Source organism: Pristiophorus japonicus, unplaced genomic scaffold (assembly GCF_044704955.1).
Source record: "Pristiophorus japonicus isolate sPriJap1 unplaced genomic scaffold, sPriJap1.hap1 HAP1_SCAFFOLD_35, whole genome shotgun sequence".
NCBI classification, from domain to species: Eukaryota; Metazoa; Chordata; class Chondrichthyes; family Pristiophoridae; genus Pristiophorus; species Pristiophorus japonicus.
Genome location: NW_027253324.1, coordinates 3,961,491 through 4,033,382, shown reverse-complemented (window position 1 = coordinate 4,033,382; position 71,892 = coordinate 3,961,491). Strand labels below are relative to the sequence as shown.

The window sequence follows — 71,892 nt, the reverse complement described above, 5'->3', positions numbered from 1 at the left end:
GAGCTACCTGGCTGAAGAAGCTTTAATAACCCTAATGAACATCGTTGGGAGTGTCTGCCTGTGTGGCTCCCGCTGCACCAGGTGAAGACAACTTCTCCTCTCACCCGATGACCACCCGAAAGACTATTTTTGTTTGCCATCTAGGGATTGCACCCACCCACACCTGCGAGGGGAGACCTGCCATCGCAGTTTCCCCCCTTCCCACCCCCCACTCTCTTTCTCTGTTACTCTCTGTTTCTCCCCACTCTCTCTGAGAGCCATTCCTCCCAAATTGATTGGAAAAATATAAAAGAATTAAGACAACTGAGCAGAGGGAGCAAGGCCCCTCCCCAATTGCCAAATACGGGAGAGGTGTGCCTTGTTAAGAGCTCCTCTGCTCAGTCGATAAACGAGGCAATTTAAAGACCATTACGGCCTGTGACTTTGGGGTGGGTGCAGCCCTTAAAGGGACCTCGTGATGGCGACCCCATCTACGCCGGTGTCAGGGCCAGCTAGGATTTATGCGCAGGCGGCATCCACATCCACTGCACCTCCTGCGCCACCTGCTGCCCTGACACCATAGAGACTTATAACTAAGAAATACGGGGTCAAGAGCTACACTCACCCCACAATGAGCTTCGAGGAGTGCGTGCGGGCGATGGCTGGGGTAGTCGCCCCCTCGGCCATTGTCGCAGCCTCAAAGGTGTCTGGGAAGGCCGTGTTCTTCCTGGGGTCGGAGCGGGCGGTGTCCCTGGCCCTCGAAACGGGGCTCACGGTGGGCGGGACGTTCCTGCCGGTGGACCCTCTCGAGGCCACCGCGCCGAGGTTCATCATATCGAACGTCCCGCCCTTTGTTCCCGTTGAGCACCTCCTCCCTCACCGACACCAACTGGCGGAGGTAAGGTCGGGGATTAACCCCACACCGCTCGGCCTCATAGAGAACAGCCTGCGCCACGTGTTCTCCTTCCGCCGCCAGCTTTTTGTCCGGCTGGCGCGGGAGGAGACGACGGAAGGGCATTTTAATGTGGTGCACGAGGGGACTGCCTACCACGTCTTCTGGACGTCGGACGGCGTGCGGTGCCATGCCTGTACGGAGGTATGGCATGTTCGTAAGAACTGCCCCGCCTCCAAGGCCGCCAAACCACCGAGGGCGGCCAAGGCTGGCGCCGCCGCCACACCTCCCCATAGTTGCGTCCGCGTGCCAGGAGCCGTAGGGGCGCGGGCATCGTCGGAGGCCTTTGTTTTCACGGCCTCCGGCGGGGGGGAGGGAGAGCGTCCGACCGGAAAGAGGGCGCGGAACAAGGTGAAACATATAGAGGTGGGTCCCCTCGGTGCGACAAACAACTTGTTTACCGCGCTCGGCTCAACCCAGTTATCGGCGAGTGCGGGCTGCCCTGAGGCCATGCCCGAGCCCTTGAACAATACCACAGAGGGGCCCGGGCGCGGGCAAGAAAAGGAAAAGGGTGGGGTGGAGCGGGAGGCCTCGGCAGACATGGGGGTCTACCTGCCTCCGCGCACCCCGAGGAAAAAAAAGGAGGCGGCACTCCAATGACGTTGAGGGGGAACAACAACCCTCCGTGGAGGAATCAGTGCCCGCCGCGTGTCCCGCGTCCAGCACCGGCGCCCCCAAACTGCGCCGTAGGCATAAGGAATCTGTCCCCGGAGAGCGTGAGGCAGTCGAAGCTGCCCAGCCTCTGCCTCCCGGGATTGGCGTGAAAGATCTGCCTGTCGTTGGCGGCGTGGGGCCAGCGGAGGAATGCATTGGCGCCGGGCCGAGCGTCCCGGGGACTGAGGCGGGCGGGGCCTAAAAGGCCGCACCTGAGCCCGCCCAGCCAATAACCGACTTCCCCCGGGACTTGCTCGACTCGGCACAAACGGAAATTTTGAATTTTAATGATTCTGTACACGCTGGGCCGGCGGGTGGCGGCGGGGAGGGGGAAGAACAACAACCCTCGCCCCTTATTTTGGAGCTGAGGGACTTGGTGGACCTGGAGCATTTCCTAAACCGGGTCTCTCCGTGTTCCCCGGCTCCTGGGGCGGAGGAGGAACCCCTTCCGCTGTCCCTTCCCGACCCAGCACCAGTTTTAAAAGAGCCCAGTGGAGACTCCTCTGCCGACGATCCTGGGGGTGGGATCGTGGCGGAGCCAGGGCCGGATGGAGCGGCTTGGCCGTTTGCCGTAACTCGTGCGGTCGACGGACCGGCTGCTAGCGGCAACCTCCCGGAGGGGGACGGGGACTCGGTGGAGGACGCGTGAGAAGATCTCGAGTCCATCACCAGTGAGGCGGTGGATCTGCTCGCGTCCGCCGCTGAGACCCTCCTCATTCCTGCAAAGGAACTCCGGGACTTTTTGGTCCAGTGCTGGGGTCGCCGCGACCAAGCCCGTCTGGCCCTGGAAAGATGGTCTGAGCCGGTGTTGCTCGTCGCTTCCGTCCGCGCTGCCGCTAAAACCATGGCCGCGGGCGGGCCCTTATCAAGGGCGCAAGGCCTTGAGCTGCGCCGGCTCAAAAAGTTCCTCGCTGGGCTGCTGAAGGAGGGGAGGTCAACAAACGACTCCACTCTCCCCACCACAATAGGTTGGGTAGAGGTTGCAGTATGCTTTTGTCATGAAGATTACCATAGCCAGCCTCAACATCAACGGCAGCAGAGAGGCACGCCGTAGATTTAACAATTTTTCGCTCCTGCGGGAGGGGAAATATGCGGTGTGCTTCCTGCAGGAAACCCACACCGTTCCGGGAGACGAAGCCACGTGTTCCTGGAATGGCAAGGTGAGCTCCGCATGAGCCACCTCACCACCACTTCTAGTGGGGTGGCCATCTTGCTGGCCCCGCATTTTCAGCCGCAGATCTTGGGGGTCGAGGAGCCCGTGCCAGGCCGCTTGATGTACGTACCGGTTCGCCTGGGGGACGTGCCGCTCCATCTCTTGAACGTGTACGCCCCTCAGCCCGGCCTGCAGCAAACGCGCTTCTTCGAAGAGGTGTCCGCTCTTGGCTCCGTCGACGTCGGCGACTGCATTGTCCTCGGGGGGGGTTTTAACTGCACCCTCGAGGCGAGGGACCGCTCCGGTGCCCCGCAGTGCATGACGGCGATGGAGAAGTTGAGGGACCTGGTCGGGTCCTTTGAATTGGTGGACGTCTGGCGAAATCTCGATCCTGACTCCAGCGCCTTTACTTGGGTGAGGCCTGGAGTAGGATGGTCCAGAGTCGACCGCCTTCACGTGTCTCGGGCGTACGTTTCCTGCGTCCCGGCGTGTTCGGACCACCACCTGGTGTGGGCGGAGCTCGCTTCGCTCCGTGCGAGGACGGGGTCCGCGTACTGGCATTTTAACAACCAGCTGCTGGAGGACGTGTGGTTCCACGACTCGTTCCGTCGTTTGTCGGCCGACTGGAGAAGGAAGCAGGGGGCTTTCATCGTTGAGGCTATGGTGGGACGTGGGCAAGGCTCACGTCCGCGTCTTCTGTCAAGAGTACGCGAGGGGGTCGACAAAGAGGCGGGCGGCCAGGGTCGGGCGCCTAGAAAAAGAGGTGCAAACCTAGAGTCCCGTCTCGGTCAAGTCGTTGGGGACCCGGCCCTTACGTACGGTGTACGAAGCGAAGATAGCAGTGCTGAAGGACCTGCAGCTCGTCGGGTCCCGAGTCGCGTTCGTGAGGTCGCGGATCCGATTCCTGCGGGATCTGGACCGTGGCTCCCCCTTCTTCGACTCGCTGGAAAAAAGACAGGGTGTCCGTAAGCAGCTCTTGACGATGCTGGCCGACGACGGCTCTCTCGTCTCGGATCCGGAGGGCGTCAACAACAGGGCCCGTGAATATTACGGGGCTCTGTTCTCTCCGGAGCCGTCCAGCGAGGAAGCGCGTAGAGTTTTGTGGGAGGACCTGCCGAAGGTCGGCCCGGAGGGCGCCGAAAATCTGGAAGCTCCGCTAAGCTTGGCGGAGCTAACTGGCGCCCTCGACCGGCTCTTGAGTGGAAAATCCCCGGGGCTGGACGTGCTGACCGTGGAGTTCCACAGCGCGTTCTGGGACATCCTAGGGGGCGACTACGCGCGGGTCCTGGGGGAAAGTCTGGCGACCGGGGTGATGCCCCTCTCTTGGCGCAGGGCAGTCATCGTCCTGCTGCCTAAGAAGGGCGATCTCCGCCTCCTTAAGAACTGGCACCCGGTCTCCCACCTCAGCACGGACTACAAAATCTTCGCTAGGATGATGTCTGCTCGTCTTGGTGCTGTGCTGGACGGCATGATCCACCCCGACCAGTCCTACATGGTCCCGGTCCGGACAATCCACGATAACATCCATCTGGTCCGGGACCTCATCCATTATTCCCAGGAGGCTGGTCTGTCGGTCGCCTTCCTATCCCTCGACCAAGAGAATGCGTTCGACAGTGTGGATCACGACTATCTGCTCAGAACTCTGCGCGCTTTCGGGTTCGGGACGCATTTCGTCGCCCGGATCCGAATTTTGTACACCGCTGCGGAGTGTCTGATTAAGGTTCACGGGTCCTTGACGGCGCCCCTTCGCATATGGAGAGGGGTGCGCCTGGGATGCCCCATGTCCGGCCAGATATACGCCGTCTGCGTGGACCCTTTCCTGCGCCTCCTGTGGACGAGGTTGACGGGACTGGCTCTGCAAGGGCCGGGCGTGGAGGTCGTCCTCTCGGCTTAAGCCGATGACGTGCTCCTCGCGGTAAAGGATCCCGCTGACCTGCGGAGGATGTGTGAGTGCCAGTAGATTTACTCGGACGCATCCTCCGCCAGAATCAACTGGGAAAAATGTTCCGGACTCCTGGTGGGTCAGTGGCGGGTGGACTTCCTGCCGGAGGAGCTCAGGCCTTTTGACTGGAGCACGACCCATCTCCTCTACCTGGGAGTCTACCTTAGCCCCGACGAGGAAGCCTGGCTGGCGATTTGGCAGCAGCTGGAGGCCAAGGTCACCGCTCGTCTAGGGCGCTGGACAGGACTGCTACGAATCCTGTCCTACAGGGGTCGAGCGCTAGTCATAAATCAGCTGGTGGTCGCCATGTTGTGGTACCGGCTGCTCACTTTGACCCCTCCCCCTGCGTTTGTCGCCAAGATACAGAAGAAGCTGGTGGACTTCTTCTGGAACAACAGGAAGCACTGAGTCTCTGCCGCGGATTTGAGGCTCCCGCTTGACGATGGCGGTCAGTCGTTGGTGTGCATCAACACCCAGCTCGCGACTTTCCATCTTCAGACCTTGCAGAGATACCTTTAGGTTGAGCCCACTCCTAGGTGGCGTGCTCTGGCGATGTAGTTCTTCCGCCAGCTGCACGGCCTCAACTACGACACGCAGCTTCTGTTTGTGAGTGTGGGGGGCGTCAGGACCGCCCTCCTGGAGCTACATGTCTTTTATAAGGAACTCATCAGGGTCTGGAACAAAGTCTCCACCAAGCGCAGCTCTCCACCGGATGGAGTGGCGGCCGTCCTGCAGGAGCCGCTGCTCGGGAAACCGTACCTCCACGACCGAGGTTTTTTGTGGCGGTCGGACGAGAGGGCTGTGGCTGGTGAGGTGACCAGGGTCAGGGACCTGCTCGATAGCGGAGGAGCGGGCTGGATGGCGGCAGAAACGCTTGTGTGGCGCCTAAATTCTGGCAACGTCCGCCATGCTGCCGATGCCATCGAGTCGCTACAAAGAGCTCTGGGCGCCGACTCCGTTAGGTGCATCGAGGAGGCTCAAGCACGTGGACAGATCCCGTCCGAACTGACCCCCGTCCGGACGGAATTCCTCATCGGCGCCAAAACCCGGAACCTCCCTCGGGGGCCGGCGCCTCATAACTTGAGCCGCCTCGGGGAAATCCCCTCCGTGCCTTTCAGCTCCGCGCGGAGGGCTTTCCTGTAAGGGCTGCTCCTGCACACTCTCAACTTTGCCATCCTCGCCTGCCGTCCGGACACGCCATGGCGTACCATCTTGCAGTCCAGAGGAGGCGGGGGTCCCCGGTGGAGGGCACTCTACGCAGGGGTCCTCCCACTATTTGTCAGGTACTTGGCCTGGAGGGTGGTGCACGGAGCAATGCCATGCAATAAATGTTTAAGCCAGTTCACGGGCTCCCAGGCCGCCTGCAATTTCTGCGGTCTGGAAGAGTCCGTGTTCCATGTTTGTATTGAGTGCACGAGGTTGCAGACCCTGTTTTGCTATCTAAAGGGGCTGCTCCTGAAATTCTGGCTGCACTTCAGTCCCGCACTCCTGATCTTTGGGCACCCTGTGCGGAGGGGAGCGGGTAGTTCCGAGGGCCTCCTCATAGGACTGCTCCTGGGCACGGCCAAGTGTGCCATCAGCCGGTCCAGGCAGCGGGCGGTCGAGGGGTTCGTTCAGCCAGACTGCCTGCCTCTCTTCCGCACATACATCCGGTCCAGGGTATCCCTGCAGATGGAGCACGCAGTATCCACCCGTACGCTCGTGGCCTTCCGCGAGAGGTGGGCACCGGAGGGACTGGAGAGCATCATCACGCCCGGCAACCAAATTTTAATTTGAAGTTATCTTTTTAAGTTAATTTGTTTTAATTGCCGGTGCTTTTAGTGTCCACCTCCCCTTTTATAGGGGGCAATTGAAGAAAGGATATGTTTTTGTGCGCCCAAAAAAAACCCAGAAATACCACAAAAAAAATAAAAGGGCCTGTAAATGTTTGGTGTTTCCCCCAGATCGGGGGGGCACGGTTTAATGTTTTTTGTTTACTTCAAAAAGAATTTCATGCACAAGGACCAATCGTGGAGCTTTGGAGGCGTGTCCTGCTCAGTTGGCTGAGTGAGCAGTGAGGAGAGCAGCTCCTGCTGTAGCTCCTGGTTGGGCCTGTGAATCAGCCCAGGAAGAGAAGGAAGAAAGCAAGGGCTTCACCACCAACTTTCACCCAGAGGGAGAGGAGGCAAAAGCAGAAAACGTGAACAATTTTACCATTTCTACAAAGAGTTGGAGAGAGGGGGAAAGACCAACAACAACATCCAGTGTGGAAGAAGGGAGACTCTCCCATTCTACAGGTGGTGTATTGGTACAGTCCCTAAAAGACGTTGTTGTATCGGTGGGGGGAGGAAAGAAGACTAGTCGGGGGCCGGAACATCGCGGTGAGTGTGTGTGTGTGGAAATGTGTGTGGGGGCCTTGCTTACAACTAAGCCCCACACACAATTGAAGCACCCCTCCACCATTGCCTAGCCTGGGATAGCTGGAGCTACCTGGCTGAAGAAGATTTAATAACCGTATTGAACATCGTTGGGAGTGTGTGCCTGTGTGGCTCCAGCTGCACCAGGTGAAGACATAATTCTCCCCTCACCCGAAGACCACCCCAAAGACTATTTTTGTTTGCCATCTGGGGATTGCACCCACCCACAGCTGCCAGGGGAGACCTGCCATCGCAGTTTCCCCCCTTCCCACCCCCCACGCTCTTTCTCTGTTACGCTCTGTTTGTCCTTTCTCTTTCTGAGAGCCATTCCTCCCAAATTGATTGGAAAAATATAAAACAATTAAGACAACTGAGCAGAGGGAGCAAGGCCCCTCCCCAATTGTCAACGAGGGGAGAGGTGTGCCTCGTTAAGAGCTCCTCCGCTCAGTCGATAAACGAGGCCATTTAAAGACCATTAAGGCCTGTGATTTTGGGGTGGGTGCAGCCCTTAAAGGGACTCCGTGAATGCGACCCCATCTATGTCGGTGTCAGGGCCAGTGAGGACTTATGCGCAGGCGGCATCCACATCCACGGCACCTCCTGCGCCACCTGCTGCCCTGCCACCATTCAGAACTATAACTAAGAAACACGGGGTCAAGAGTTACACTCACCCCACAATGAGCATCGAGGAGTGCGTGCGGGCGATGGCTGGGGTAGTCGGCCCCTCGGCCATTGTCACAGCCTCCAAGATGTCTGGGAAGGCCGTGTTCTTCCTGTGGTCGGAGCGGGCGGTGTCCCTGGCCCTCGAAAAGGGGCTCACGTTGGGCGGGACGTTCCTGCCGGTGGACCCTCTCGAGGCCACCGCGCAGAGGGTCATTATATCGAACGTCCCGCCCTTTGTTCCCGCTGAGCTCCTCCTCCCTCACCTACAACAACTGCGGAAGGTAAGGTCGGGGATTAACCCCATACCGCTCGGCCTCAGGGAGAACAGCCTGCGCCACGTGTTCTCCTTCCACCGACAGCTCTTTGTCCGGCTGGCGCGGGAGGAGACGACGGAAGGGCATTTTAATGTGGTGCACGAGGGGACTGCCTACCGCGTCTTCTGGACGTCGGACGGCGTGCGGTGCCATGCCTGTAGGGAGGTAGGGCATGTTCGTAAGAACTGCCCCGCCTCCAAGTCCGCCAAACCATCGAGGGCGGCCAAGGCTTGCGCCGCCACCCCTCCCCGTAGTTGCGTCCGCGTGCCGGGAGCCGTTGGGGCGCGGGCATTGTCGGAGGCCTTTGTTTTCACGGCCTCCAGCGGGGGGGAGGGAGAGCGTCCGACCGGAAAGAGGGCGCGGAACAAGGTGAAACATATAGAGGTGGGTCCCCTCGGTGCGCCAAACAACTTGTTTACCGCGCTCGGGTCAACCTGGTCATCGGCGAGTGTGGGCTGCCCTGAGCCCGTGCCCGAGCCCTTGAACAATACCACAGAGGGGCCCGGGCGCGGGCAAGAAAAGGAAAAGGGGGGGTGGAGCGGGAGGCCTCGGCAGACATGGGGGTCTACCTGCCTCCGCGCACCCTCAGGAAAAAAAGGGAGGCGCCGCTCCAATGAGGTTGAGGGGGAACAACATCCCTCTGCGGAGGAGTCGGTGCCCTCCGCGTGTCCCGCGTCGAGCACCGGCGCCCCCAAACTGCGCCGTAGGCAAAAGGAATCTGTCCCCGGAGAGCGTGAGGCAGTCGAAGCTGCCAGCCTCTGCCTCCCGGGGATGGCGTGAAAGATCTGCCCGTCGTTGGCGGCGTGGGGCCAGCGGAGGAATACCTTGGCGCCGGGCCGAGCGTCCCGGGGACTGAGGCGGGCGGGGCCGAAAAGACCGCACCTGAGCCCGCCCAGCCAATAACCGACTTCCCCCGGGACTTGCTCGACTCGGCACAAACGGAAATGTTGAATTTTAATGATTCTGTACACGCTGGGCCGGGGGGTGGCGGCGGGGAGGGGGAAGAACAACAAACCTCGCCCCTTACTTTGGAGCTGAGGGACTTGGAGGACCTGGAGAATTTCCTAAACCGGGTCTCTCCGTGTTCCCCGGCTCCTGGGGCAGAGGAGGAACCCCTTCCGCTGTCGCTTCCCGACCCAGCACCAATTTTAAAAGAGCCCAGTGGGGACTCCTCTGCCGACGATCCTGGGGGTGGGATCGGGGCAGAAACAGGGCCGGATGGAGCGGCTTGGCCGTTTACCGTAACTCCTGCGGTCGAGGGGCTGGCTGCTAGCGGCAACCTCCCGGAGGGGGACGGGGACTCGGTGGAGGACGCGTGAGATGATCTCGAGTCCATCGCCAGTGAGGCGGTGGATCTGCTCGCGTCCGCCGCTGAGGCCCTCCTCATTCCTGCAAAGGAACTCTGGGACTTTTTGGTCTAGTGCAGGGGTCGCCGCGACCGAGCCCGTCTGGCCCTGGAAAGATGGTCTGAGCTGGGGCTGCTCGTCGCGTCCGTCCGCGCTGCCGCTAAAACCATGGCCGCGGGCGGGCCCTTATCAGTATGCTTTTGTCATGAAGATAACGATAGCCAGCCTCAACGTCAACGGCAGCAGAGAGGCACGCCGTTGATTTAACAATTTTTCGCTCCTGCAGGAGGGGAAATGTGCGGAGTGCTACCTGCAAGAAACCCACACTATTCCGGGAGACGAAGCCACGTGGCCCCTGGAATGGCAAGGTGAGCACCGCATGAGCCACCTCACCACCACTTCTAGTGGGGTGGCCATCTTGCTGGCCCCACATTTTCAGCCGGAGATCTTAGGGGTCGAGGAGCCCGTGCCAGGCCGCTTGCTCTACGTAACGGTTCGCCAGCGGGACGTGCCGCTCCATCTCGTGAACGTGTACGGCCCTCAGCCCGGCCTGCAGCAAACGCGCTTCTTCGAAGAGGTGTCCGCACTTGGCTCCATCGACGTCGGCGACTGCATTGTCCTCGGGGGGGGGGATTTTAACTGCACTCTCGAGGCGAGGGACTGCTCCGGTGCCCCGCAGTGCATGATGGCGATGGAGAAGTTGAGGGACCTGGTCGGGTCCTTCGACTTGGTGGACGTCTGGCGAAATCTCCATCCCGACTCCAGCGCCTTTACTTGGGTGAGGCCTGGAGTAGGATGGTCCAGAGTCGACCGCCTTTTTGTGTCTCGGGCATACGTTTCCTGCGTCCCGGCGTGTTCGGACCTCCACCTGGTGAGGGCGGAGCTCGCTTCGCTCCGTGCGAGGATGGGGTCCGCGTACTGGCATTTTAACAACCAGCTGCTGGAGGACGTGCGGTTCCAGGACTCGTTCCGTCGTTTCTGGGCCGACTGGAGAAGGAAGCAGGGGGGCTTCCTCTCCTTGAGGCTATGGTGGGACGTGGGCAAGGCTCACGTCTGCGTATTCTGACAAGAGTACGCGAGGGGGTCGACAAAGAGGCGGGCGGCCAGGGTCGGGCGCCTAGAAAAAGAGGTGCTCGATCTAGATTCCCGTCTCGGTCAAGTCGTTGGATCCCGGCCCTTACGGACGGCGTACAAAGCGAAGATGGCCGTGCTGAAAGACCTGCAGCTCGTCGGTTCCCGAGGCGCGTTCGTGAGGTCGCGGATCCGGTTCCTGCGGGATCTGGACCGCGGCTCCCCCTTCTTCTACTCGCTGGAAAAAAGACAGGGTATCCGTAAGCAGCTCTTGACGCTGCTGGCCGACGACGGCTCTTGTCTCGGATCCGGAGGGCGTCAACAACAGGGCCCGTGAATATTACGGGGCCCTGTTCTGTCAGGAGCCGTCCAGCGAGGAAGCGCGTAGAGTTTTGTGGGAGGACCTGTCGTAGGTCGGCCCGGAGGGCGCCGAAAATCTGGAAGCTCCGCTAAGCCTGGCGGAGCGAACCGGCGCCCTCGACCAGCTCTCGAGGAGAAAATCCCCGGGGCTGGACGGGCTGACCGTGGAGTTCCACAGGCCGTTCTGGGATGTCCTGGGGGTCGAAAACGCGCGGGTCCTGGGGGAAAGTCTGGCGAACGGGGAGATGCCCCGCTCTTGGCGCAGGGCATTCATCGTCCTGCTGCCTAAGAAGGGCGATCTCCGCCTCCTTAAGAACTGGCGCCCGGTCTCCCTCCTCAGCACGGACTACAAAATCTTCGCTAGGACGATGTCTGCTCGCCTTGGTGCCGTGCTGGACCACATGATCCACCCCGCCCAGTCCTACACCGTTCCGGGCCGGACAATCCACGATAACATCCATCTGGTCCGGGACCTCATCCATTATTCCCAGGAGGCTGGTCTGTCAGTCGCCTTCCTATCCCTCGACCAAGAGAATGCGTTCGACAGTGTGGATCACGACTATCTGCTCGGATCTCTGCGCGCTTTCGGGTTCGGGACGCATTTCGTCCCCCGGATCCGACTTTTGTATACCGCCGCGGAGTGTCTGATTAAGGTTAACGGGTCCTTGACGGCGCCCCTTCGCTTATGGAGAGGGGTGCGCCAGGGATGCCCCATGTCAGGCCAGTTATACGCCATCTGCCTGGAGCCTTTCCTGCGCCTCCTGTGGACGAGGTTGACGGGACTGGGTCAGCAAGGGCCGGGCGTGGAGGTCGTCCTCTCGGCTTACGCCGATGACGTGCTCCTCGCGGTAGAGGATCCCGCTGACCTGCGGAGGATACGTGAGTGCCAGGAGATTTACTCGGACGCATCCTCCGCCAGAATCAACTGGGAAAAATGTTCCGGACTCCTGTTGGGTCAGTGGCGGGTGGACTTCCAGCCGGAGGAGCTCAGGCCTTTGGCCTGGAGCACGACCCATCTCCTCTATCTGGGAGTCTGCCTTAGCCCCGACGAGGAAGCCTGGCTGGCGACCTGGCAGGAGCTGGAGGCCAAGGTCACCGCTCGCCTAGGGCGCTGGACAGGACTGCTCCGAGTGCTGTCCTACAGGGGTCGAGCGCTAGTCATAAATCAGCTGGTGGCCGCCATGGTGTGGTACCGGCTGGTCACTTTGACCCTTCCACCTGCGTTTGTCGCCAAGATACAGAAGAAGCTGCTGGACTTCTTCTGGATCAACAGGAAGCACTGGGTCTCTGCGGCGGATTTGAGGCTCCCGCTTGGGGATGGCGGTCAGTGGTTGGTGTGCGTCAGCACACAGCTCGCGAATTTCCATATTCAGACCCTGCAGAGATACCTTTACTTTGAGCCCACTCCTAGGTGGCGTGCTCTGGCGACGTAGTTCTTCCGCCAGCCGCACGGCCTCAACTATGACACGCAGCTTCTGTTTGTGAGTGTGGGGGGCGTCAGGACCGCCCTCCGGGAGCTGCATGTCTTTTATAAGGAACTCATCAGGGTCTGGAACAAAGTCTCCACCAAGCGCAGCTCTTCACCGGCTGGAGTGGCGGCCGTCCTGCAGGAGCCGTTGCTTGGGAATCTGTACCTCCACGATCGATGTTTTTTGTGGCGGTCGGACGAGAGGGCTGTGGCTGGTGAGGTGACCAGGGTCAGGGACATGCTCGATGGCGGAGGAGCGGGCTGGATGGCGCCAGACACGCTGGCGCGGCGCCTAAATTCTGCCAACGTCCGCCACGCGGCCGATGCCATCGAGTCGCTACAAAGAGCTCTGGGCCCCGACTCCGTTAGGTGCATCGAGGAGGCTCAAGCACGTGGGGAGATCCCGTCCGAACTGACCCCCGTCCGTACGGAATTCCTCATCGGCGCCAAACCCCGGAACCTCCCTCGGGGGCCGGTGCCTCATAACTTGAGCAGCCTCGGGGAAATCCCCTCCGTGCCTTTCAGTTCCGCGCGGAGCGGTTTCCTGTACGGGCTGCTCCTGCACACTCTCAACTTTGCCATCCTCGCCTGCCTTCCGGACACGCCATGGCGTACCATCTTGCCGTCCGTAGGAGGCGGGGGTCCCCAATGGAGGGCACTCTACGCAGGGGTCCTCCCACTATTTGTCAGGGACTTGGCCTGGAGGGTGGTGCACGGAGCAATACATTTTTAAGCCGGTTCACGGGCTCCTAGGCCGCCTGCAATTTCTGCGGTCAGGAAGAGTCCGTGTTCCATGTTTTTATTGAGTGCAGAGGTTGCAGCCGCTGTTTTGCTATCTAAAGGGGCTGCTACTGAAATTCTGGCTGCACTTCAGTCCCACACTCCTGATCTTTGGGCACCCTATGCGGAGGGGAGCGGGTAGTTCCGAGGGCCTCCTCATAGGACAGCTCCTGGGCACGGCCGAGGGTGCCATCAGCCGGTCCAGACAGCGGGCGGTCGAGGGGATCGTTCAGCCAGGCTGCCTTCCTCTCTTCCGCACATACATCCGGTCCAGGGTGTCCCTGGAGATGGAGCACGCGGGATCCACTGGTACGTTCGTGGCCTTCCGCGAGAGGTGGGCACCGGAGGGACTGGAGAGCATCATCACGCCCGGCAACACAATTTTAATTTGATGTTATCTTTTTAAGTTAATTTGTTTTAATTGCAGATGCTTTTAATGTCCCCTCCCCTTTTATAGGGGGCACTTGGAGAAAAGAAATGTTTTTGTGCCCCCAAAAAAAACGCAAAAATACCACAAAAAAAATAAAAAGGCCTGTAAATGGTTGGTGTTTCCCCCAGATCGGGGGGGGGCACGGTTTAACGTGCTTTGTTTACTCCCAAAAAGAGTTTCCTGCAAAAGGACCAATCGTGGAGCTTTGGAGGCGTGTCCTGCTCAGTTGGCTGAGTGAGCAGTGAGGAGAGCAGCTCCTGTTGTAGCTCCTGGCTGGTACTGTGAATCAGCCCACGAAGAGAAGGAAGGAAGGAAGGGGCTTCACCACCAACTTTCACCCAGAGGGAGAGGAGGAAAAAGCAGAAAACTTGAACAACTTTACCATTTCTACAAAGAGTTGGAGAGAGGGGGAAAGACCAACAACAACATCCAGTGTGGAAGGAGGGAGACTATCCCATTCTACAGGTGGGTGTATTGGTGCAGTCCCTAAAAGACTTTGTTGTATCGGTGGGGGGAGGAAAGAAGACCAGTCAGGGGCCGGACCTTCGCGGGGGGTGTGTGTCTGTGGAAGTGTGTGTGGGGGTCTTGCTTACAACTAGGCGCCACAAACCTTTGAAGCACCCCTCCCCCATTGCCTAGCCTGGGATAGCTGGAGCTACCAGACTGAAGAAACAATTAATCCACCGTAATTAACATCGTTGGGAGTGTGTGCCTGTGTGGCTCCAGCTGCACCAGGAGAAGACATCTTCTCCCCTCAACCGAAGACCACCCCAAAGACTATTTTTGTTTTGCCATCTGGGGAATGCACCCACACACAGCTGCGAGGGGAGACCTGCCCTCGCAGATTCCCCCCCCTTCCCACCCCCCTCTCTCTTTCTCTGTTACTCTCTGTTTCTCCCCTCTCTCTCTGAGAGCCCTTCCTCCCAAATTGATTGGAAAAAAAAAATAAAACAATTAAGACAACTGAGCAGAGGGAGCAAGGCCCCTCCCCAATTTTCAACGAGGGGACAGGTGCTCTTCGTTAAGAGCTCCTCTGCTAAGTCTTTTGAACGAGGCCAATTAAGACCATTAAGTCCTGTGATTTTGGGGTGGGTGTAGCGCTTAAAGGGACCCCATGATGGCGACCCCATCCACGCCGGTGTCAGGGCCAGCAAAGACATATGCGCAGGCGGCGTCGACATTTACGGCACGTCCTACGCCTCCTGCTACCCTGCCACCTTTCAGATTGATTACGAGAAAACACGGGGTCAAGAGCAACACTCACCCCACAATGAGCATCGAGGAGTGCGTGCGGGCGATGGCTGGGGTAGTCGGCTCCTCAGCCATTGTCGCAGCCTCCAAGATGTCTGGGAAGGCCGTGTTCTTCCTGGGGTCGGAGCGGGCGGTGTCCCTGGCCCTTGAAATGGGGCTCACGGTGGGCGGGAGTTTCCTGCCGGTGGACCCTCTCGAGGCCACCGCACAGAGAGTCATCATATCTAACGTCCCGCCCTTTGTTCCCACTGAGCTCCTCCTCCCTCACCGACAACAACTGGGGGAGGTAAGATCGGGGATCAACCCCATACTGCTCGGCGTCACGGAGAGCAGCCTGTGCCATGAGTTCTCCTTCCGCCGCCAGCTCTTTGTCCGGCTGGCGCAGGAGGAGACGACGGAGGGCTATTTTAATGTGGTGCACGAGGGGACTGCCTGCCGCGTCTTCTGGACGTCGGATGGCGTGCGGTGCCATGCCTGCAGAGAGGTGGGGCACGTTTGCAAGAACTGCCCCGCCTCCAAGGCCGCCAAACCACCGAAGGCGGCAAGGCTGGCTACGCCATAACCCCTCCCACTAGTTGCATCCGCGTGCCGGGAGCCACAGGTGCGCGGGCATCGTCGGGGTCCTTTGTTTTCCCGGCCTCCGGCGGGGGAGAGGGAGAGCGTCCGATTGAAAAGAAGGCGCGGAAGAAGACGAGACATCTAGAGGCGGGTCCAATCAGTGCGCCAGAAAGTTTGAACACCGCGCACAGCCCAACCCAGTCACCGGCGAGCGCGGGGTGCCCTGAGCCCGTGCCCGAGCCCTTGACCAATACCGCAGAGGGGCCCAGGCGAGGGCAAGTTAAGGAAAAGGGGTGGGCGGAGCGGGAGGCCTCGGCAGACATGGAGGTCTCCCTGCCTCTGCGCACCCCCAGGAACAAAAGGAGGCACCGCCCCAATGAGGCGGAGGGGGAACAACATCCCTCCGCGGAGGAGGCGGTGCCCGCCCCGTGTTCCGCGTCCCCTACCAGCGCCCCCAAGCTGCGCTGTAGGCGAGAGGAATCTGTCCCCGGGGAGGGGCAGGCAGTCGAGGCTGCCCAGCCGCTGCATCCCGGGAATGGCGTGGAAGATCTGCCTGTCGTGGGGGACGTGGGTCCAGCGGAAGAATGCGTAGCCGCCGGGTCGAGCGTCCCGGGGACTGAGGCGGGCGTCGCCGAAAATGCCGAACGTGAGGCCGCCCAGCCAATACCCAACTTCCCCCGGGACTTGTTCGACTCGGCAAAAACTGACACTGCAGTCAATTGTAATATACATCCACACGCTGGGCCGGTGGGTGGCGGCGGGGAGGGGAAGAACAACAACCCTCTCCCGCTATTTGCAGCTGAGGGACTTGGTGGACCTGGAGAATTTCCTAAACCAGGTCTCTCCGTGTTCCCCGGCTCCTGGGGCGGAAGAGGAACCCCTTCCGCTGTCGCTTCCCGACCCAGCACCAATTTTAAAAGAGCCCAGTGGGGATTCCTCTGCCGACGATCCTGGGGGTGGAGCGGGCATAGCCAGGGCCGGATGGAGCGGCCGGGCCGTTTGCCGTAACTCGTGCGGTCGACGGGCTGGCTGCTAGCGGCAACCTCCGGGAGGGCGACGGGGACTCGGTGGAGGACGCGTGAGAAGATCTCGAGTCCATCGCCAGTGAGGCAGTGGATCTGCTCGCGTCCGCCGCTAAGACCCTCCTCAATCCTGCAAAGGAACTCCGTGACTTTTTGGTCCAGTGCCGGGGTCGCCTCGACCAAGCCCGTCTGGCTTAGGAAAGATGGTCTGAGCCGGTGTTGCTCGTCACTTCCGTCCGGGCTGTCACTAAAACCATGGCCGCGGGCGGGCCCTTATCAAAGGCGCAAGGCCTTGAGCTGTGCCGGCTCAAAAAGCTCCTCGCTGGGCTGCTGAAGGAGTGGAGGTCAACAAACGACTCCACTCCCCCCAACACAATAGGTTCGGAAGATAACCATAGCCAGCCTCAACATCAACGGCAGCAGAGAGGCACGCCGTAGATTTAACAATTTTTCGCTCCTGCGGGAGGGGAAATATGCGCTGTGCTTCCTGCAAGAAACCCACACCGTTCCGGGAGACAAAACCATGTGGCTCTTGGAATGGCAAGGAGAGGTCCGCCTGAGCCACCTCACCACCATTTCTAGTGGGGTGGCCATTTTGCTGGGACCGCATTTTCAGCCGGAGATCTTGGGGGTCGAAGAGCCCGTGCCAGGCCGCTTGCTGCACGTCACGGTTCGCCTGGGGGACGTGCCGCTCCATCTTGTGAACGTGTACGCCCCTCAGCCCGGCCCGCAGCAAACGCGCTTCTCCGAAGAGGTGTCCGCTCTTCTTGGCTCCGTCGACGTCGGCGACTGCATTTTCCTCGGGGGGGATTTTAACTGCACCCTCGAGGCGAGGGACCGCTCCGGTGCCCCGCAGTGCATGACGGCGATGGAGAAGTTGAGGGACCTGGTCGGGTCCTTCGATTGGTGGACGTCTGGCGAAATCTCCATCCCGACTTCAGCGCCCTGACTTGGGTGAGGCCTGGAGTAGGATGTTCCAGAGTCGACCGCCTTTACGTGTCTCAGGCGTACGTTTCCTGTGTCCCGGCGTGTTCGGACCACCACCTGGTGTGGGCGGAGATCGCTTCGCTCCGCGCGTGGACGGGGTCCGCGTACTGGCATTTTAACAACCAGCTGCTGGACGACGTGCGGTTCCAGGACTCGTTCCGTCGTTTCTGGGCCGGCTGGAGAAGGAAGCAGGGGAGCTTATCCTTCTTGAGGCTATGGTGGGACGTGGGCAAGGCTCACGTCCACGTCTTCTGTCAAGAGTACGCGAGGAGGTCGACCAAGAGTCGGGCTGCCAGATTCGGGCTCCTAGGAAAAGAGATGCTCGACCTAGGGTCCCGTCTCGGTCCAATCGTTGGGGAACCGGCCCTTTCGGACGGTGTACGAAGCGAAGAAGGCCGCGCTGAAGGACCTGCAGCTCGTCGGGTCCCGAGGCGCGTTCGTGAGGTCGCGGATCCGGTTCCTGCGGGTCTGGACCATGGCTCCCCCTTCTTCTACTCACTGGAAAAAAGACAGAGTGTCCATAAGCAGCTCTTGACGCTGCTGGCCGACGACGGCACTCTCGTCTCGGATCCGGAGGGCGTCAACAACAGGGCTCGTGAATATTACGGGGCCCTGTTCTCTCCGAAGCAGTCCAGCGAGGAAGCGCGTAGAGTTTTGTGGGAGGACCTGCCGATGGTCAGCCCGGAGGGCGCCGAAAATCTAGAAGCTCCACTAAGCCTGGCAGAGCTGACCGGTGCCATCGACCGGCTCTCGAGGGGAAAATCCCCGGGGCTGGACGTGCTGACCATGGAGTTCCACAGGGCATTCTTGAACGTGCTGGGTGGCGACTACGCGCGGGTCCTGGGGGAAAGTCTGGCGACCGGCGAGATGCCCCTCTCTTGGCGCAGGGCAGTCATCGTCCTGCTGCCGAAGAAGGGTGATCTCTGCCTCCTTAAGAACTGGCACCCGGTCTCCCTCCTCAGCACGGACTTCAAGATCTTCGCCAGGGCGATGTCTGCTCGCCTTGGTGCCGTGCTGGACCACATGATCCACCCCGACCAGTCCTACACGGTCCCGGGCCTGACAATCCACGATAAAATCCATCTGGTCCAGGACCTCATCCATTATTCCCAGGAGGCTGGTCTGTCGGTCGCATTCCTATCCGAGGACCAAGAGAAGGCGTTCGACAGGGTGGATCACGACTATCTGCTCGGAACTCTGCGCGCTTTCGGGTTCGGGACGCATTTCTTCGCCTGGATCCGACTTTTGTACGCCGCCGCGAAGTGTCTGATTAAGGTTAAAGAGTCCTTGATAGCGCCCCTTCGCTTTGGGAGAGGGGTGCGCCAGGGATGCCCCATGTCCGGCCAGTTATACGCCGTCTGCGTGAAGCCTTTCCTGCGCCTCCTGCAGACGAGTTTGACGGGACTGGCTCTGCAAGGGCCGGGCGTGGAGTTCGTCCTCTCGGCTTATGCCGATGACGTGCTCCTCGCAGTAGAGGATCCCGCTCACCTGCGGAGGATGCGTGAGTGCCAGGAGATTTACTCGGCCGCATCCTCCGCCACAATCAACTGGGAAAAATGTTCCGGACTCCTGGTGGGTCAGTGGCGGGTGGACTCCCTGCCGGAGGAGCTCAGGCCTTTTCCCTGGAGCACGACCCATCTCCTTTATCTAGGAGTTTACCTTAGCCCCGACGAGGAAGCCTGGCCGGCGAACTGGCAGGAGCTGGAGTCCAAGGTCGCCGCTCGCCTAGGGCGCTGGACAGGACTGCTCCGAGTGCTGTCCTACAGGGGTCGAGCGCTAGTCATAAACCTGCTGGTGGCCGCCATGTTGCGGTACCGGCTTGTCACTTTGACCCCTCCATCTGCGTTTGTCGCCAAGATGCAGAAGAAGCTGGTGGACTTCTTCTGGAACAACAGGAAGCACTGGTTCTCTGCGGCGGTCTTGAGACTCCCGCTTGGGGAGTGCGGTCAGTCGTTGGTGTGCGTCAGAACCCAGCTCGCGACTTTCCGTTTTCACACCCGACAGAGATACGTTTACGTCGAGCCCCCTCCTAGGTGGCGTGCTCTGGCGACGTATTTCTTCCGCCAGCAGCACGGCCTCAATTACGACACGCAGTTCCTGTTTGTGAGTGTGGGGGGCGTCAGGACCGCCCTCCGGGAGCTGCATGTCTTTTACAAGGAACTCATCAGGGTCTGGAACAAAGTCTCCACCAAGCGCAGCTCTCCAGCGGCTGGAGTGGTGGCCGTCCTGCAGGAGCCGCTGCTCGGGAATCCGTACCTCAAAGACCAAGTTTTTAGGTGGCGGTCGGATGAGAGTGCTGTGCCTGGTGATGTGAATAGGGTCAGGGACCGGCTCGATGGCAGAGGAGCGGGCTGGATGGCGCCAGACCGGCTGCCGCAGCGCCTGAATTCTGCCAAAGTCCGCCACGCGGCCGATGCCATTGAGTCGCTAAAAATAGCTCTGTGCCCCGACTCTGTTAGGTGCATCGAGGAGGCTCGAGCATGTGGGGGGATCCCGTCCGAACTGACCCCCATCCGGACGGAATTCCTCATCGATGCCAAACCCCGGAACCTCCCTCGGGGGCCGGCGCCTCACAACTTGAGTCGCCTCGGCGAAATCCCCTCCATGCCTTTCAGTTCCGCGCGGAGGGGTTTCCTGTACGGGCGGCTCCTGCACACTCTCAACTTTGCCATCCTCGCCTGCCGTCCGGACATGCCATGGCGTACCATCTTGCCGTCCGGAGGAGGCGTGGGTCCCCGATGAAGGGCACTCTACATGGAAGTCCTCTCAGTATTTATCGGGGATTTGACCTGGAGGGTGGTGCACGGAGCAGTGCCGTGTAATAAATTTTTAAGCAATTTCTGTGGTCTGGAAGAGTCCGTGTTCCATGTTTTTATGGAATGCACGAGGTTGCAGCCCCTGTTTTATTATTTAAAGGGGCTGCTACTGAAATTCTGTCTGCCCTTCAGTCCCACACTCCTGATCTTTGGGCACCCTGTGCAGAGGGGAGCGGGTAGGTTCGAGTGCCTCCTCGTAGGACTGATCGTGGGCATGGCCAAGGGTGCCATCAGCCGGTCCAGGCAGCAGGCGGATGAGGGGATCGTTCAACCTGACTGCCTGCCTCTCTTCCGCGCGTACATCTTCGCCAGGGTGTCCTTGGAGATGGAGCATGCGGTGTCCATCAGTAGGCTCGAGGCCTTCCGCGAGAGGTGAGCACCGGAGGGACTGGAGTGCATCATCATGCCCGGCAACCAAATTTTAATTTGATTTTATGTTTTTAAGTTAATTTGATTTAATTGCCGGTGCTATTAGTGTCCCCCTCCCCTTTTATAGGGGGCACTTGAAGAAAAAATTCGATTCTGTGCCAAAAAAAAAAAGAAAAACCAAAATGGCATTGTAAATGTTGGTGTTTCCCCCAGATCGGAGGGCACGGTTCAATGTTTTTCCGTTAACTCCCTAAAAGAGTTTCATGCACAAGGTCCCCATGTCCCTCTGCACCGCAGCATGTTGTAATTTCTCCCCATTCAAATTATATTCCCTTCAACTATTTTTTTTCCCAAGGTGGATGACCTCACACTTTCCGATATTGTATTCCATCTGCCAAACCTTAGGCCATTCGCTTAACCTATCCAAATCTCTTTGCAGCCTCTCTGTGTCCTCTGCACAACTCGCTTTCCCTCTAATCTTTGTGTCATCTGCAAATATTGTTACACTACACTCTGTCCTCTCTTCCAGGTCATCTATGTATATTGCAAACAGTTGTGGTACCAGCACCGATCCGTGTGGCACACCACTAACCACCGATTTACAACCTGAAAAGCACCCATTTATCCCGACTCTCTGCTTTCTGTTCGCCAGCCAATTCTCGATCCATGCTAATACATATCCTCTGACTCCGCGTACCTCATCTTCGGAAGTAACCTTTTGTGTGGTACCTTATCGAATGCCTTTTGGAAATCTAAATACACCACATCCATCGGTACACCTGTATCCACCATGCTCATTATATCCTCAAAGAATTCCAGTAAATTAGTTAAACATGATTTCCCCATCATGAATCCATGCTGTGTCTGCTTGATTGCACTAAGCCTATCTAGATGTCCCGCTATTTCTTCCTTAATGATAGTTTCAAGCATTTTCCCCACGACAGTTGTTCAACTAACCGGCCTATAGTTAACTGCTTTTTGCCTGCTCCCTTTCTTAAACAGTGGCGTTACATTAGCTGCTTTCCAATCCGCTGGTATCTCCTCAGAGTCCAGAGAATTTCGGAAGAATATAACGAATGCATCTGCTATAACTTCCGCCATCTCTTTCATACCCTGTGATGCATTTCATCAGGACCAGGGAACTTCTCTACCTTGAGTCCCATTAGCCTGTCCAGGACTACCCGCCTCGTGATAGTGATTGTCTCAAGGTCCTCCCTATCCACATTCCTGTGACCAGCAATATCTGGCATGGTTTTTGTGTCTTCCACTGTGAATACCAAAGCAAAATAATTGTTTAAGATCTCAGCCATTTCCACATTTCCCATTATTAAATCACCGTTCTCATCTTCTGAGGGACCAACATTTACTTTAGTCACTCTTTGCCGTTTTCTATATCGGTAAAAGCTTTTTCTATCTGTTTTTATGTTTTGCGCAAGTTTAATTTCGTAATCTATCTTTCCTTTCCTTATTGCTTTCTTAGTCATTGTTTGCTGGCGTTTAAAATTTTCCCAATCTTCTAGTTTCCCACTAACCTTGCCCACCTTATACGCATTGGTTTTTAATTTGATACTCTCCTTTATTTCCTTGGTTATCCACGACAGGTTATCCCTTCTCTTACTGCCCTTCTTTTTCACTGGAATATATTTTTGTTGTGCACTATGAAAGAGCTCCTTAAAAGTCCTCTGCTGTTCCTCAATTGTGCCACCGTTTAGTCTGTGTTCCCAGTCGACATTAGCGAACTCTGCCCTCATCCCACTGCAGTCCCCTTTGTTTCAGCATAGTACGCTCGTTTGAGACACTACTTCCTCACCCTCAATCAGCACTACAAATTCAACCATACTGTGATCACTCATTCCGAGAGGATCTTTTACTAGGAGATCGTTTATTATTCCTGTCTCATTGCACAGGACCAGATCTAAGATAGCTTGCTCCCTTGTAGGTTCTGTAACATATTGTTCTAAGAAACAATTCCGTATGCATTCTATGAATTACTCCTCCAGGCTACCCCGTGCGATTTGATTTGACCAATCAATATGTAGGTTAAAATCCCCCATGATTGCTGCCGTTCCTTTTTCACATGCCTCCATTATTCCCTTGATTATTGCCCACCCCACCGTCAAGTTATTATTTGGGGGACGATAAACTACGCCCACCAGTGACTTTTTCCCATTACTATCTCTAATCTCTACCCACAATGATTCAACATTTTGTTCATTAGAGCCAATATCATCTCTCACAACTGCCCTGATATCATCCTTTATTAACAGAGCTAACCCACCTCCTTTCCCTTCTTGTCTATCTTTCCGAATTGTCAGCTACCTCTGTATGTTTAATTCCCAGTCTTCGCCACCCTGCAACCACGTTTCTGTAATGGCCACCAAATCATACCCATTTGTCATCATTTGTGCCGTCAACTCATTTACTTTATTTTGAATGCTGCGTGCGTTTAGGTAGAGTGTTTAATACTAGTTTTTAAACCGTGATTTTTAGTTTTGACCCCTCCTGCAGCCCCTTTATATTCATACATATTGTCCCTTCCTATCACCTTGTGGTTTACACTTACCCCAGTGCTACTCTGCTCTGTTGCCTCCTGCCTTTTGCATTCTTTCTTGGGGTCCTGTTTATCTGCGCTCTCACCCACTCTAACTAGCTCAGAGTCCTCTCCTGCGTTCTGAATACTCCTCGCATTGAGGCACCGAGCTTTCAGGCTTGCCTTTTTATTACACTTTAACCCTTTAGAATTTTGCTGTACAGTGGCCCTTTTTGGTTTTTGCCTTGGGTTTCTCTGCCCTCCACTTTTACTCATCTCCTTTCTGTCTTTTGTTTCTGTCTCCATTTTGTTTCCCTCTGTCTCCCTGCATTGGTTCCAATCCCCCTGCCATATTAGTTTAATTCCTCCCCAACAGCACGAGCAAACAGGACATTGGTTCCGGTCCTGCCCAGCTGCAGAACGTCTGGTTTGTACTGGTCCCACCTCCTCCAGAACCGGTTCCAATGCCCCAGGAATTTGAATCTCTCCCTGCTGCACCACTGCTCAAGCCACGAATTCATCTGAGCTATCCTGCGATTCCTACTCTGACTAGCACGTGGCATTGGTAGCAATCCCGAGATTACTACTTTTGTGGTCCAACTTTTTAATTTAGCTCCTAGCTCCTTAAATTCATCTCGTAGGACCTCATCCCTTTTTTTACCTAAATCTTTGGTACCAATGTGCACCACGACAACTGGCTGTTCGCCCTCCGTTTTAGAATGTCCTGCACCCACTTAGAGGCATCCTTGACCCTTGCACCAGAGAGGCAACATACCATCCTGGAGTCTCGGTTGCGGCCGCAGAAAAGCCTATCCATTCCCCTTCCAATCGAATCCCTATCACTATCGCTGTCCCACTCTTTTTCCTGCCCTCCTGTGCAGCAGAGCCAGCCACCGTGCCATGAACTTGGCTGCTGCTGCCCTGCCCTGATGAGTCATCCCCCTCAACAGTACTCAATGTGAGGCCAACGTGATATCCGCTGCACTGCAGCCCTTCAAAGGGCGAGAAACCACTGAAAACAAAGGATGAGCTCACAAATATTACGGGCAGTGCAGTCTGGTCAACGTCAAACCCTCCTTTATTATTCAGCAGTGGCATGAACGGGAGTCAGAATTAACAAAGTTTAATTAAAGATACAAATACAAGCAACACTTGCACATCTTTTCAGTGTAAAATTCTTTCACTTTATTTGAAATGCTACTGCGTTGAATCTGAAAATACGCATGTTGGGATTTTATCTTCACTACTGATTGTATTTTGTGTGCAAGGCAGGAATAACTGGTGCTGTTAAATTTGATAAAAGTTGCCCCAGATTCGTGGTGTCATCGACAATGAAGATTTTGAACCAGAAAGCTCTAATACAGTGAGTAAAATGGGATATGGTTTTCGAGTAAAGATGCAAAGCACAGGACAAATGATTGAAGTATGGACTGTTCCTGAGTTAGCATTTGTTTGATGGTGCAAAAGAAGGTGAGGGGTTAATTAATGATGGTTTCCCGTGAAAGCAAGAGAAAAGTTTAAGAAGAAACCAGACGGTGCCTGTCAGGTGAGCGCTGCTTGTGATACCTGGTGGGAATGGGCAGGGATTTTCAAGCCCCTTGTATTACAGAACCTTCATATAGACGAACATCTCCAGTTCATTGTGTAGGTATCATGGTGCAACGGTAGTGTGTCTGACTCCAGATCCGAAAGTTGCGTGTTCAAATTACTTCGGGGTCACTCATCTTTTGGATATTGTTCTTCCAGAATTAATATTTCCTTTGCTGTTTGGCAATAACCAGACCCTTGCTCCAAGGTCTATCTCACTCTTTCCCCGGTGTCATGCAGAGACTTTTTATTTATTTAAAAAAATACTTTATTCGTATGAAAATTTGTACAGTACATTCAAAAGCAGTTCAGTACATTTAGCTGCGGTCAGTAATCCCATACACTACATTTGGGTGCTGACGGCAGTTCCTGTCGATATATTCTCTTGCTTTTCAGTTCCAGTACAATTCGGTACAATACGGGATACCTTGTAGTACATTCAACAAATTACATCATAAGTGTCACAATACAGTACATGGAATGGGTGACGGTACAGTGACACTTTTTTTCAACGTGCATCACGAAACAGACCTGACATTGTACATGGCACGACATAGGGGTTTACAGATCATGGTGCACCATGTATACAATAAAGAAGTTACAAGTACGGCCCGAGGGGAGTTTTATACTGATTCCTGCCCAAGGGTTTACCGTGTCAGAAGGGCTTTAAACTGTGGCCATTCCCCACCCTGCCTTTGCGGCAACTACACCAATTTTAAGTGTGTCCCTCAGCACGTAATCCTGGATCTTGGATTGCGCTAGCCTGCAACACGCAGACGTGGACATCTCCTTGCTCTGGAAGACCAGCAAGTTTCGGCAAGACCAAACAGCATCTTTGACTGAGTTGATGGCCCTCCAGCAGCAGGTGATGTCTGTCTCGGTGAGTGTCCCTGGGAACAACCCGGAGAGCACAGAGTCCTGTGTTACGGATCTGCTCGATGTCAACCTCGACACAACCACTGCATCGCTTTTCAAACTAGGTTCCCTCATGGTCTAGTGGTTAGGGTTTGGCGCTCTTACTGCTGCGGCTCGTGTTCGATTCCCGTTCAGAGAAATTATACTTCTAATTCAAAATCTTATAAAAAAATAGTTCCTCATTTTACACATCTTTATGCATCTCCGATGTAAAAAAAATAGAAGCATTGATTTAAATATCATGAATTAATTCATAAAATTCGATTGTCATATGATATATTTTTCTCTGAACATATGAGGAACTTTTCTCCCGATCCGATTGGGTTTAATTCTGGTAATCTAGTACTGAAAATGGAGATGTATCCGCAGTGAAGCGGTTAACACGTTTGCCTCACATGCAAATCATAGACACCATCAGAGGTAATCTCTCGGGATCGAGGAAGACTTGCTTCCACTCCCAAAGTGAGCCTTTTGATGGCTGAACAGTCCGATACGTGAGCCACAGACCCTGTTGCAGGTGGGACAGACATCTGTCGAGGGAAGGGGTCGGTGGGACTTGTTTGCCGCGTGCTCCTTCCGCTGCCTACGCTTGGTCTCTTCATGCTCCTTGCGTCGAGACTCAAAAAGCTCATCGCCCTCCCGGATGGACTTTCTCCACCTCGGGCGGCCTGCGGTCACGGTCAGTGGTGATGTCGCACTTTACCAGGGAGGCTTTTTTGGTGTCCTTGTAACGTTTCCGCTGTCCTCCTTTGGCTCGTTAACCCTGAAGGAGCTCCGCATAAAGATGTAAAAATAAACACGTAAGGATTAGGGGCCGGAGTTGGCCATTCGGCCCCTCGAGCCTGATCCACCATTCAAGAAGACCCTGGCAGTTCTTCAACAGCAAGTTTAAACATCTGGGACGGAGCCAACAGGCGCCTGGCTGGAATGAGTGATAAAAACCTGCGTGGGACAGAAGCTTGACTAGCTCAGTCGGTAGAACATGAGACTCTTAATCTCAGCGTCGTGGGTTCCAGACCAACGTTGGGCCATTTTTTTTCATTTAATGTTGCTTTCATGGAAAACCTCTGACCGAAACGGCACAAAACAAAAATGTTCCTTTCAAAGTCATTAAACTCCGAAATTTCCACGACCCACGAATCTCCTGAATCAGATGCCTCTAGTTTTGCCGACTCAATCCATGTCCCTTTGAAATGTTGTGCTCCCACCCGCACTATGTAATGTGCCATTAACTTATCGAATCATGGAATGGTTACAGAACGGAAGGCCATTCCGCCCATCGTGCCCGTGCCGACTCTCAGCGAGTCCCACTCCCCCGCGCGTTTCCCGTAGCCCTGCAACTGTTTTTCCTTCAGACAATTATCCAACTCCCGTCTGAAAGATAAGATTGAGTCTGCCTCCACCGCCCTTTTATGCCGTGCATTCCAGATCCTAACCACTCGCTGCTAAATGGCGACCTCCTTTTACTGTGTGTAAAGTCTGGGAAACACTCAATCAATTATTGCCACACTCACAGCCTTCCTAAATATCGCACCGTAAAACCTTCCATTCTCGTAAAACCAGCTCCTGATGAATCGGCCAGTTGTGTAGGTTAGAGCTCTGGTTATATACCTAACATGACTTTCAGCACAGTGTTTCTGCAGTGTAGTGGTTATCACGTTTGCTTCACACGCGAAATGTCCCCAGTTCCAGCCCAGGTAAAAATATCATTTTGGAGACTCTTTTTGCTGTGAAATAAATTCAACAAAAGTCGCCCCAGTTTCCTTGTCGCACGAGCACTGGACATTTTAAACCCCTCTCCAACATACAGAGTGAGTAAAGTCAGATAGGGGAGAAAACTTCATCAATGATTCAAAATCCTTAAATAATTAAAGTTCAGTTATTGAAGTTTCCACTGTCCCTCAGCAACAATTCTGCAAAACAACGCTGTCGGTGAATGAATGGGGAATAAAACAAATAATCTTCACCCATCCCTATCCCCCGACACACAGGTTAATTAGTTCCATATCATTATTTTAAAGATTTTGAATGAAAGAGTTTATTCTGAATCCGGGCTCCCTCTGTGAGCACCGCACCACTAAAAGAGCAGGAAACACATTAAAGAGTTGACCACAATTGCTGACATTTCTTAGCTTTTTTCTTGTGTTTTTTCAGCTCTTCGTCCTTTTCAGCTCCTGACTGCAGATATTTCTGTGATTAAACCTGAACACAATGCAATGTCTGTCTCACTGTTTCCCCGGTGTCAGGCAGAGATACGTCTGTTCCCCTCATTGATTTCATGTGACAGGACACAAAAGTTCTAAATCAACTTGCACGTGGCCACACACAGCTCTGAATAACCAGGATGGCCGAGCGGTCTGCGGTGCTGCGTTTAGGTCACTGTTTCGTCTGGAGATGTGGGTTCATGTCCCACTTCTGATATTATCTTTGAACCAAAAACTAATGTGCGATAAAATGGAACAAGAGCAGTGCGGGGTATATTGTCACATGATGCAAGCTACCTCGGACCCGGAACAAAACTCCCTGCATATCGAGCACAGGCTCAGGAAAACCCCGAGGGAGAGGATATCCCGGTCACTGGGCCTTCCAGAAACACTGAACAAGTGCCCGGTCTGAAACTTTCCAGAGTAACAACTTGTCACTGGAGCTTCTAACAATCAGGATGGCCAAGCGGTCTCAGGTGCTGTGTTCAGGTCACAGTCTCATCTGGAGGTGTTGGTTTAAATCCCACTCCTGACATTCGGTGTTTTTAATTACAAACTCATTTGTTTGGCCACCACTCTCAAGTGCTTTGGGACATCCATTGCCTGTTGGCAAATGACCCCACTTCAATTACAAACAATGATATTAAAGTTACTTCTCAAACCGGGAATCGATCCTGGATGGCTGTAGCGAAAGGAATGGTTTTGTGAAGCATTGAAAATGTGCCCTCTAAATATCTTGCACTGCTCATTTAAAAACACGGTTATAATTTGTTTCAGTGCAAAAGAAGGCAGGCTCGAAGGGCCAAATCGCCGACTCCTGCTCCTGGTTCTTGTGTTCTTATACAGAGCACAGAACAAATGATCAAATGATCAACTCTCCCTCAATTCGCATTTCTTTCATTGTGCAAAAGAAGATTATGGGTTCATTAATGATGTTTTCCTGTGAAAGCACCATAAAAGTTTAAGGAAAATAATTCACCCAACATGGGGCTCGAACCCACGACCCGGAGATTGAAAGTCTAATATTTTACTGACTGAATTAGCCGGGCCTGTTTAAGTTGCATCTTCCTGTCGCTGATTGCTGCCAGGCGCCTGTTGGCATCGCCCCGTGGGTTCATATCGAGCTTCAAACCACGAAACCAGTTCTCCTGAATTTCAAGGCTTGTACGTGGATCAATCTTCAAAAGCCGTGTCATTAACCACAGCTGGGCCGTCAATTTTCTGATCTCAAAGTGCTTTCAGTCCTTGTCAATATCTCTTGTCTATTTGCCAGTGTTTCCCGATTCTGTCGGTCTCTCTGGCTCTTTAATTGTGTGTGGTCATCTGCAGGTTGATTCTCGAAGAATGCCTGTGTTTGTGTCTTCAACAACAATAGAAAATGTTTCTTATATATTTCTTACGTTCTCTCCAATGCCTTGCTATCCTTCCTAAATTGTGGTGCTCAGAACTGTAAACAGTTCTCCAAATGAGGCCTAACCCGGGATTGAAAAGGTATGGTATAACTTCCTCGCTGGTGTCCTCTATTTCACTCCATATAAAGCCAAGGGCCCTGTATTCTTTTTAAATAACTTAGCAAATTATCTTCCCAGCTTCAAAGATTTCTGTGTGTCAAACACTCAATCCTTCTGCTTCCCTTTTAACACAATACCATTCAGTTTATGTTTTCTCATATCACCTCCCTTTGTTTTCGACACCTTACACACAGGTACAGGAGGAGGCCCATTCAGCCCTTTGAGCCTGTTACACAGGAACAGGAGGAGGCCCATTCTGCCCCTTGAGCCTGTTACACCAGGAACAGGAATAGGCCCATTCAGCCCCTCGAGCCTGTTGCACAGGAACAGGAGGAGGCCCATTCAGCCCCTCGAGCCTGATACACAGGAACAGGAGGAGGCCCATTCAGCCCCTCTAACCGGTTACACAGGAACAGGAGGAGGCCATTCAACCCTTCGAGCCTGTTACACAGGAACAGGAGGAGGCCCATACAGCCTGTCGAGCCTGTTACACAGGAACAGGAGGAGGCCCATTCAGGCCCTCGAGCCTGTTACACAGGAAAAGGAGGAGGCCATTCAGCCCCTCAAGCCTGTTACACAGAAACAGAAGGAGGCCATTCAGCCCCTCGAGCCGGTTCCGCCATTCAATGAGATCATGGCTGATCTGTGAGCAAACTCCATATACCCGCCTTTGGCCCATATTCCTTACTACCTTTGGTCAAAATGCGATGTAAAATGAACAGCTGACCCAGCACCAACTGCCCTTTGCAGAAGGGAGATCCAAACCCCTCCCACCCTGTGTGTGTAGGAATGTTTCCGAATTTCACTCCTGAAACATCTGGCTCTAACATTTAGATTATGGCCCCTAGTCTGCGACTCGCCAACCAGCGGGAATCATTTCTCTCTATCTAATCTATCTGTCCCCTTATTATCTTGAAAATTTTGATCAAATCACTGCTCGACCCTCTAATTTCCAGTGGGTGTAATCTCATATCTTAATTTAAACATTGGAATCCAGGTATCATTCTGGGAAACCGACACAGTGCTCCCTCCAAAGCCGATATAGCCTTCCTAAGGCAAGTTCAGTTAAAACTGAATAAAGGGACGGGTCTTACTCGATTTAATCTGATGGTTTCCAGCAGGCATTTGGTAAGGTCCCACACATCATCATCATCCAATCAAAGGGTGGAAGATGCATGTGAGTGGATTGTTTTAACGTGGTGTGACCGTTGCACACCAGCCACCACACGGGGTTGACAGAGCGAGGCCTGAGTCCAGTGGCAAGGGTAAACTAGGACGGCTGGAGACCTGCCCTGCTGCACGTCATCAAAACCAAGGTCGCCGTTTGTTGCGTGGGCAGGAACATCGGCGGGAGCCTGGTACAGCGGAGGAGCGGGAAGGTCAGTGTGGAGGAACGGTGAGAGGTCGTGGTGGAGGAGCGATGAGAGATCGTGGTGGTGGAACGGTGAGAGGTCGTGGTGGAGGAACGGCGAGAGATCGTGGTGGAGGAACGGTGAGAGATCGTGGTGGAGGAGTGACGAGAGATCATGGTGGAGGAACGGTGAGAGATCGTGGTGGAGGAACGGTGAGAGATTGTGGCGGAGGTGCGGCGAAGGTTAAACACAAGGGATGTTGGCAGAAATCAAAGTTGAGGCAACGTTTGTGTTGTGAATATGTAAAGCATGCACTCCCAGGTTCCGCCACCAGGGAGCTCATCCCCTGAAGTCCCAAGGGATACCAGCAGCACTTGGGAGCAGTGTATTTAAGCCGGCCCCTAAGGCCAGTTCCTCACTCTGGAGTGTTTTATGAAAGACTAAGGTCACTATTACTTTAACCTCCCTGTGTGCAGCATCATCTGTGTTAGGAGCACAATAACTGGCGACGAGTATACGAATCCAACACAAACTTGCAGCAAACTGTGGGCATCCTGGAGATGTTCACGGAGGGTGAGGACTGGGAAGCCTATGTCGAATGGTTGGACCAGTACTTTTCAGCCAACGAGCTGGACGGATAAGGAAGTGTTGCAAAATGAGAGTAGTCCTCCTTACAGTCTGTGAGGCTCAGACCTACAGCCTCATGAATAATCTTCTGGCTCCGGTGAAACCCACAGATAAATCGTAAGAGGAGCTGTGTACACTGGTTCGGGAGCATCTTTACCCGAGGGAGAGCGTGCTAAGGCGAGGTATCGGTTCTACACGTGCCAGCGATCTGAAGGTCAGGAAGTGGCGAGCTACATCGCCGAGCTAAGGTGACTTGCAGGATAATGTGACTTTGATGGTTACCTGGAGCAAATGCTCAGAGACTTTTTTGTATTGGGCATTGGCCACGAGACCATCCTACGAAAACTTTTGGCTGTAGAGACACCCACCCTCAGTCAGGCCATTGCGATAACACAGGTATTTATGTCCACCAGTGATAACACCAAACAAATCACTCAGCACACAAGTGCTAGCAATGTTCATAAATTAACTGGAACTGTGTTTGTGAGCAGAAATGTACAGGGCAGAACCCACGAGTCTGCAACTGCCAGGACGCCTCAGGTGACCCATATGACTCAGAGTCCCGAAAAAAGGATGAATGCAAGGCAATTTACACCTTGTTGGTGTTGTGCCCGCTTCCTTTCAGCCTATTCATGCCGCTTCAAAGGGTATGTTTGCAAGAGCTGTGGAACAATGGGCATCTCCAACGACCTTGCGAATGAGCTGCAAGCTCTGCAAAACCTGCTAACCACCATGTGGCAGAGGAAGATCGGTCCATGGTCCATGGTGGATCAAAGCAATTTCGAGCCTCAGAGAGAGGAGGCAGATGCTGAAGTACACGGGGTGCACACATTTTCGACGAAATGTCCACCTATGATGCTGAATGTAAAATTGAATGGCTTACCCGTACACCAAAGAGCTTACCACTGTCCTGGGCAGCGCCATGGTCAAGGTCGCCGACGAGGGCACGGTGCATGAACTGCCACTCTGGATTGTCCCGGGCGATGGTCCCACACTGCTTGGAAGGAGCTGGCTGGGCAAAATCCGCTGGAACTGGGATACCATCCGAACGCTATCACATGTCGATGAGGCCTTATGTACCCAGGTTCTGAAAAAATTTCCTTCCCTTTCTGAGCCAGGCATTGGAAACTTTTCCGGGGCGAAGGTGCGGATCCACTTGGTCCCAGAGGCACGACCCATTCACCACAAGGTGCGACCGGTACCTCACATTATGAGGGCGAGAGTGGAAATCGAGCTGGACAGGCTGCAACACGAGGGCATCATCTCCCCAGTGGAATTCAGCGAGTGGGCCAGCCCGATTGTTCCAGTACTCAAAAGTGATAACACGGTCAGGGTTTGCGGCGATTATAAAGTAACTATTAATCGTTTCTCGCTACAGGACCAATACCTGCTACCTAAGACAGATGACCTATTTGGCGCGCTGGCAGAAGGCAAGGCGTTCACCAAGCTTGACCTGACTTCGGCCGACATGATGCAGGACTTGGACGAGTCTTTGAAGGGCCTCACCTGCATCAACACGCAAAAGGGACTGTTCAGCGACAGCAGATGCCCGTTTGGAATTCGTTCGGCTGCAGCGATCTTCCAGAGAAACATGGAGAGCCTACTCAAGTCGGTACCACACACGGTGGTCTTTCAGGATGAGATATTGGTTTTGGGTCTGGACACCGCCGAACACCTACAAAACCTGGAGGAGGTCCTCCAGCGACTGGATCGCGTAGGGCTGCGGCTGAAGAGGTCGAAATGCGTCTTCATGGCAACAGAAGTGGATATTTTGGGGAGAAAGTTCAAGGCGGATGGCATTCGGCCCACAGACGGCAAGACAGAGGCTATCATGAATGCACCCAGGCCACAGAACATCACGGAGCTGCGATCGTTCCTGGGACTCCTCAACTATTTTGGTAACTTCCTACCGGGGTTAAGCACCTTTTAGAGCCCCTACATGTGTTATTGCACAAAGGTGAGAACTGGGTATGGGGAAAAAAAAACAAGTTCTTGCTTTTTACGCAGCCAGCAACCTTTTATGCTCCAACAAGCTGCTTATATTGTATAACCCGTGTAAAAGACTTGTGCAAGCATGTGAGGCGTCGTCGTACGGAGTCGGGTGTGTATTAAGCAAGCTAACAGTGCGGGGAAGTTGCAACCTGTCGCCTATGTTTCCAGGAGCTTGTCGAAGGCCGAGAGAACCTACAGCATGATTGAGAAAGAGGCATTAGCGTGTGTGTTCGGGGTAAAGAAAATGCATCAGTTCCTGTTTGGCATCAAATTTGAGCTGGAAATGGATCACATGCCCCTCACATCCCTATTCGCTGAAAACACGGGGATAAAGACGAATGCCTCAGCCCACATACAAAGGTGGGCACTCATGTTCTCAGCGTATAACTCGACCATCCGCCACAGGCCAGCCACTGAGAACTGTGTGGATGCTCTGTCGGCTACCATTGCCCACCACGGGGGTGGAAATGGCGCAGCTTGCAAACTTGTTGACGGTGGCACAGCCCGCTGACTTGTTGATGGTCATGGAAGCGTTTGCAAATGATAAATCACCTGTTACGGCCCGCCAGATTAGGATTTGGACCAGCCAAGATCATCTGCTGTCCCTCGTAAAAAACTGTCGACTGCATGGGAGCAGGGCCAGCATCCCCGCTGAAATGCAAGAGCCAATCAAGCCGTTCCAGCGGCGAAAGGACGAGCTGTCCAGTCGGGCAGACTGCCTGTTGTGGGGTAACCGCGTAGTGCAACCAAAAAAGGGCAGGGAGACGTTCATCTCGGATCTCCACAGCACCCACCCGGGTATAGTAATGATGAAAGCGATAGCGATATCTAACACGTGGTTGCTCGGTATCGACTCTGACTTCGAGTCCTGTGTACGGCAATGCAGTGTATGTGCTCAGTTGACCAACGCGCCCAGGGAGGCACCATTAAGTTTGTGGTCCTGGCCCTTCAGACCATGGTCGAGGATCCATATCAAATATGCGGGCCCATTTCTTGGTAAAATGTTCCTGGTGGTGGTGGATGCTTTTTCAAAATGGATTGAACGTGAAATAATGTCGGGAAGCACCGCCACCGCCACCATTGAAAGCCTGAGGGCCATGCTTGCCATCCACGGCCTGCCTGAAATACTGGTCAGTGACAACGGGCCTTGTTTCACCAGTGCCAAATTTAAAGAATTCATGACCCGCAATGGGATCAAACATGTCAGCTCGACCCCGTTAAAACCAGCCTCCAATGGGCACGCAGAGCGGGCAGTACAAACAATCAAACAGAGCCTCAAACGAGTCACAGAAGGCTCACTCCAAACCCGCCTGTCCCGAGTACTGCTCAGCTGCAGCACGAGACCACACTCGCTCACAGGGGTGCCCCCGGCTGAGCTACTCATGCAAAGGACACTTAAAAGCATACTCTCGCAAGTCCACACCAACCTGCATGATCAGGTAGAGATTAGGCATCAGCAACAAAATGTGAATGATGGTCGCGCCACTGTGTCACGGGAAATTGATCTGAATGTCCCTGTGTGTGTGCTAAACTCTGGACATGGTCCGAAGTGGATCGCGGGCACGGTGATAGCTGAAGAAGGGAGTAGGGTGTTTGTCGTCAAACTAGACAATGGACAAATTTGCAGAAAGCACCTGGACCAAACGAGGTTGCGGTTCACAGACTGCCCTGAACAACCCACAGCAGATACCATCTTTTTCGAAACCACAACGCACACTCAAAGGCTCAACGACACCACCCCGGACCAGGAAATCAAAACCATCACACCCGACAGCCCAGCAAGGCCAGACTTACCCAGCAGCCCTGCAGGGCCAACAAAACGCCAGCCCAGCGAGGCACAGCCAACACACTAGAACAGACATTTGTACCGAGGCGGTCCACCAGGGAAAGAAAGACTCCCGACCGCCTCACCTTGTAAATAGTTTTCACTTTGACTTTGGCGGGGGAGTGATGTTGTGTCTCTGCAAAGCATGCACTCCCATGTTCCACCACCAGGGAGCGCATCCCCTGAAGTCCCAAGGGATCCCAAGAGACTGTTGGATGCTCTAGTTACAAGTCTTTACTCTGGAAAATTTCAGACCGGGCACTTGTTCAGTGTTGCTGGAAGGCCCAGTGACCGGGATATCCTCGACCCGGGGTTTTCCTGAGCCTGTGCTCGGTGTACGGGGAGCTTTGGTCCGGGTCCGGGATAGCTTGCATCATGTGACAATGTTCCCCGAACTGCTCTTGTTCTATTTTATCGTCCACAAGTTTTCATTTCAAAAATGTTTCCGCCAACAGGCGTTCAATCTCTCTCTCTGCAAAACGTTCCTTTCACAAACATTTCTCTGACCGGAACTGCACCAAACAACAATGTTGCTTTCAAATTCATTCAACTCCCCAATTTCCACGTCCTCAATTTTAAGGACAAGGACTGAAAGCGCATTGCGATCAGAAAATTGCCGGACCCCCTGTGGTTAATGACAGTGCTTTCGATGGTTGATCTCCATACACACCTTGGAATTAAGGAGAACCTGTTTCGTGGTTTGAAGTTCGAGGTAAACCCACGGGGCGGAGCCAACAGACGCCTGGCAGCAATCAGCGACAGGAAGATGCAACTTAAGCAGGCCCGGCTGTCAACAGCATGACCATCGCCGAATCCCCCGCCATCAACAGCCTGGGATCACTATTGACCACTAACTGAAGGAGATTGACAGGCGTGATGTTGGGAAGCCCGGCTAGCTCAGTCGATAGCACATGAGGCTTTTCATCTCAGGGTTATGCGTTCGAGCCCCACGTCGGGTGAATTAGTTTCCTTAACTTTTTATATTGCTTTCACGGGAATTAATCTTCTTTTGCACAATGAAAGAAATGCTAACAGTTTTGGTCTCCTTATTTAAGGAGGGATATACTTACATTGTAGGCAGTTCAGACAAGGTTCACGAGGATGCAGGAAAAATGTTCCCGATGACAAGTTGGCAAAAATTATTCAAGTCTGTGAGATACTCAATCATTATTTCAATCATTAATCACCCAGAACATTTGAGATAAAACAAGGATCCAAAGCTTTGCCAAGCCCAGCTAGCTCAATTGATCAACCATAAAACTCTGAATCTCAGGGTTGGGGGTTTGAGCCGAACGTTGGGTAAATAGCTTTTGTTGCAAGCCAGTAATGACATGGACTCTTTCACTAATCTTCCCCAACTTACAGTAACACAGCCCCGCGTAAAGAATGAGGAATTGTTGGTGACTGCATGTGGATCAGAAGAGAACCTCCTCCTCTCCGATTCCACTGAGGCTCAGCCTCCCACGATCACCTCTCGACAGTACAGGCTGCTGTCCAGATCGATTATACAGAGGCTTCGAATACAAGAGCAGGGAGGTTATTCTTGAACTGTTAGGCCACAGCTAGAGTACTGCATGCAGTTCTGGTCACCACATTACAGCAAGGACGTGATTGCACTGGAGAGGGTACAGAGGAGGTTTATGAGGATGTTGCCGGGACTGGAGAATTTTAGCACTGAGCACAGATTGGATAGGCTGTGTTTGTTTTTCTTGGAACAGAGGATGCTGAGGGGAGACATGATTGAGGTGTATAAAATTATGAAGGGCCTGGATAGAGTGGACAGGAAGGACCTGTTTCCCTTCGAAGAGGGGTCAACAACCAGGTGGCACAGATTTAAAATAATTGGTCGAAGGTTAAGAGTAGATTTGAGGGGAAATCACTGGAAATCACTGCCTGAAAAGGTGGTAGAGGCAAAAACACTCAGCACATTTAAAAAGTACTTGGATGAGCACCTGAAGTGCCGTAACCTACAGGGCTACGGACTGAGAGCTGGAAAGTGGGACTGGGCTGGGGAGCTGTTTGTCGGCTGGCAAGGACACGATGGGCCGAATGGCCTCCTTCCGTGCTGTAAATCTCTCTGATTCCATGATGAGCAATTAATATTTTAAACCAGTCTCCTAAAACACAGAGTGAGTAAAGTCAGATAGGGGATAAACATACCTCAAGGGACACACAGGGTAAGATAAAGGAAAAAGGGAACCTTAGGACAGATAGTGAGAACTCGACACTGCAGAAACTCGAGAGGAGTATAAAAAGAGCAGGGTTGCAGGATCAGAACAGCCACGATATTTTTGGATGGTGGAGAAGGCTCGAGGGGCCGAATGGCCGAATCCTGCTCCTTCCGTACTTATGTTAATTGTTGAATCATTGTCCATTGCACGCACTTTACTTGAGGTGTCTGATTCAGAATGTTCATTGTAACATGTAATGAACATTTAACAATGTAATATCTCCAAATTTGCAGATGACACTAAACTGGGTGGCGGTGTGAGCAGTGAGGAGACGCTAAGAGGCTGCAGGGTGGCTTGGATAGGTTAGGCGAGTGGGCAAATGCATTGCAGATCCAGTATAATGTGGATAACTGGGGGAAAAAACACGAGGGCAGAATATTATCTGAATGGCGGCAGATTAGGAAAAGGGGCGGTGCAATGAGACCTGGGTGTCATGGTTCATCAGTCATTGAAAGTTGGCATGCAGCTACAGCAGGCGATAAAGAAGGCAAATGGTATGTTGACATTCATAGCGAGGGGATTTGAGTATAGGAGCAGGGAGGTCTTACTGCAGTTTTACAGGGCCTTGGTGAGGCCCCACCTGGAATATTGTGTTCAGTTTTGGTCTCGTAATCTGAGGAAGGACGTACTTGCTATTGAGGGAGTGCAACGAAGGTTCATCAGACTGATTCCCGGGATGGCAGGACTGACATATGAGGAGAGACTGGACCAACTGGGCCTGTATTCACTGGAGTTTAGAAGGATGAAAGAGGGATCTCAAAGAAACATTTAAAATTTGGTCGGGACGGGACAGGTTAGATGCAGGAAGAATGTTCCCGATGTTGGGGAAGTCCAGAACCAGGGGACACAGTCTAAGGTTAAGGGGCAAGCCGGAATGACATATGAGGAGAGGCTGGATCAACTGGGCCTTTGTACATTGGAATTTAGAAGGATGAGCGGGGATCTCATAGAAACATTTAACATTCTGATGGGACTGGTTCGTACCAACTTTAGCTCAGCCGTTACTTCCTAAAACCAACTTTGTGAAAAGTTTGAATTTATCTTAATGTAATCGCTACCTGGTGTTTTTGTTGTCATTTTCAATCTCCTTCTTTCACACTGAAACAAATGGTAACCCTATTTGTAAATTAGGAATGCGAGATTTTTAGAGAGCATATTTAAATGCTTCACAAAAACATTCTGATCACGACAGCTACCGGGGTTCGATTCCCAGTTAGAGAAGTAATTTTGCTACCACCGTTATTAATTAAAGTGAAGTAATTTAATTAAATTACACAGATGACCCAAAGCACTTCAGAGTGGTGTCAAAACAAATAAGTTGGTAATTAGAAATAAGGAATGTCAGAAGTTGGATTTGAGTTTCTGGGATTGAGGATGAATAACCCTCTGTGCACTGGAACTAGGAAGGGTGAATAATGAATGAGTTGTTTCCGGGTTTGAAATGCGGCTTGTATCTGCTGGTATTAACCGATAGCATTGTTTAGCAGAATGAAAAAAATGCTAACATGATCACTGAGGGACAGTCGAAACTTCAACAATTTAATTTTAATAATTTGTGAAACTTGAATCATTGAGGAAGTTTTATTTCCTTTCTGATTTTACACATTCTGCATTTTAGGAGACTGGTTTTAAATGTTCATTGCTCATCATGGAATCAGATTAGTTTATAGCACGGAAGGAGGCCATTGTCACATGAACAATGAACATTTAAAAACACTTTTTGTTTCAGAAATAATGTTTCCGCCCGGGCTTGAACCGGGGACCTTTCACGTGTGAGGCGAATGTGATAACCGCTACACTACAGAAACTGGTGCCTAGTTCTGTGGCCAGAGAGAAGTGTTCAACAACAAGCTGAAATACTCAATCCCTCTCTCTGCAATAAGTGCCTTTCACAACATCTCTCTGACCGGAACTGCACCAAACAAAAATATTCCTTTCAAGTGTGCAAATTATTTTCGTTTATCTTTAATTTTGCTTTCATGGGATAACATCGTTAAGGAATCGATAAACTTATTTTGCACAATGAAAGAAATGCTATCTGAGGGAAAGTCAATCGGTCAATAATTGGTTCTGTGCTCTGCACGTTGGTAATGTAGCCAAGATGATCCAAAGATCGGTAGGAAAGCAAGTTGTGAGGAGGACACAAACAATCTGCAAAGCGATATCGATAGGCTCAGTGGCTGGGCAGTAATTTGTCAGATGGAGTATAATGTGGGAAATATGAGGTTATCCACTGTGGTAGGGATACCAGTCAGGCCATCCTGACAATTCAGTGCTGTGTGTGGCCACCTGCAGGTTGATTTTGAACGTTTGTGTCCTGTCACATGAAATAAATGAGGGCAGCAGGCGTATCTCTGCCTGACACCGGGGAAATAGTGAGAGAGACCTTGGAGCAAGGGTCTGGTTATTGCCAAACAGCAATGGAAATATTAATTCTGGAATAAAAATGTCTGAAAGAACAGTGATCTCGACCTGATTTGAACACACAACCTACGGATCTAGAGTTAGACACATTACCCTTGCGCCACGAGGCCTACACAGTGAGTTGGAGATGTTCGTCGAAATGAAAATTCTGCAATAAAAGGGGCTTGGAAATCAGGAGAACCAGTTTCGAGGTTGGAAGTTCGAGATAAACCCATGGTGCGGAGCCAACAGATCCCTGGCAGCGATCAGTGACAGGAAGAGGCAACTTAAGCAGTCCTAACTAGCTCAGTCGGTAGAGTATGAGACTGTTAATATCAGGGTTGTGAATTCAAATCCTACGTTGGACGAATTATTTTCCTTAAACTTTTATGGTGCTTTCACAGGAAAACATCATTAATGAACCCACAATCTTCTTTTGCACAATGAAAGAAATGCGAACTAAGGGAGAGTTGATCATTTAATCATTTATTCTGTGCTCTGTATAAGAACACAAAAACCAGGAGCAGGAGTCGGCCATTTGGCCCTTCGAGCCTGCCTTCTTCTGCACTGAAACAAATTTTAACCGTTTTTTTAAATGAGCAGCGCGAGATATTGAGAGGGCACATTTCAATGCTTCACAAAACCATTCCTTTCGCTCCAGCCACCCAGGGTCGATTCCCGGTTCTCGAAGTAACTTTCATATCACTGTTTGTAATTGAATTGGGGTCATTCTGTTAAGTTCGATGCATGTCCCAAAGCACTTCAGAGTGGTGTCTAAACAAATGAGTTTGTAATTAAAAACACTGAATGTCAGGATTGGGATTTGAACCCACGCATCCAGAGGAGACAGTGACCTGAACCAACGCCTTAGACCGCTCGGCCATCCTGACTGTTGGATGCTCCAGTTGCAAGTTATTACACTGGAAAGTTTAAAAACGGTCACTTGTTCAGTGTAGCTGGAAGGCCCAGTTACCGAGATATCCTCTCCCCCAGGGTTTTCCTGAGCCTGTGCTCGATGTACGGGGAGCTTTGGCACGGGTCCGAGGTAACTTGCATGTGTAGGCTGCTTGCTGGCTTCAGGTGGTCTCTTAGCAGTGTGATCAATTCTTCAAACGACTTGCTTGCTGGTTTCTCGTGTGCCAGCAGGTCCTTCATTAAAGCGTATGTTTTCGAGCCACAGCTGGTCAAGAGATGGGCTCTTCTCTTGTCTGCCTTATTGTCGCCTAACCAGTCTTTGGTTACAAAGCTTTGCTGGAGCCTTTCTATAACGTCCTCCCAATTATCTCCAGCATTGTATTTTTCATCTGAGCCGTTGGTCGCCATTCTGTGGATTCTGTAATCCCGTAACTCGTCGCCACTGAAAAGTCCTGACCCTGTAATACAGACTCACACGAGGCACATACTGAAGTCAAGTTCACTCTGGACCTGCACCTTTATTACACAGCTCTCGAATGCCACACTTGCCTGAGACCTGTCCGTATATACGTGTCTGGGAAAGGTATCCAGTGTCTCCTGCAAATGCACCCCTGGTGGTAAGGTAAGTTTGTGGTTACAGGTCATCTGTGGTTACAGTCATGTATGGCATGGTAAGGTACAGTTATGTACAGTAGTGTGAGATACATGACAGAATTGGTATTTATGGTGATTACAGCAATTATTAATCGTCTCACAGACCTCAATTATTTTTATGCGATGAATTGATCGAGGATTGAAACCTGGTTAGTGCGCCAGATCTTAACCCCTCGACCACCAGGGAACAGTTACGATACATGTCGATATACTTATATATATTTAGATATGAACCTGAATATCAACGGCTACCGACCGAGACCTCGTCGTGCAACGGCAGTGTTTCTAACTTTGAGTGAGAGAAATTGTTCCACAGTGACACCCATCTCATCTTTTGTTCACTTTTAAACGCTAGAAACTGAGACAGGGAAATAAATAGAGAAACCAAAGCACAGGGTTATAGGCAAGAGGAAGAGAGAAGGGGAAAAATACTGTCCCCACCCAGAACGAATGCAGAAACCCTTCTGCTGCGCTCGGGGTGACCACCCACAGCCTGGATACACTAACGTCCCAACAGCTCATTGACTGTCGGAGTGGGACTGTGCGGTGCTTCAGAGGACAGCTCGAAAAAGCAAAGTCACTGATTCCGTCTCATGTGCTCCTCCAATCAAGAAGAGCAAAACATTAAAATGCTCGAATAATGGTTACACCTTATCTTCAGATGTGTTAAACAGTTGGTTCGTTGGTCTAGGGGTATGATTTCTATTTCGGGGTTGATACTTGAAACTTACGAGAGGTCCTGCGTTCAAATCCTGGACGAGCCCTCAAGTTATCCAAAAATATCGAAATTTTGCAAAGAAGTTCTTGCATTTCTTCAACACTTTTCAGCAACTCATGACGCCCCAAATCGCTTCATAGCCGTTGAGTTATGTTTGAAGTGTTGAAGTGTTGTATTGTGGGGAAAGATGTGCCCAAATCACCCCACACGAACCGCAACTCTTTGCGAAGGAGTTCGGTGCATATAATCAGGTGGCTCAGGGACTTGGACGTTCTGTGAATGAGTTTTGCTTGTACCTGCGTTCAAGCTTGAAACATTAATTGGGCTTCCATCTCACGGGAGCAGTGTGTAGCGGTTAGTGAGTAGGTGACCAGGTTGATGTGCACCGCTTTCAATCTTTGAAATTTCACCAAACAAAGAAACGGTGAATCCAACTGTCACTGTAAGCGACGGATTGAAGGGATCGCTGCTCCAAACAGAGCTGGAACACGCACAGTGCAGGAATGGGGTCCGCAACATTAAATGTCAAAGTTATTAAGCAGACAATAATTAAACATACACTTAACAGTACTTACAGCCAAACCATGCGAATGTTAGCCGAAGAACTCAAACACGTTACAATTCCCAGCTCGGTGTACAAATTGATCAAACATTAATCGGATTCTAAACTATCTGTTCCAAATGGCACATTTTATATATTTTCCTTACCCCTGCTACGTGACAATTTAAACTTTTAACAGTATTACCGAACACAAGTGCCCAACTTCTGATGGAAGGTCATTAACCTGAAACGTTAGCTCTGTTTCTCTCTCCACAGATGCTGCCTGACCTGCTCAGTGTTTCCAGCATTTAACTTTTTATTCTCCAAACTTATAACCAGAATATCACTTCCCATGTCATCTAACTACACTCCTTCCTGATATGTAGCCTTGTCCCACAAACCAGGCTCCTTTCGGATGATTCAGACATTCATTGGAATTATAACTTCTTAATGATAACATTAATGTGAAGGATGTAACGATGTAATACTTGCCATCAGAGCGCCCGACTGTTGGAGTCCTAATGGTCACCTGCCCACACGAACAGGGCCCGTATAAAAGGTTGGCTGCCATGTAGTTCAGGCACACTGCAGTTGTAATAAAGAAGACTAGGTCACACTAAGTTTAGCTCACAGTACTCAGCCTCGGGGAGTTCTTCTATGCACAGCAATTGGCGACGAGTAACAGAATTCGAATTTTCACGCAACCATGGCTGCTGTTGGAATATTAGAGAGATCCAAAGAGGATGATGATTGGGAAGCCTTCGTCGAGCAGCTCGACCTGTACTTTGTGGCCAACGAGCTGGAAGGAGACACTAACGTGGCTGAGCACAGGGCGGTTCTCGTCACCATCTGTGGGCCTAAAATATACAGCCTCATCAAGAATCTGCTCACACCGACAAAACCAAACGAGAAGGAATATTCAGCGTTGTGCACACTGGTTTGGGACTACCTAAAGCCGAAGGAGAGTATCCTCATGGCCAGATATCGTTTTTACACGCACCATCGCTCCGGGGACCAGGATCTGGCGGATTATGTCACCGACCTGAGACACCTCTCGGGACTTTGCTATTTTGGAGCTGCGTTGGGGCAAATGCTGTTGGACTTTTACGTGCTGGGCATCAGCCACGAGGTCATTCTTCGAAAGCTGCTGGCTGCTGAAACCCGAGACCAGAGCAGGGCCATCGCGATCGCCCAGGCATTCATGGCCACGGACGATAACACCAAACAGATATCTTCTCAACATCGAAGCTCATCGGCAAGTACTGTGCATAAAATGATGTCGCTAGCAGGCCGAACTGCATATGGCAGGGTCTATACGTCTGTGGCTGCAAGACCTGTGATGACTCAGAGTCCGCCATCGGGGATCGATGTGAATCTATTAGCACCGTGTTGGTGCTGCGGGGATAATCCTCGGGCCCATCAATATCGATTCAAGCACTGCGTGTACAAAGGCTGCACAACGATGTGGTACCTCCAGTGAATGTGCAAATGTGCTGTGACATACCACGTGGCAGAGGATGATCGATCCGGCACGGATCATGCAGCACAGGCAACTCAAACCGAGGAACAAGGACTCCCAGGTGCCGGTGGGGATGTTGCATTTTATCAGGGAGGCTTTGAGGGTGTGCCCGAAACGTTTCCTCTGCCCACATGGGGCTCGCTTACCGTGTCGGAGTTCTGTGTAGAACGTTGGCTTAGAGAGTCTCGTGTTGGGAATGTGGACAATGTGGCCCGCCCAACGGAGCTGGTCGAGTGTGGTCAGTGCTTCAATGCTGGGGATGTTGGCCTGATCGAGAACACTGATGTTGGTGCGTCTGTCCTCCCAGGGGATTTGCAGGATCTTGCGGAGACAGCCCTAGTGGTATTTCTCCAGTGATTTGAGATGTCTGCTGTATATAGTCCATGTCTCGGATCTATACCGCGGGGCACTTATCACCACCGCCCTGCACACCATAAGCTTGGTGCCAGATTTGAGGTCCTGGTTTTCAAACACTCTCCTCCTCAGGTGATCGAAGGCTGCGCTGGCACACAGGAGGCGGTGTTGGACCTCGTCTTCGATATCTGCCCTTGCTGATAGTAGTTTCCCCAGGTGTGGAAAATGGTCCACGCTGTCGAAGGCCACACTTATAGCCTTCTTAAATATAGCACCCTCATTCTATTCTCTTGAAACAAGTTCCTGAATTCTCGGCTAGCTGTGTAGGTTAGAGCTGTGGTTTTATCCTGAGATAGATTCTATCATAGTGTTTCCGAAGTGTAGTAGTTATCACATTCGCCTCACACACGAAAGGTCCCCGGTCCGAAACCGGGCGGAAAGGTCTTGAAAACTTGAAAATGGGCCGAATGGCTGACTCCTGTTCCTAACTCTTAAGTTCTTATGATCTCTTGACCTTTCACAGGAGAACAAACTCTCCTCTGAACATGCATGAGAAAGCTCCAGAAAATATTTCCGTCCGAGGTACTTTCGCGTGTGAGGCGAACGTGTTAACCGTTACCCTGCGGAAACATCTCCACTTTCAGCACCAGATTACCAAAATTAAACCCAATGAGATCGGGATAAAAGTTCCTCAGATGCTCAGGGCAAAATATCTGATTGATAGTCCACACAAGAATGAACAAACTTCAGCACGAGGTCAGACGGAAATGTTAAGCGAGCAGGTGGACTACTGAATTGCACTTTTAAGGAGTTGGTGATGACAAAACAAATGGGTTCCGCTTAAAGATCAGAAAAGTCACAAGAGGGATTCGAACCCTCAGCTTCAGAGAAAACTGCAATTTGAACACAGCACCTTAGACCGCTCGGCCATCCTGACTATACAGTGCTTTGTGTGGCCACCTGCAGGTTGATTTTGAACATTTGTGTCCTGTCACATGATATAAATAAGGGCAGCAGGCGTATCTCTGCCTGACACCGGGGAAACTGTGAGACAGACATTGCAGCAACGGTCTGGTTGTTGTCAAACAGCAAATGAAATAGTAATTCTGGAAGAAAAATATCAAAAAAAACAATGACCCTTACGTGATTTGAACACGCAACCTTCTAATTTGGAATCATACACACTACCGTTGCACCATGAGACCTACACAGTGAACTAGAGATGTTCGTCTATATGAAGGTTCTGCAATACAAGGGGCTTTAAAATCCCCGCCCATTCCCACCAGGTATCACAATCAGCGGTCACCGGACAGTCACCGAATGGTTTGCTCGAAAACTTTTCTCTTGCTTTCACGGGAAACCATCATTAATTAACCCCTCACCTTCTTTTGCACAATCAAACAAATGCTAACTCAGGGACATTCCATACTTCAATCATTTGGCCTGTGCTTTACATATTAACTCGAAAACCATATCCCATTTTACTCACTGTATTTTAGCTTTCTGGTTCAAAGTCTTCAGGGATCTGGGGCAACTTTTATCAAATTTAGCAGCACCGGTTTTTCCTATCGTGCACACAAAATAAAATCATTCGTGAAGATAAAATCCCACCGTGCGTATTTTCAGATTCAATGCTTTCGGATTTCAAGTAAAGTGAAAGAATTTTACAGTGAAAAGATTTGCAAGTGTTACTTGTATTTGTGTCTTTAATTAAACTTTGTGGCGTCTGACTCCCGTTCATGCCACTGCTGAATAAGAAAGGAGGGTTTGACGTTGACCAGCTCATCCTTTATATTCAGTGGTTTCTCACCCTTTGATGGGCTGCAGTACAGCGGATATCACGTTGGCCTCACACGCAAAAGGTCCCCGGTGGATCCGTTTTCTCTCAGTCAAAGTTATCTATTCATTGAAGTGAAATAAAGAGCAATTGAGGAATAAGGGAGCCCTTTTACCAGGAGAATAAATAGCAAATTCTGGAAATCTCAGCAGGACAGGCAGCATTTGCCAGGAGACTAAACACGGGATTAAACCAAGGACTTTTCCCGTGTAAAGCAAACGTGATAACCACTACACTACAGAAAGCTCTGGTACAATAACCCCAACAGAGGGGAGGTGACCAGTGAGCTTCCTCTGTGCTGATCGGCATTCTGTGTCGGCTCACCTTGAACAATTTCTGTCCCACACTGAAAGTTCTCAATCCTTCTCCTCCGCTGCCCTTCACAGAAATGTCAGGGATCACCCAGCCACCGTGTTCACTTCCACATCCTCACAGTGGGGCCACAGACGCTCCTACCTTTCTATCCGCGATCAGCGAACTCACCCAGTTTACAAAATTAAACCCGGGATACGTGCCCGGCAAAGGGCAGGAGAAGCCAGATAGTCTGTAAGCTCGGTCTATCACAGAAAGTATTGGTATTCATGGTGGTTACAGCAATTATTAATCGTCTCACAGACCTCAATTATTTTTATGCGATGAATTGATTGAGGATTGAAACCAGGTTAGTCCGCCGAGTCTTAACCGCTCGACCACCAGGGAACAGTTACGATACATGTCGATATATTTATATATATTTATATGTGAACCTGAATTTCAACGGCTACCTACCTAGACCTCGTGCTGCCCACGGTAGTGTGTCTAACTTTGAGTGAGATAAATTGTTCCACAGTGACACCCATTTCATCTTTTGTTCCCTTTTAAACACTAGAAACTGAGACAGGGGAGTAAATAGAGAAACCAAAGCACAGAGTGAAAGACAAGAGGAAGAGAGAAGGGGAAAGATACTGTCCCCACCCGGAACTAATGCAGAAACCCCTCTGCTGTGCTCGTGGTGACCACCCACAGCCTGGATACACTAACGTCCCAACAGCTCATTGACTGTCGGAGTGGGACCGTGCGGTGCTTCAGAAGACAGGTCGAAAAATCAAAGTCACTGATTCCATCTCATGTGCTCCTCCGATCAAGAATAGCAACACACTAAAAATGTTTCAATAATGATTACACCTTATCTCCACGTTTATAGAGCAGTTGGCTCGTTGGTCTAGGGGTATGATTCTCGCTGCGGGGTTATTGTTTGAAATTTGCGAGAGGTCCCGGGTTCAAATCCCGGACGAGCTACAGTTTACCCAAGAATTTTAAAATTGCATCAAACTTTTGCGAAGAAGGACTTGCATTTCTGCAACACCTTTCAGGAACTCATGACGCCCCAACGCGCTTTGCATCCGTTGAGATATGTTTGAAGTGTTGTCGTGTGGGGAAAGATGTGCCCAAATCATCCCACATGAACCGCAACTCTTTGCGAAGGAGTTTGGTGCAAAAAAATCAGGTGCCTCAGGGACTTGGACTTTCTATGAATGAGTTTTGCTTGTATCTGCGTTCAAGCTTGTAACAGTAACTGTGCTTCCATCTCACGGGAGCAGCGTGTAGCGGTTAGTGAGTAGCTAACCAGGTTGATGTTCGCCGCTTTCAATCTTTTAAATTTCACCAAACAAAGAAACGGAGAATCCAACTGTCCCTGTAAGCGACGGATTGAAGGGATCGGTGCTCCAAACAGAGCTGGAACACGCACAGTGCAGGAATAGGGTACGCAACATTAAATGTCAGAGTTATTAAGCAGACAATAATTAAACATACACTTAATAGTACTTACACCCAAACCTTGCGAATGTGAGCCGAAGAACTCAAACACGTTACAGTTCCCAGCTCGGTGTAGAAATTGATCAAACATTAATCGGATTCTAAACTATCTGTTCCAAATGCCACATTTTATATCTTTTCCTTACCCCTTCTTCGTGACAATTGAAACTTTTAATAGTATTACCTAACACAACTGCCGAACTTCTGATGGAAGGTTGTTAACCTGAAACGTTAACTCTGTTTCTCTCTCCACAGATACTGCCTGGCCTGTTCAGTGTTTCCAGTATTTACTCTTTTTATTCTCCAAACTTATCATCAGAGTATCACTTCCCTTGTCATCTAATTACGCTCCTTCCTGATATGTAGCCTTGTCCTACAAACCAGGCACCTTTCTGATGATTCAGGCATTCATTGGAATTATAACTTCTTAACGATAACAATTATGTGAAGTATGTAACTATGTCATACTTGCCACCAGAGCGCGTGACTGTTGGAGTCCTAATGGTCACCTGCCCACACGTGCAGGGCCAGTATAAAAGGTTGGCTGCCATGTTGTTCAGGCACTCTGGAGTTGTAATAAAGAAGACGAAGATCACACTAAGTTTAGCTCACAGTACTCAGCCTCCTGGTGTTTTACTTTTCACAACAATTGGCGACGATTAACAGAAGACAAACCTTCACACAACCATGGCTGCTGTTGGAATATTAGAGAGATTCACAGAGAGTGAAATAAATGAGGGCAGCAGGCGGATCTCTGCCTGACACCGGGGAAACAGGGAGACAGACCTTGGAGCAAAGGGATATGGATGGAGTCGACAAAACTTGAGGCATCTGATTCAGGAGAGTCGCGGGGCGTGGGAATTTGGGAGTTTAATGACTTTGAAAGGAACATTTTTGTTTTGTGCCGTTTTTTTCAGAGAAATGTTTGTGAAAGGAATGTTTTGCAGGAAGGGATGCAGCATTTAATCTTCTGCCTTAACACTTCTTTCTGTGTGTCAGGATCACATTTCGTTTCAATGTTATTCTTCCAGAATTAATATTTCATTTGCTGTTTGACAATAACCAGACCCTTGCTCCAAAGTCTGTCTCACTCTTTCCCCGGTGTCAGGCAGAGATCCGCCTGCTGCCCTGATTTATTTCATGTGACAGGACACAAAAGTTCAAAATCAACCTGCAGGTGGCTACACCCAACGCTGAGTAGTAATGATGGCCGAGTGGTCTAAGGTGATGTGCTCAGGTCACAAAAGATAGTGTTCGAATCCTATTGCAGACATTTCTTATGTTGAATCATTAGGCAGAACCCATTTGCTTTGTCACCACCAACTCCTTAAAAGTGCGATTCAGCAGTCCACCTGCTCGCTTCACATTTCCGTCTGACGTGGTGCTGAAATTTGTTCATTCTTTTGTAGAACGACAATTATTTATTTTGCCCTGAACATGTGAGGAACTTTTCTCCCGATCTCATTGGGTTTAATATTGTGAATCTGGAGCTGAAAGTGGAGATGTTTCCGCAGTGTTACGGTTAACACTTTCTAGTTTTTTGAGTTCATGCTGAACTTTCTCCTTGAGTGCATATGGTACGGAACGGGGCTTGTAGTAAACCAATCTAGCGTCCTTCTGTACCCTGACACTCGCCTTGAAGCCTTGGATCGGACTGTCCGTTTCGCAGAACACCTTTGGTTACTTCTTGATAACCTCATCCGTTGATGAAAATCTCGCTTCCACACAGAAAATCTGACTACAATCCAGCTTCAGTGAGCTTAATCAATTTCTTCCTTGTAAGGCAGACTTATCTCTTTTCACTACTATTCGAGGCAAGTTCTGAAATTAATCTTTATATTTCACCGATCGGTACAGTGATATAACCAATCACAGGAATTTACTCTCCCGAGTAGCCTCGCAGCTCTATCTTGGGTTTCTCCAGTTGGAAATCACGCAATTTGTCGCGGTACAGTGACTCCTTTATTGCACTCACGGATGCACCCGTGTCAATTTCCATTGGTATCTTGAATCCAGCAACATCCATGTGGATTTTGATGCTTTGCGAATCACTACCGTTAAACTCGTGCTCCTGATGATGTGTGACTCTAACATCTCCTCGTCCTGTTGTTGGTCTTCCATACTATGTAGTCTCTTGGGATTTCGACTCAGAGCTTTGAACGCTGGACTCATAGCTTTAACAACAACTTTACCCTTCAGTCGGCATGCCTTCGTAAGATGCCCAGTCTTTCTGTCGAAGAAACACTCTGCCTTCACGTGTGGACAACTTTGAGCAATCTGTTGTCCCAGGCATCTACAGCATGACTTCGACGCTCTGTTAGAATTTCCAGTTTCTGAGGCTTTGGGCTCCCTTGTTATACCTTCAAATGCTCTGATAATGACTCCACGACACAATGTGTCGTTCTTTAACTTTAGTGACCTGAGTCCTTTATTGATAACCTTTATTGGTGGCCTGCCTTTTATACTAGGCCAGGCACACCTGTGCAGGTAAGCTACAAGTCTGCCACTGCAGTGCCCTCTGGTGGCACACCTTGTAATAGTACAAGCAGTAACCATGTCGAACACATGACAGGTGTCACTGTGGAACCGTTTCTCTCACTCAAAGTTAGACGCACTACCGTGGGCGCCACGAGGTCTAGGTAGGTAACTATTGACATTCAGGTTCATATATAAATATATATAAATATATCTACATGTATCGTAACTGTTCCCTGGTGGTCGAGGAGTTAAGACCCGGCGCACTAAGCTACTTTCAATCCTCGATCAATTCATCGCAGAAAAATTATTGAGGTATGTGAGATAATTAATAATTGCTGTAATCACCGTGAATACCAATACTTTCTGTGATAGACCGAGATTACAGACTATCTGGCTTCTCCTGCACTTTGCCGGGCACGTGTTTGGGGTTTAATTTTGTAAACTGGGTGAGTTCGCTGATCGCGGGGAGACGGTAGGAGCCTCTGTGGCCCCACTGTGAGAATGTGGAAATGAACACGGTGGCTGGGTGATCCGTGACATTTCTGTAAAGGGCAGCAGAGGAGAAGGATTGAGAACTTTCAGTGTGGGACAGAAGTTGTTTCAGGAGAGCCAACACATTCCCGATCAGCACAGAGGGAGCTCACTGGTCAGCTCCTCGCTGTGGGGCCTGTTGTACAAGAGGTTTCTGTAGTGTAGTGGTTATCACGTTTGCTTTACACGCGAAAGGTCCCTGGTTCAATCCGAGGCAGAAATATTATGTTTAAACTTGCTGTGGATGAACAATCAGAGGCGAGTTTTGTCTCCCTGCAAATGCTGCCTGACCTGCTGAGATTTCCAGCATTTGCTGTTTTTATTTGCTATTTATTCTCCTGGCAAAAGGGCTCCCTTATTCATTAATTGCTCTTTATATCACCAATAAATAGATAACCTTGAGTGAGAGAAAACGTGATATCCGCTGCACTGCAGCCCATCAAAGGGCGAGAAACCACTGAATATAAAGGATGAGCTGACAAATATCAGGGGCAGTGCAGTCTGGTCAATGTCAAACACTCCTTTCTTATTCAGCAGTGGCATGAACGGGAGACAGACGCCACAAAGTTTAATTAAGGACACAAATACAAGTAACACTTGCAAATCTTTTCAGTGTAAAATTATTTCACTTTATTTGAAATGCTACTGCGTTGAATCTGGAAATACACACGGTGGGATTTTATCTTCACTACTGATTGTATTTTGTGTGCACGGTAGGAATAATCGGTGCTGATAAATTTGATAAAAGTTGCCCCAGATTCGTGCTGTCATCGGCAATGAACACTTTCAACCAGAAAGCTAAAATACAGTGCGTAAAATGGGTTAACATGCATAAGAACATAAGATCATGAGAAATAGGAGCAGGAGTGGGCCATACGGCCCCTCGAGCCAGCTCCACCATTTAATACAATCAAGGCTGATCTGATAATGGACTCAGGTCCACTTCCCTGCCGCTCCCCAAAGCACATGTCAAATGATTGAAGTATGGAGTGTCTCTGAGTTAGCATTTGTTTGATTTTGTAAAGAAGGTGAGGGGTTAATTAATGATGGTTTCCCGTGAAAGCAAGAGAAAAGTTTTCGAACAAACCATCCGGTGACTGTCAGCTGAGCGCTGCTTTTGATACCTGGTGGGAATGGGCGGGGATTTTAAAGCACCTTGTATTGCAGAACCTTCATATAGACGAACATCTCCAGCTCACTGTGTAGGCCACGTGGCGCAACGGTAGCGCGTCTGACTCCAGATCAGAAGGTTGCGTGTTCAAATCACGTCGTGGTCACTGTTCTTTTGGATATTGTTCTTCCAGAGTTTATATTTCATTTGCTGTTTGTCAATAACCAGAACCTTGCTCCAAGTCTGTATCACTGTTTCCCCAGTGTCAGGCAGAGATACTCCTGCTGCCCTCATTTATTTCATGTGACAGGACACAAAAGTTCAAAATCAACCTGCAGGTGGCCACACACAGCGCTGAATAGTCAGGATGGCCGAGCGGTCGACGGTGCTGTGTTCAGGTCACTGTCTCCTCGACACGTGTGTTCAGCTTGAATTCCAATTCTAACAATAATTATCATTAAACGGAACACATTTGTTTGACACCACGGCCAACTCCTTCAAAGTGGGATTCAGCAGTTCAGCTGCTCGCTTAACATTTCCATCTGACCTGGTGCTGGAGTTTGTTGAAGAGAGTCAGTGCAGAAGATTCAACCTTTCACCTTATTCCTGAGCACCACCTTCTTACCTGAGGCCAGAAAGTCTCAAGCCGTGCATTCCTGATCCTAACCACTCGTTGCTAAATGGCCAGCTCCTGTTCCGATGTGTAAAGTCTGGGAAACACAAGATCAATTCCAACCACACTCACAGCCTTCCTAAATATAGCACCGTCATTCTATTCTCGTAAAACCAGCTCCTGAAGTATCGGCCAGCTGTGTAGGTTAAAGCTCTGGTTATGTTCCTCGCATTCTGTCAATTGCATTGTTTCAGTAGTGTAGTGGTTATCACATTCGTTTAACCCGTGAAAACTCCCCGCATCGCAACCGAGCGTAAACATTTTGAACATTGATCAATTGAAGATTAGAGAAAATGAAATATTTGACATTAATGGTTCAATATTAACAAAGTTGGTGTTTGTTTCTGCTTAATGATTAAAAATAATAAACACCAGAAGTGGGATTTGGACCCTTGTCTTCAAGATAGATTTTGAACTGAACACAGCACCTTCGACCGCTCGGCCATCCTGACTGCTCACTGCTGTGTGTGGCCACCTGCAGATTTGATTTTGAAATTTTGTGTCCTGTCACATGAAATAATTGAGGGCGGCAGGCGAATCTCTGCCTGACACCGGGGAAACAGTGAGACAGACCTTGGAGCAAGGGTCTGGTTATTGACAAACAGCAAATGAAATATAAATTCTGGAAGAACAATATCCAAAAGAACAGTGACCACGACGTGATTTGAACACGCAACCTTCTGATCTGGAGTCAGACGCGCTACCGTTGCGCCACGTGGCCTACACAGTGAGCTGGAGATGTTCGTCTATATGAAGGTTCTGCAATACAAGGTGCTTTAAAATTACCGCCCATTCCCACCAGGTATCGCAAGCAGCGCTCACCTGACAGTCACCGTATGGTTTTTTCCTTAACCTTTTGTCTTCCTTTCACGGGAAAGCATCATGAATTAACCCCTCACCTTCTTTTGCACAATCAAACAAATGCTAACTCAGGGACACTCCATACTTCAATCATTTGTCCTGTGTTTTGTGCATTGTATAGAATGACTCGACAGACTTGTGACTGTAAACTCACTCTACTGCAAACCTGGTTCAACTTTACTTATTCCCAACGTGCCCACGTGACATAGTACTCGCTCTTAGAAACCAAGGCCCGCGCACACGCGCGTACAGCCCGATGACCTCCGACAGTGGCGCCCCCTGGTGTCTAGTGACCCCAAGCATCAATACATGACACTTTGCATGTGACTGTTAAACCATATCCCATTTTACTCACTGTATTTTAATGGGCGGGGAATTTAAAGTCCTTTGTATTGCAGAACCTTCATAAAGACGAACATCCCTTAACTACTGTGCAAACCTCGTGGTTCAACGGTAGTGCGTTTGATTCTCGATCAAAGGGCTGCTTGTTGAAATCATGTCAGGGTCAGTGTTCTTCTAGAATTGTTGTTTCACAATAATCAGACCCTTGCTGCAATGTCTATCTCACTGTTTAGTAGTGGTAAGGTTGGGGACAGCATCAAACAAGAAATAAGGGATGTGTGCAGTGGTGGTACAGCAGTTATCATGGGTGACTTTAATCTACATATTGATTGGGTTAACCACATGGTAGTAATGTGGTGGAGGAGGATTTCCTGGAGTGTATTTGGGATGGGTTTCTCGACCAATATGTTGAGGAACCAATAAGAGAGCTGGCCATCCTATACTGGGTGATGTGTAATGAGAAGGGACTAATTAGCAATCTTGTTGTGCGGGGCCCCTGAGGGAAATGTAACATAATATGGTAGAATTCTTCATTAAGATGGAGAGTGTCACTGTTAATTCAGAAACTAGGGTCGTGAACTTAAGGAAAGGAAACTTTGACGGTCTGAGGTGTGAATTGGCAATTCTAGAATAGACTGGCCAAGATACTAAAAGAGATGACAGTGGATAGGCAATGGTAAACATTTAAAGATCACACGGGTGAACTTCAGCAATTGTACATCCCTGTCTGGAGTAAAAATATAACGGAGAACTTTGCTCAACCGTGGCTAACAAGGGAAATTAAGGATAGTGTTAAAACCAAGGAAGAGGCACATAAATTGGCCAGAAAAAGCAGCAAACCTGAGGACTGGGAGTAATTTAGAATTCAAAAGAGGAGGACTAAGGGTTTCATTCGGAGGGTAATCTTGCTTGGAACGTAAAAGCTTCTGTAAATATGTGAAGAGAAAAAGATTAGTGAAGACAAACGTAGGTCCCTTGCAGTCGGATTCAGGTGAATTTATAATGGGGAACAAAGCAATGGCAGACCAATAGAACAAATAATTCGGTTCTGTCTTCACGAAAGAAGACACGAATAATGTTCCGAATGCACTTGGGGACCGAGGGTCGAGTGAGAAGGAGGAACTGAAGGATATCCTTATTAGGCGGGAAATTGTGTTCGGCAAATTGATGGGATTGAAGGCTGATAAATCACTAGGGCCTGATAGTCTGCGTCCCAGAGTACTTAAGGAAGTGGCCCGAGAAATAGTGGATGCATTGGTGGTCATTTTCCAGTAATCTATCGAGTCGGGATCAGTTCCTATGGACTGGAGGGTAGCTAATGTAACACCACTTTTTAAAAAAGGAGGGAGAGAGAAAACGGGTAATTATAGACCAGTTAGCCTGACATCAGCAGTGGGGAAAATGTTGGAATCAATTATTAAAGATGAAACAGCAGGGCATTTGGAAAGCAGTGACAGGATCAGTCCAAGTCAGCATGGATTTATGAAAGGGAAATCATGCTTGACAAATCTTCTGGAATTTTTGAGGATGTAACTAGCAGAGTGGACAAGGGAGAACCAGTGGATATGGTGTATTTGGACTTTCAGAATGCTTTTGACAAGGTCCCACACAAGAGATTGGTGTGCAAAGTCAAAGCACATGGTATTGAGGGTAATGTACTGACGTGAATAGAAAACTGGTTGGCAGACAGGAAGCAGAGAGTCGGGATAAACAGGTCCTTTTCAGAATGGCAGGCAGTGACTCGTGGAGTGCCGCAGCGCTCAGTGCTGGGACCCCAGCTCATTACAATATAAATCAATGATTTGGATGAAGGACTTGAGTGTAATATCTCCAAGTTTGCAGATGCCACTAAACTGGGTGGCGGTGTGAGCTGTGAGGAGGAAGCTAAGAGGCTGTAGGGTGACTTGGACAGGTTAGGTGAGTAGGCAAATGCATGGCAGATGCAGAATAATGTGGATAAATGTGATGTTATCCATTTTGGGGGCAAAAACACTGGGGCAGAATATTATCTGAATCACGGCAGATTAGGAAAAGGGGAGTTGCAACGAGACCTGCGTGTCATGGGTCATCAGTCATTGAAGGTTGGCATACAGGTGCAACAGGCAGTGAAGAAGGCAAATGGTATGTTGGCCTTCATAGCTCGGGTCTTTGAGTATAGGAGCAGTGAGTTCTTACTGCAGTTGTACAGGGTCTTAGTGAGGCCTCACCTGGAATATTGGGTTCCGTTTTGTTCTTCTAATCTGAGGAAGGACGTTATTGCTGTTGAGGGAGTGCAGGGAAGGTTCACCAGACTGATTCCCGGGATGGCCTGGACTGTCATATGAGGAGAAACTGGATCAACTGGGCCTTTATTCACTGGAGTTTAGAACGATGAGAGGGTATCTCATGGAAACGTATAAGATTCTGACGGGACTGGACAGGTTAGATGCGTGTAGATTGTTCCCGATGTTGGGGAAGTCCGGAACTAGGGGACATAGTCATAGGATAAGCGGTAGGCCAATTAAGAAGGAGATGAGGAGAAACCTCTTCACTCAGAGAGTTGTTAACCTGTGGAATTCCCTGCAGAGGTGTATGGGGAACTTTGGCTGATATTTGGCCGGATCCCAGCACACAAATATCAGCATTTGATGTTTTGCAAAATGTCTTGGTTCCTGCAACAAGGTGGCCGCACATGCGCCATGAACCGTCCAGGATGGCGGCCAGTGACCCCGCTGACCCGGGCCTGTCACCACGGGGCCATCCCAGGGCCTGTGGCCTGTGATTGGGGCCTGGGACCTAAAGCACTTGTTTATGAGGCTCACCAGCCCACTTACATCTCCAATTCCTGCCCCGCACCGACAACCGACCGTCTCCTGTCCAATAGCATCTGGGCTCCACCAATGTAACAAACAGGGTGGATAAAGGGGAACCAGTGGATGTGGTGTATTTGGACTTCCAGAAGGCATTGACAAAGTGCCACATAAAAGGTTACCACACAAGATAAAAAAAAAACATTGGTTTGGGGGTAATATATTAGCATGGATAGAGGATTGGCTAACTAACAGAAAACAGAGAGTCGGGATAAATGGTTCATTCTCGGGTTGGAAATCAGTAGCTAGTGGAGTGCCACAGGGATCAGTGCTGGGACCCCAACTATTTACAATCTACATTAACGTCTTGGAAGAAAGGACCGAGTGTAATTTCGCCAAATTGTTGGGGTAGAAACTATGTTAAAGAATATGACTCAGACACCCATCTGCTCAAGTGGTAAACACACAAGTTTATTATATGTATACAGAGACTCGGCCGAGTTGGAGATCAGTCTAAAAGCTCCGCAGCCTCTTGCCCCCGAACTCGCCCGGCCGTTCCATATTTAATCTCACAACCCACAAGCACGTGCGTCATTGTGGTTACAATGGAAGAAGAAAAACCTTTCTCAATAAAGTACATGGGACCCTGAGTTCAGCGTTTAGGGCATTCGGTTCCTCCTTATCAGAGAAAAAACATGCATACATCTGTTTGCACTACAACCATACTTTGTCCAACTTCTTCTTTCCCCATGACTCAGAATCAGCAGACTTTATTTGACCATTTTAACATCGCCAGAATGCATAAAACGGGGTTTCTAAAAATTCCCACTACACTGATGATACAAAGATGGGAGGAGAAGCAATGTGTGAGGAGGTCACAAAAAATCTGCAAAAGGACATAGGAAGGCTAAGTGAGTGGGCATAAATTTGGCAGATGGAGTAAAATGTGGGAAAGTATTAGGTCATGCACTTTGGCAGAACAAAAAATCAAAGAGCAAGTTATTACTTAAATGGAGAAAAATTGCAAAGTGCTACAGTACAGTGGGACCTGGGGGTACTTGTGCACGAAACAAAAGTTTAGTATGTAGGTACAGCAAGTGAACAGGAAATCCAATGGAATCTTGGCCTCTATTGCAAAGGGGATGGAGTATAAAAGCAGGGAAGTCATTCCACAGTCATACAGGGTATTAGTGTGGCCACACTTAGACTACTGCGTGCAGTTTTGGTTTCCACATTTATGAAAGGATATACTGGCTTGGGAGGCAGTTCAGAGAAGGTTCCTAAGTTGATTCCGGTGATGAGGTGTTGAATTATGAGGAACGTTTGAGGAGCTTGGGCCTCTACTCATTGGAATTCAGAAGAATGAGAGGTGATCTTATCGAAACGTATAAGGTTTTGAAGCAGCTTGACATGGTCGATGCAGAGAGGATGTTTCCACTGATAGGGGAGACAAGAACTAGGGAGCATAATCTCAGAATAAGGGACCTCCCATTTAAAACTGAGATGAGGAAAACTTTCTTCTCCCAGAGCATTGTAAATCTGTGGAATTCACTGCCTCAGAGAGCTGTGGAAGCTAGATCATTGAATAACTTTAAGAGATTAACAGTTTCTTAACCGATAAAGGATTAAAGGGTTATGGGGAGTGGGCAGGGAGGTGGTCCCGAGTCATATTAAGCCATGATCCTATTAAATGGCGGAGCAGGCTCGATGGGCCGTGTGGCCTACTCGAGCTCCTATTTCTTATGTTCTTATCTTACCCTCCCCTTCAGTGCTGACTCTGGCTGGATTCAGTTCCGCTCACTGGTTCCCCTCTCTTCCCCTGAAGGTGCTGACTCTGTCTGGGTTCAGTTGTACACTCACTGATTCCCTTCCCCTGAAGGTGCTGACTCTGTCTGGGTTCAGTTCTACACTCACTGGTTCCCCTCCCCTGAAGGAGGGAGATATACACCGTATCTAACCAGACTTGTACCTGCCCTTGGAATGTCTGGCGGACAGTGTTGAGGAAGATTTACTCGGTACCGAAGCAAGGCAAGAAAATCCTTCCTTAGATAAGGAGACCAAAACTGTGCACAGTACTCCAAGTGTGGTCTCACCAAGGTCCTGTACAATTGTAGAGTGAGATTTGAGAGGATTACCCTTTATCTAAATTAAGCTGTACCCGGCCCGAGGAGTGTTTATTTGGAAAGTTTAGAAGGAGCTTTACTTCGTATCTCACCAATGCACTACGTACCCTGGGAGTGTTTGATGCGACTGGGTAGAGGGAGCTTAACTCTATCGAACGCGTGCTGTACCTGCCCTGGCTGTGTTTGATGGTACAATGTAGTTGGAGCTTTACTTTGTATCTGAGTCAGGATAAATGGGGTCATTTTTCCATTGGCAAACTAGCACCAGCATTGTCATGGGCGTAGGTGCTTAGTCCTCAATCTATATTAATGACTTGGATGAAGGGACCGAGTGCAATGTCGAAAATTTTGCTGATAATACAAAGATGGGTGGGAGAGAAACTTGTGAAGAGGACACAAAAATCTGTAAAGGGATACAGACATGCTAAGTGAGTGGGCAAAAATTTCGGCAGATGGAGTATAATGTGGGAAAATGTGAGGTTATCCACTGGGACAGAAAAAATAAAAAACAAATTATAATTTAAATGGATAAAAATTGCAAAGTGCTGCAATACAGTCGCAACTTGGGGTCCTTGTGCATGAAACACAAAAGGTTAGTATGCAGGTACAGCAAGTAATCAGGAAAGCAAATGGAATCTTGGCCTTTATTGCAAGGTGGATAAAGTGTAAAAGCAGGTAAGTCCTGCTACAACTGTACAGAATATTGGTGAGGGCACGCCTAGCGTACTGCATACAGTTTTGGTCTCTGTATTTAAGGAAGAATGTACTTGCTTTGGAAGCTGTTCAGAGAAGGTTCACTAGGTTGATTCCACAGATGAGGGGGTTGATTTATGAAGATAGGTTGAGTAGGTTGGGTCTATACCCATTGGAGTTCAGAACAATGAAAGGTGATCTTATCAAAACATATAAGATAATGAAGGGGCTCGACAAGGTGAATGCAGAGAGGATATTTGCAACTATAGGGAAAACTAAAACTAGGGGTCATAGTCTCAGAATAAGAGGCCGCCCATGCAAAACTGAGATTAGATGGAATTTCTTCTTTAATGGTTGTAAATCTATGGAATGTCTGCCCCAGAGAGCTGTGGAGGCTGGGCCATTGAATATATTAAAGGAGGAGATCGACAGATTTTTGAGCAATAAGGGAATAAAGTGTCATGGGGAGCGGGCAGGGAAGTGGAGCTGAGCCCAAGATCAGATCATCCATGATCTTATTAAATGGTGGAACAGGCTCGAGGGGCCAAGTGCCTACTCCTGCTCCTATATCTTATATTATGATCTACCCTGTGTTGTACCTGCCCTGGGATTGTTTGTTGGGATAGTGTAGAAAGAGCTTTACTGTGTATCTAACACGTGCTACCTGCCCGAAGATTATTTGTTGGGACAATGCAGAGGGAGAGATTACTCTGTATTTATCCCGTGCTGTACTTACCCTGGGAGTGTTTGATGGGACTGTATAGATGGAGCATTATTCTGTATCTAACCAATGCTGTATCTACCCTGCAATGCTTTGGATAGTGTCGAGGGAGAAATACTCCATACCTAACCAGTATTGTACATGCCCTTGGAATGCCTGGTGGGACAGTGTTAAGGGAGCTTTATGCTGTATGTAATGCATGCGGTACCTGCCCTGGCAATGTCCGATGGAACAGTATAGAGGGAGATTTACTCAATATTTAAACCATGTTGTACCTGTTCTGGGATTGTTTGATGCGGCAGAGTAGAGGGAGCTTTACTCTGTATCTATCCCGTGCTGTAGTTGCCTTGGGAGTGTTTGATGCGACAATGTAGAGGGAGATTTATTCTGTATCTGCCCTGGGAGTGTTTTATGTGTCAGTGCAGAGGGAACTTTATTCTGTATCTTACCAATGCAGTATCTACTCTAGAATGCTTGAGACAGTGTAGAGGGAGATATACTCCATATCTAGCCTGTGTTGTAGCTGCCCATGGAATGTCTGGTGGGACAATGTTGAGGGAGCTTTGCTCTATATCTAAGCAAGGCAAGTATCCTTCGTTAGATAAGGCGACCAAAGATGTGCACAGTACTCCAGGTGTGGTCTCACCAAGGTCCTGTACAATTATTTAGTGAGGTTTGAGAGGGTTACCCTTTCACTAAATTATGCTGTACTTGCCCTTGGAGTGTTTATTTGGAAAGTGTGGAGGAAGCTTTACTCTGCATCTAACCAAAGCACGACCTGCTCTGGGAGTGCTTGATGGGGCAGTGTAGAGGGAGCTTTACTGTATATCTAACGCATGCTGTTCCTGCCCTGGGAGAGTTTTATGGGACAATGTAGAGGAACTTTACTCTGTATCTAACCTGTGCAGTTCATGCCATGGGAATGTCCAGTGGGAAAATGTGTATCTAATCTGTGCTGTACCTGCCCTTTGAGTGTTTGATGGGACAGTGTTGTGGGAGAAATTACTCTGTATTTAACCTGTGCTGGAGCTGCCCTGTGAATTTTGTTGGGGACTGTTCAGAGGAAGATTTATGCTGGACCTAACCTGTACTGTACCTGCCCTGGGAGAGTTTGACGGGACAGTCTAGAGGGAGCTTTACTCTGTATCTGACCCGTGCTTTACCTACCCTGTGACTGTTTGATGGGGCGGTGTAGAGGGAGCTTTACTCTGTATCTAACCTGTGTTGTATCTGGCCTGGGAGTGTTTGATGCGACAGTGTAGATGGAGCTTTACTCTGTAACTAACCCATGTGCAATTGCCCCGGGAGTGCTTGGGATATTGTAGACTGAGATTTACTCTGTATCAAACATGGTAGTGTTTGGGACAGGATGGAGTGAGATTTACTCTGTCTCTAACGCGTGCAGTACCGGTAGTCTGGACAGCAATAGTAGGGAAAATGCTAAAATCTATTATTTAGCAAGTAGTAACAGGGCACTTCAGATCGAATAACAGGATTGGACAGAATTAACACGGATTTATGAAAGGTAAATTGTTCTTGACAAATCTGTTAGTGTTTTTTCAGGTAACTAGCAGGATAGATAAGGGGGAACCACTGGATGTGGTGTATTTATATATACAGAAGGAATTCGATGAGGTGCCACTCAAGAGATTATTGAATACATTTTGGGCTCATGGGATTGGGCGTTATATACTAGCAAGAATTAAGGATTGGTTAACGGACAGAAAACAGAGATTAGGAATAAGCACGCCATTTTCGGGTTGGCAGGCACTTACTGGTGGGGTCGTAGCATCCCTTGGGAGCACGAGATATATAAGCAAGCCTCCATGCTGTACCATCACTCTGGAGTTTGAATAAAGGAGCTACGGTCACAATTGCTCATAAGGGTGTGAAAAAAACAAGCCTAAAGGCTTTGTGTCTGAATGCAAGGAGTATCCGCAATAAGTTGGATGAATTAAATGTGCAAATAGATGTTAACAAATATGATGTGATTGGGATTACGGAGACGTGGCTCCAGGATGATCAGGGCTGGGCACTCAACATCCAGGGGTAATCAATATTCAGGAAAGATAGAATAAAAGTAAAAGGAGGTGGGGTAGCATTGCTGGTTAAGGAGGAAATTAAGGCAGTAGTTCGGAAGGACATTAGCTTGGATGATGTGGAATCTATATGGGTAGAGCTGCAGAATACCAAAGGGCAAAAAACGTTAGTGGGAGTTGTGTACAGACCTGCATACAGTAGTAGTGATGTTGGGGAGGGCATCAAACATGAAATTCGGGGTGCGTGCATTAAAGGTGCAGCAGTTATAATGGGTGACATTAATATGCACATAGATTGGGTTAACCAAACTGGCAGCAATACGGTGGAGGAGGATTTCCTGGAGTGCATAAGGGATGTTTTTTTAGACCAATATGTCGAGGAACCAACCAGGGGGGAGGCCATCTTAGACTGGGTGTTGTGTAATGAGAGAGGTTTAATTAGCAATCGCGTTGTGCGAGGCCCCTTGGGGAGGAGTGAGCATAATATGGTGGAATTCTGCATGAGGATGGAGAATGAAACAGTTAATTCAGAGACCATGGTCCAGAACTGAAAGAAGGGTAACTTTGAAGGTATGAGGTGTGAATTGGCTAGGATAGATTGGCGAATGATGCTGAAGGGGTTGACTGTGGATGGGCAATGGCAGGCATTTAGAGACCGCATGGATGAACTACAACAATTGTACATTCCTGTCTGGCGTAAAAATAAAAAAGGGAAGGTGGCTCAACCGTGGCTATCAAGGGAAATCAGGGATAGTATTAAAACCAAGGAAGTGGCATACAAATTGGCCAGAAATAGCAGCGAACCCGGGGACTGGGAGAAATTTAGAACTCAGCAGAGAGGACAAAGGGTTTGATTAGGGCAGGGAAAATGAAGTATGAGAAGAAGCTTGCAGGGAACATTAAGAAGGATTGCAAAAGTTTCTATAGATATGTAAAGAGAAAAAGGTCAGTAAAGACAAACATAGGTTCCCTGCAGTCAGAATCAGGGGAAGTTATAACGGGGAACAAAGAAATGGCGGACAATTTGAACAAGTACTTTGGTTCGGTATTCACTGAGTAGGACACAAACAACCTTCCGGATATAAAAAGGGTCGGAGGGTCTAGTAAGGAGGAAGAACTGAGGCAAATCCTTATTAGTCGGGAAATTGTGTTGGGGAAATTGATGGGAATGAAGGCCGATAAATCCCCAGGGCCTGATGCGACTGCATCCCAGAGTACTTAAGGAGGTGGCCTTGGAAATAGTGGATGCAGTGACAGTCATTTTCCAACATCCCATTGAATCTGGATCAGGTCCTTTGGAGTGGAGGGTAGCCAATGTAACCCCACTTTTTAAAAAAGGAGGGAGAGAGAAAACAGGGAATTATAGACAGGTCAGCATGACATCGGTAGTGGGTAAAATGATGGAATCAATTATGAAGGATGTCATAGCAGTGCATTTGGAAAGAGGTGATATGATAGGTCCAAATCAGCATGGATTTGTGAAAGGGAAATCATGCTTGACAAATCTTCTGGAATTGTTTGAGGGTGTTTCCAGTAAAGTGGACAAGGGAGAACCAGTTGATGAATATTAGGACTTTCAGAAGGCTTTCGACAAGGTCCCACACAAGAGATTAATGTGCAAAGTTAAAGCACATGGGATTGGTGGTAGTGTGCTGACATGGATTGAGAACTGGTTGTCAGACAGGAAGCAAAGAGTAGGAGTAAATGGGGACTTTTCAGAATGGCAGGCAGTGACTACTGGGGTGCCGCAAGGTTCTGTTCTGGGGCCCCAGCTGTTTACTCTGTACATTAATGATTTAGACGAGGGGATTAAATGTGGTATCTCCAATTTTGCGGATGACACTAAGTTGGGAGGCAGTGTGCGCTGCGAAGAGGATACTATGAGGCTGCAGAGCGACTTGGATAGTTTAGGTGACTGAGGAAATGCATGGCAGATGAAATATAATGTGGATAAATGTGAGGTTATCCACTTTGGTGGTTAAAACAGAGAGACAGACTATTATCTGAATGGTGACAGATTAGGAAAAGGGGAGGTGCACAGACCCTAGGTGTCATGGTACATCAGTCATTGAAGGTTGGCATGCAGGTTCACCAGGCGGGTAAGAAACCAAATGGCATGTTGGCCTTCATAGCGAGGGGATTTGAGTACAGGGGCAGGGAGGTGTTGCAACAGTTGTACAGGGCCTTGGTGATGCCACACCTGGAGTATTGTGTACAGTTTTGGTCTCCTAACCTGAGGAAAGACATTCTTGCTATTGAGGGAGTGCAGCGAAGGTTCACCAGACTGATTCCCGGGATGGCGGGACTGACCTATGAAGAAAGATTGGATCAACTGGGCTTGTATTCACCGGAGTTCAGAAGAATGAGAGGGGACCTCATAGAAACGTTTAAAATTCTGACGGGGTTCGACAGGTTAGATGCAGGAAGAATGTTCCCAATGTTGGGGAACTCCAGAACCAGGGGACACAGTCTAAGGATAAGAGGTAAGCCATTTAGGACCGAGATGAGGAGGAATTTCTTCACCCAGAGAGTGGTGAACCTGTGGAATTCTCTACCACAGAAAGTTGTTGAGGCCAATTCACTAAATATATTCAAAAAGTAGTTAGATGAAGTCCTTACTACTAGGGGAATCAAGGGGTATGGTGAGAAAGCAGGAATGGGGTACTGAAGTTGCATGTTCAGCCATGAACTCATTGAATGGCGGTGCAGGCTAGAAGGGCCGAATGGCCTACTCCTGCACCTATTTTCTATGTTTCTATGTTTCTATGTTTCTAAAATGGTGGAACTACGCGGGGAAGTGTTCCATTGGTTAATACAGGTTACAGCAATTTCATTGGCTGGTACAGTGCAATTAATTTTATTGGATAGAGTAAATTCGACTGATTCCATTGGTACATTCAGTTCTGACGACTGTTGCTGAGGAAAAGCCTTTGCAGGTTATGTGTTAATTTTCTGCGAAAGTCTTCCCAGGCTTATTCTCAGGCTAATGTTCTTGGCAGACATATGGCTACCATTTACTTAATAGAAGCATTGTCCCTGTTATCTTCTGAGGCTGGAACATCGTGGCCTCCTCACATTATATCTGAGAGCTGTCTACATAAATCTTGTGCGTGTTCTTATCTCCTAAGCGAATTTCTCTGACTCAGTGTTTCTGCCGAACACAGCTATTTTACCATGAACGCAATTTAAATCTTACTCTCAGTCTTCCTTACTTTATTTTAATTACACCGAATTACTTTACCTCTAATTAAAGTTTTTCGCTCTAACCCTCATATACATCCACATCTAGCCAGTCTTGAGCCTGGGAGCCTCTGTCTCCACGCACTGGTTTGGCAGACCTCATCTTCAACCTCAATACAAGCTTTTTCTGTTATGTTTTTAAGTTTCCATGCTGACGACGCAATACAGGATTTTGATAGTAATGAGTCCTAACTAAGTGCATTACAAGTTGAAAAAACGATTTATAATTTATTATTTTCAACAGTTTGCAAGTGCTCTGTGTGATTCTACCTTCAGAGAAGCGACATGAGCGATAAACTAAGACAGATCTGAGCTCCTCGGTATTATTTCCCAGTGCGTTTGTTTCACAGTGATAATGTGTGACGTAACACCATAATGACTGGTGGCAGAGCCAGAGCCTTGCGTCAGCAGAAAATCCAAAGCAGTGTCTTTGTCTTTGCAGAAGCAAGCTTTTCAATGAATGTCCTTGGTTCATTTTATACTTGCAATGCCTAATCCCTCAAAATACTCACCAAAGCCTGTATTCTTACAGCTGGATGCAAGTTGTGATCTCCTTGTGAGGTGCAGTTTGTTCAGGTCATGTTCCTTAGCTGCCCCAGGGAGGGGGGAGTGTGAGATGTCCCTTTGCCGTGCAGTTTCTGAATCTGAGATGCCCCACGGAGGGGAAAGTGTGTGATGTCACTGTGGGATGCAGTGTTTTCAGTGTCTGACCTTGAGCTGCCCCAGAGAGCGTGCCGTGTGTGATGTCCCTGTGAGGTGCAGTAAGCCGTGAGTCTGACACTGGGCTGTCCCAGGGAGGGGGCAGTGTGTGATATCACTGTGGTGTGCAGTGTCTGAACGTGAGCTGGCCGGGAAGCGGGCGCTGTATGATGTCCCTCTATTGTGCAGTCTTTTCAGTGTCTGACCATGAGCTGCCCCAGGAGTGGGCAGTGCGTGATGTCCCTGTGGGGTGAGATAAAGCGATAGTCTGACCCTGAGCTGCACCAGGGAGGGGTTAATATGTGATGACACTCTGGGGTGCAGTGTCTACCCCTCAGCTGCCGCAGAGAGAGGCAGTGTGTGATGTACTTGTGGGGTGCAGTGCCTGAACCTGAACTGCCCCAAGGAGCGGGCAATGTGTGCTGACGCTGTGGGGTGCATATCCTCAGTGTCAGACCCTGCGCTGCCCTAGGGAGGGGGCAGTGTGAAATGTCCCTCAGGGATGCAGTAAGTGGTGAGTCTGACCCAGAGCTGCCCCACGGAGAGGCAGTGTGTGATGTCCCTATGGGTGCAGTATGTTCAGTGTCTGATCCAGAGCTGCCCCAGGGAGGGGGCAGTGTGAAATGTCCCTGTGGGATGCAGTAAGTGGTGAGTCTTACCCAGAGCTGCCCCAGGGAGGGTGCTGTGTGTGATGTCCCTGTACGGTGCAGTATGTTCAGTGCCTGACCCAGAGCTGACCCATGGATGGTGCAGTGTGTGATATCCCTGTGGGGAGCAGTATGCTCAGAATCTAACCTGAGCTCTCCTCACACATACTTTTCTCGGGGACAGTTACACGCTTCTCAGTTGGAATTAAATTGTCGGACATCCCCATCTGCTGGACGCAGGTGGCACTACTGAACAGATCGTGATGGCTCAGCCGTTTCACAGAGTAATCTGATTGCAACGACCGGCAAGAAGAATGAATCTTATTTCAGTTGTATTGGCGACATACTTGGTAGTTTACAGTATTGGAAGTAAGCACTTTAAAAAGCCCATCACTCTTACGTTATTTGAAAAATATACAGAATAGTATCCACAGCTCAGGTACAGTTCAGACCTGGATGTGATTAAAACTTGCACGAACAGTCGAAGTGATCAGGTCGACTCTCTTATGAACTGCTCGGTGTGTGTTTCAGCAGAAAGCTCCAGTAAGTACCTCCCTTTCCACATTGGGGGCAGGTGAACATAGAAATATAGAAACAGAGAAAATAGGTGCAGGAGTAGGCCAATCTGCACTTCGGGAGTGCACCGTCATTCAATAAGATCATGGCTGAACATTCCCTCAGTACACCTTTCCTGCTTTCTCTTCATACCCCTTGATACCCTTAGCTGTAAGCGCCATATCTAACTACCTCTTGAATATATCCAATGAAGTGGCATCAACAACTCTCTGCGGCAGGGAATTCCATAGGTTAAGAACTCTCTGAGTGAAGAAGCTTCTCCTCTTCTCAGTGCTAAATGGCAAACCTCATGTCCTAAGACACAGTCCCCTGGTTCTGGACTTCCCTAACATCGGGGACATTCTTCCCACATCTAACCTTTCCAGTTCCCTCAGAATCCTATCGGTTTCTATGAGATCCGCTCTCATCCTTCTAAACTCCAGTGAATCAAGGCGCAGTTGATCCAGTCTCTCCTCACATGACAGTCCAGCCATCGCTGGAATCAGTCTGGTGAACCTTCGCTGCACTCCCTCAATAGCAAGAACGTCCTTCCTCAGATTAGGAGACCAAACTGAACTCAATACTCCAGGTGAGGCATCACCAAGGCTCTGTGCAACTGTAAAAGACCTCCCTGTTCCTATCCACAAATCCCTGTCCTATAAAGGCCAACATGCAATTTGCATTCTTCACTGCCTGCTGTACCTGCCTGTCAACTTTCAATGACTGATGAAACATGATACCAAGGTCTCGTTGCATCTCTCCTTTTCTTAATCTGCCGAAATTCAGATAATATTCTGCCTTTCGTGTTTTTCCACCAATTGCACATTATACTGCATCTGCCATACATTTGTCCACTCATCTTACCTGCCCAAGTCACCCTGCAGCCCTTTAACGTCCTCCTCATAGCTCACACCGCCACCCAGGTTAGTGTCATCAGCAAACTTGGAGATAATACACTCAATTCCTTCATCTAAACCGTTAATGTATATTATAAAGAGCTGGGGTCACAGCACTGAGCCCTGCGGCACTCCACTAGTCATTGCCTGCCATTCTGAAAAGGACCCGTTTATCCCGACTCTCTGCTTCCTGTCTGCCAAACAGTTCTCTATCCACGTCAGTAAACTACACCCAATACATAGAAACATAGAAACATAGAAAATAGGTGCAGGAGCAGGCCATTCAGCCCTTCTAGCCTGCACCGCCATTCAATGAGTTCATGGCTGAACATGAAACTTCAGTACCCCCTTCCTGCTTTCTCGCCATAACCCTTGATCCCCCGAGTAGTAAGGACTTCATATAACTCCCTTTTGAATATATTTAGTGAATTGGCCTCAACTACCATGCACTTTGATTTTGCACACCAATCTCTCCTGCGGGACCTTGTCAAAAGCCTTTTGAAAGTCATGTACACCACATCCACTGGTTCTCCCTTGTCCACTCTGCTAGTTGCATCCCCCAAAAATGCCTGAAGATTCGTCAAGCATGATTTCCCCTTCATAAATCCATGGTGACTTGGTCCGATCTTGTCATTGCTTTCCAAATGCGCTGCTATTTCATCCGTACCGATTGATTCCAACATTTTCCCCACTACTGATGTCAGTCTAACTTCTGTATAATTACCCGTTTTCTCTTTCCCTACTTTTTTTAAAAAGTGGTGTTACGTTAGCGACCCTCTAGTCCATAGGAACTGATCCAGAATCGATAGACTGTTGGAAAATGATCACCAATGCATGCACTATTTCTAGGGCCACTTCCTTATGTACTCTGTTTTCAGACTATCAGGCTCCCGGTATTTATCGGCCGTCAAACCCATCAATTTCCCTAAAACAATGTCCTGCCTAATAAGGATATCCTTCAGTTCCTCCTCACCAGACCCATTGTCCCCTAGTACATTCGTAAAGTTATTTGTGCATTCCTTCGTGAAGACAGAACGGAAGTATTTGTTCAATAGGTCTGCCATTTCTTTGTTACCCATTATAAATTCAACGAATCCGATTGTAAGCGACATACATTTGCCTTTACTAATCTTTTTCTCTTCACATTTCTTCCGAAGCTTTTGCAACCAGTTTTTATGTCCCTGCAAGCTTCCTCTCGTAATCTATGTTCCTCCCGTCAATTAAATCATTAGTCCTCCTCTGTTGAATACTAAATTTCTCCCAGTCCTCAGGTTTGTTGCTTTTTCTAGCCAATTTATATTCCTCTTCCTTGGCTTTAACACTATCCTTAATTTTCCTTGTTAGCCATGGTGGAGCCACCTTCCCCTTCTTATTTTTACCCAAGACAGAGATTACAATTGCTGAAGTTCATCCATGTGATCTTTAAATGTTTGACATTGCTTATCCACCATCAACACTTTCAGTATCCTTAGGAAGTCTATTCTAGCCAATTCACGCCTCATACCGTCGAAGTTACCTTTCCTTAAGTTCTGCACCCTAGTTTCCGAATTAATTGTGTCACTCTCCATCTTTATAATGAAATCTACCATATTATGGTCACTCTTCCCCAAGGGGCCTCGCACAAAAAAATTGCTAAATAGTCCCTTCTCATTACACATCACGTTATGATGGTCAGCTCTCCGGTTGGTTCCGAGACATATTGGTCTAGAAACAATCCCTAATACACTCCAGGATCTTCTCCCCCACTGCATTGCGACCAGTGTGGTTGGACCAATCAATATGTAGATTAAAGTCGCCCATGATAACTGATGCAACTTTATTACACACACCGCTTATTTCTTGTTTGATGCTGTCCCCAACATCACTACTACTGTCTGGTGGTCCCACTAACGTTTTCTGCCCTTAGGAATTACGCAGCTCCACCCATAACTATTCCACATCATCCAGACTAATGTCCCTACTTACTAAAGCATTAATTTCCTCTTTAATCAGCAACGCCACCCCGCCTCCTTTTCCTCTCTCCTGTCCTTCAAAATGTTGAAAACCCCTGGCTGTTGCGTTCCCAACCTTAGTCAACCTGGAACCATGTCTCTGTGATGCAAAATACATCATATCCATTCTCACAGAGCTTTCAGGCTTGTATTTTCAACACACTTTGCCTCTTCAGAATGTATCTGTTATGCGGCCCTTTTTGTTGTTTGCCTTGGGTTTTTCTGCCCTCCTCCTTTACTATTCCCCTTTCTATCTTTTGCTTCTGCCTCCATTTTACTTCCCTCTGTCTCCCTACATATGTTCCCATCCCACATGATGGCAGCTTAAATCCTCCCCAACATCACTAACAAACACTCTCCATGGGACATTGGTTCCGGTCCTGCCCAGGTGCAGACCGTTCGGTTTGTGCTGGTCCCACCTCCCCCAGAACTGGTTCCCATGTCCTAGGAATTTGAATCCCTCCCTCTTGCGCCACTTCTCAAGCCACGTATTCATCTGAGCTATCCTGCGATTCCTCCTCTGACTAGCACGTGGCACTGCTACCAATCTTGAGATTACTACCTTTGAGATCCTAGCTTTTCATTTAGCTCCTAGCTCCCGAAATTCGTCTCGTAAGGACCTCATCCCGTTTTTTACCTACATCGTTGGTACCTACAGCACCACGACAATTGGCTGTTCACCCTCCTTTTTCAGAATGTCCTGCACCCGCTCCGAGACATTCTTCACTGTTGCACCAGGGAGGCAACATACCATCCTGGCGTCTCGGTTGCGGCTGCAGAAACGCCGAGCTATTCCCCTTACAATCGAATCCCCTCTCACTAACTATAACATTCCCACTGATTTTCCTGCCCTCCTGTGCAGCAGAGGATCCCACGGTGCCTTGACCTTGGCTGCTGCTGCTCCCACCTGATGAGTCATCCCCCTCAAAAGTACCCAAAACGGTGTATCTGATTTGCAGGTGGCAGGACGCATGGGACCCCTAGGTTACCTTCCTTGCACTGCTCTCCCCAGTGTGAACTCACTGATGCACCATCAAGCGGGAGTGATGGGTGGATCCATTGCCATACACGGTACATTTAACAGCATATGGACATAAGAAGTTAATAAATAGGAGCAGGAGCAGACCACACTGCCCTTCGAGCCTGCTCCACCATTTAATACGACCAAGCCTGATCTGATCACGGATTCATGTCAACTTCGCTGCCTATTACCCATAACCCGTTATCCCCACATCTGTTAATAAACTGTCTATTTCTGTCTTAATTTTATTCAAAGACCCACCTTCCACAGCGCTCTGAGGAATCGAATTTAACACCTCTACTAAACTTTGAAAGAAGAAATTCCTCCTCATATCAGGTTTAAATGGGCGGTGCACCTCCCCTTTTCCTAATCTGCCGCCATTCAGAATATTAGCTGAATGATAGCAGATTAGGAAAAGGGGAGGTGCAACAAGACCTGGTGTCATGGTACATCAATCAT

At 49.8% G+C, this 71,892-nt stretch overlaps 4 non-coding genes across 4 annotated transcripts; 2 read left to right on the top strand and 2 right to left on the bottom strand.

The window, feature by feature from the left end:
- Positions 1-39,020: 39,020 nt before the first annotated feature.
- On the bottom strand, positions 39,021-39,093 carry trnav-cac (transfer RNA valine (anticodon CAC)). The gene has a single exon. It is a non-coding gene; the product is annotated as a tRNA-Val (tRNA).
- A 12,089-nt stretch (positions 39,094-51,182) lies between these two features.
- Positions 51,183-51,255, top strand: trnav-uac (transfer RNA valine (anticodon UAC)). Its single transcript has one exon. It is a non-coding gene; the product is annotated as a tRNA-Val (tRNA).
- A 982-nt stretch (positions 51,256-52,237) lies between these two features.
- Positions 52,238-52,309, top strand: trnaw-cca (transfer RNA tryptophan (anticodon CCA)). The gene has a single exon. It is a non-coding gene; the product is annotated as a tRNA-Trp (tRNA).
- Positions 52,310-53,465: 1,156 nt separating this feature from the next.
- On the bottom strand, positions 53,466-53,537 carry trnaw-cca (transfer RNA tryptophan (anticodon CCA)). Its single transcript has one exon. It is a non-coding gene; the product is annotated as a tRNA-Trp (tRNA).
- Positions 53,538-71,892: the final 18,355 nt, after the last annotated feature.